Source organism: Cucumis melo, chromosome 9, assembly GCF_025177605.1.
Source record: "Cucumis melo cultivar AY chromosome 9, USDA_Cmelo_AY_1.0, whole genome shotgun sequence".
NCBI lineage: Eukaryota > Viridiplantae > Streptophyta > Magnoliopsida > Cucurbitales > Cucurbitaceae > Cucumis > Cucumis melo.
This window is the reverse complement of record NC_066865.1, coordinates 20,386,592-20,447,539: the sequence shown is the minus strand read 5'-3', so window position 1 is coordinate 20,447,539 and position 60,948 is coordinate 20,386,592. Positions and strand designations below refer to the sequence as shown.

The following is a 60,948-nucleotide window of genomic DNA, read 5'->3' as shown; positions in this document are numbered from 1 at the left end:
TGATCCATCGACATGGGTGGTTAGTTTTTGTAAAAGCCATGAAGGTATATTTCCTAACCCAAAGGAAATCTAAACTAGCTTTATCTATATCTTCACTGATCTAACAATATAATCAATTAAGTGAAATTAATCCTACAGCACTTGGTCATTAAGGAACACAAAAGAATCTAATATTCCACCAACCTTTTATGCCGTATTCTGACGACAAAAGAGCATGGATAGACCTGCAGTTAACACAACTGTTACTAAAAGTAGAGAGATTAAATGAATTCAATTATTGTGCTGGCATTGGTATGGTGAGAGCCTACCAGTTGGGTCATGAAGAAACTTAGTCCACGAAAAGTTAAAAATTCTGCCTGATAGGTTACTGTTCTTTAAGTGAAATTATTTGTCTCCAGTATGAAGGATGGAGTCGCTGATCACAAGGATAGATGTGCGATTGGATGGAGAAGCTGCGAGTGAAGCAGGAAAGAGATCATGAGGGTATTCGAGAGTAACCATCACTTCTAGCAACTTTTTGCTCTTATTCCTCGTATAATACCTGTAATTGCATAACTTGAAACACAACTAGCTTCAAGAGTTAAAAAGTGGAAATTTTATTAAGGTGTGATGATAAAAGGAAACAGGCAAACTAAGTGAAGCATACAACAAAATCAGATGTTAAATTTTATTAAGTACTAATTAATATAGTTAGCACTTGAACATCTAGTGATTACTGATTATCAAATGATCCCCTTTCTTTCATCCTTCCACTTGAAGAACTTCCAATGCCATGGCCACGGCCAAGAAGACCTTTATCTTCTTGGTGTTTATTTTCTAAAGAAGTCGAGATATCCTTTGATACAATATCTTCATCAAAATTTTGTTTCAGAGGCCTCCCACGTATCTTTCCAGGAGATTGCCGATGATTCAAATGCTTGGAAGGTGAGCATGTCTGTGACCTTGAATTCTGGTCTTGTCTAACTACTCGATGCCTTCCTCGGCCTCTCCCCCGACCTCTTGGCAGGTTGAGTCCTTGCTGATCAATATGATGAGTGCCATAACTTGTATTTGAGTCAAATGCCTCTCCGTCTACAACATTTGATGCCAGATATCGCTGGTCACCATCTCGAGCAAATGAGGATAATGAAGTTGCCAAAATTTCTTGAACTTTCAACTTCCGAGGCCTCCCTTGACCACGATGCCCCCAAGGTTGACTTGGACTACAAATAATATCTTCAGGCGATAATGCCTCGGACTTCTCATTTTTGTCTGCCTCAGAAGTTCTAGACATCTCTTGTTTTGAATGCTTCGCTAGAGTTCCAGTTATTTCAGATGGCCATCTAACTTGGGAATGCTCCTTGGTTAGTTGAAGGTCCTCGGCCTCGCAACCGTTCCTTATTTCAGTTTGATCATCACTAAACTTGGATGGTCGTTGTTCTTCCAGTCTATTTTGTTTATTGCTAACTTCACCTAGTACCGTCTTCTTAGAAGATTGAGCACCAATTATTTCATTCACCCCATCGTAGCCATGGTCAGACTTCGCGTCAAAGAATTCAAAATTTTCATTTTCCTCTAGTAACTTCTTGCAACCTTCAGCATCATCAATCACTCCATTTTCTTCAGCATTGCTATGGTACGACATAGCATCAAAGAACTCCAAAGTGGCTTCTTCAACAGGTTCTCTGATTGATCCCAAGGATGCTCTCTACATTATAATCATAAATTTGATTAACATGACTAAAATGGAAAATTTTGTTTAAAAATATAATAAAAGTAAACTCCAAACAAAACAATTCTTGGAGGAAAAATATGTACATCTATAGAGAAGGTGATGTAAACATGTAAATAACACCTTCTGAAGTTGAAAGTGAAACTCAAAGGGTCTTTCTCTGTGATGGAAATGAAACGTAAAACACAGATCAAAGTTAACTCAATATTAGTTTCATCCAACCACACTTAAATATTTGAAATATCAAAACTTCTCTCCTTGACAAAATATCATCAGCAAATCTATACTTCTAATCATCACCAAACCCTCACACTATAACATAAAGGAGAAGGATTCTTCTGCTTCACCTCCCAACAAGCACAAGATGAAATCCTATGTCTGTCTTTCTTTCAGAGCCAGCTGACAATGACAGCAGGACGCCACCTCCACCAGCAGTGAGTGAGGAAGAAAGGGGCTAAATAAGTTAAGGGGTGAAAATGTATAATTTTAGCTAGTTATATTGAATAGGAAAAAAATTCTGATTATGTAACATAATCTCCTTTTGTTGAAATATTTTAAATTTATCACAATTCATCAGCTTAATATTCATTTCCATAAGAGAAGAGTTTTAAGTATTGATATAATTAATACTTACTACAATCCATCAACTTAAGATTTTACGTTGATTGATAATTTAGCTTCTTGCAAGATTATCATATTCTCTGCGCTCGCTTTGATATTAACACAATGAGGCATGCCAACAATAAGATTTATTTTATTATATGATCTTTTGACATTTCTTTTTCACTTGAATGATATTCTATCCATATGATATTTTTTTTACTGTATGCCTATTCTACAAGCAAGAAACAAAATAGATAGTAAATAGCATGCAAGGAAGCATCAGATGGAGACATATGTAGTACCTCTTTTGGTTCTTCCATCCTTTCTCCTTGTTTTTCCTCCTCAGGGTGCTCGTCAATCATTTCAACTTGAACTTCTTTGAATTTATCTAGCACTTCAGTTTGGCCAGCTTGTGCATGTTTTCCTTCAACCCCGTCGCCAACATTTTTTCTAAACGAACTACATTCGTCTTCAGTCCCTTTAGTCATTAGTGCCTCTTTTGCATGAAGTCCAACAACCATTAGATCCTGTGATTGTTTTCTCCCACCAAAATCTTCAACCTCATCACTACCATTAACTTCTTTAAGTTCATATATCATTATTGCTTGCCTGTCTTGGTCATAACCTCTTTCTTTAGCTCCACAAATTTCTTCTCTCGGTGAACCACGTTTTTCTTCATTCCATGTCATTGTTAGTGCTTCCTGTGCACCGAGATTTCCAGCTGCTACATTCTGTGATTGCTTTTTGTCATCAAAATCTTGAAAACCATCTCTACTCTTGACTTCCTTTTCACAAGGTTGGTGAATCATGACATCTGCTTGAACTTCATTAACTTCACCACGCACTTGAATTTGGCCTCCTTTCGCGTGATCTCCTTCTTCAACTTCACAAACTTCTTCCCCAAATGAACCACTTTGTTTTTCCATCTCCTTATTAGCTAATGGCGCATGAAGACCTAGGATCACCAGATTTCGAGATTGATTTTTCCGGTTAAAAACTTTAGCCCCATATATATGCTTGCTTTTCTCTCCATGCTGTTTGTCAACCATTTCATCTACTTCAACTTTTTTTTTTTCATTCACCACAACTTGCCCTTCTCCAACGTGATCTACATTTTCAACTCCAACAGTCACCTCTCTAGAAAAATCACTTTGTTCTTCACTCCCTTTACTTGTGACCACCTCCTCCACACGGGGTCCTATGACCTTCAATTTCTTTGATCGTTTTTTCCTATCAAAACCCTCTTCTATCTCATCGGCACTCTCCACTTCTCGATACCGACTCCTTCCTCCCGTCTTCCTCCTCCGTTTCTTCCTCTTTACTCCCTTATCCTCCACCTTAAAGTTATACCTCCCACATTTCAATTTCACTAGCTCCCCATTTTCACAGAGCTTCCCCAAATGGCGACGCAAATACGCTGAGTGTGCCCATGGCAAGTCCTCATACTCATTCACGATGAACTCTGATATCGACTCCTCACTCAACCCATCTTCCTCTCCAACTTCAGCTATTGCTCTCTGTATCATCTACATTCCCAAAAATATCAATTCATCAACAACCATTGCTTCAATTCCAACCATAACGAACAAAAAAATTTTCTCCCAATGTCAAATTCATAAAAACAAAAGCATAAAGCACAAATAAACTTAAAAATCTTAATCAACAGAAAAGACAAGCAATAAGAAAGAAAGTTACCGAGGCATAAGGAAGATGTGTAGGAGTTTGAAAAGAGGGGAAATTCTCACGAAGGCGGCAGTCGATAACAGACTTGAACTGGTCGGAGAGGAAGGGCAAAGAGTGGGCGGTGCCATTGGTCGAATATTTGGCAGCGACGGCGGAGAAGAGGGCGTCTCTGAGCCTCCCCGCTATGAGTGAATGACGGTGATCGGAATGCGGTGCATTAGAGGAGGGAGACGAGAGATTTTCCGGCGGCGGACGAATGGAAGAGAGTTGGGATGGGGAAATCTCCATATCGGCGGTGATGCATCGCCGTTAGAGAGGGCATTATGCATTATATGGTTTTTTTATTTTTCTTTTTTTTTTTTTTTAAGAATATTTATTATATGGTCTTTAATTTCCTTTTGAAATCTCTTTTAAATAAAATATTTTTACGAGTAATATCAAAAATAAGATAGGAGGAAAAATATTAACATAGATTGAGATTGGTAAGTCTCCCTACTTTTGACATTATTTTGAGAAAAAACACATCATTTAAAAGAAATTTCTTTCCTTTATGTATATTATTAATTATGGCAACTATGTTTCGTTATATATTTATAAAATAGAAAAAAGATAATTTATAAAATGGTAAAATTGCAAATATAGTATTTTATATTTTTTTTCCCTTTTAAGGAATTTCGTAAATATCCCATTTTTGTAAGTCTAAAGCTTTTTGTTTGAATTACCCATAGTTTATCTTATCCTTTTATAATGTTTCTTTTTATCAATTATTAGCTAATTTCAAAACTATATAGAAGCTTTTACAAATTTTCTTTTAGGTTTTTCAAACTTAGCTAGTTTTTTAAAACATTAGTTCAATATAGGTAACAAAGTAAGAGATACAGAAGTGAAACTAAGAAGCACAAACACTTTAGTTTGTATAACATATTCGACATTTGAACATTCTGGTATTTGGTAGACACCTATTAGACGCCTGCTAGTCTAACAAATGTATTAGACATGTATAGACACTTATTGAGTAGACTAAAAAGACACATATATGACAATAATATAACTTTTAAACATGGAAAACATCAAGCTAAGTCTTTTAAGTATATAAATGCATCAATTCATTTACTATAAATTTTCTTTTACTATAAAAATGATATATATATTTTAAAAATGAATATTTTAATAAACATGTCATTGTCATGTCGTATTCTAGATTTTTAAAATATGGTAATCTTCGTGTCCATGTCGTATCATATTCATGTCCATGCTTCTTGGAAGTAATGTTTATATACATAATTTTTTAAAACTTAAAAGTAAACGATTTCGAAAATATTAATAGGACCTACAAATTTTAGTCTTCTCCTTATTTTATCACATTGTGAAATAACCATAAACAATTATTTGGAGTTTATTCAAATTTTGCTATTTATTCTTTCTTATTCTTATTATCTCTTCCAACACCTTGATTCTTATTTTCACTCTAGTTTCATTACACATTCTCAATTTTGACTTTCGCGTATAGTGAGCGGCAAGATGTTATGTGTTTGTTCAAATTTAAAACTTGTTGAGCAAGAATCAAGATAGAGAATTAAAAGATGTTATATGTTTGTTCAAATTTAAAACTTGTTGACCAATAATGAAAAATGAATAACGAAAAAAGTGCAAATTTAGAAATGCATAATGCAGATCTGCTCATGAAGATATATAACGAAGCCTTAAATTCAGAAAAAATAATAGAAAAAAAAAAACGTGAGCGGCAGGATTCGAACCTGCGCGGGCAGAGCCCACATGATTTCTAGTCATGCCCGATAACCACTCCGGCACGCCCACCAGATGAAACTCAAATCATAAAATTTTATAAAATCTGAAGCATTCTAAAATAAAAATTTATTGTTAAAACACAATACAACAATAACTAATTAAATAGAAGAAGAAATTTCGTTACGATTACTACCTGAACATAACATTCATGCCAATTGTAATGAAATTCAGCTATCACTTCATTTCTTTTTAGATCTATGTTAGTACTAGTGAGCCAAACCCACTTTGATCGTTCTAAATTATAGGTTAGTAAACATTGTTTATTATAAGGTAATAAATGTGAAATAATGTAATAAATTTTACTAATAAAATTAGATGTCATCTCGCTTAAAATTACAATAGTAAAGTTTAGAATAAAATATAAAAATAATTTGTACTTTTTACCCATAAAACTAAAATCAGGATTAATCTAAAATCGGATGTCAATTTCAATTTAGATGATTTCAAATATAGCAAACTGAATTAAAATATTTAATATATATATATATATATATATATATATATATATATATATATTATTTAACATTTATTCTTTAATAATGAGACAATTGTAGATCCATAATTGCTCACAAATATAATCACTATATATATATATATATAAAAGTTAATCCTTTATGATATTTTCTTAATTAAACAATGTCAAATGTTTGTTTTACCGATGTAATTATCTCTGTATCTTGAAGTTCCACTAATTTTGTGATTAACGATTTATTACCTGGATGGTTCATATATATCAACTTCTAATCAGAATGCTATATAATTACAAAATATAGTAATTGACCCTCAAATGCATTATTATTTCGAATAATAATAATCGTACTAAATATTTTGAAATAGAAGCTACCACTTGTGTTTTTTTTTTTTAATCTACCCATACAATTAGATCATTCTAAATTATAATCATAGATAGTAAAATTAGAATAATGATATTTTACTCATAAAATAAGGTACTACATGACTTAAATTTAGATCTATAGCAGAATTTGGAATAATACAAAAGTAGTTTGAGCTTCTACCTATAAAACAAAAGGCACAAGTTTAATCTAAATGTAGGCCGACCATCAATTTCTATTTATTAGTAGTTTATCCATATATAAATTAAGTTTCAAGAATATGATCAAAAAAATTTACTGTATCAAGGGAATGATTTGAACTTTTTTAATGTCTTCAATTATCTCATAGTCCACCAAATTGAACCATGGTTAAGTTTAATTTACATGTGACACATACAACATATCAGAAAAGTAGAAGCATAATGTGCAATTTTTCATCCTCCTAAATCTCTACAACCCAAGTGTTATTTTCTTACTAAATTTGCATTTTCTTATATAAAAAGAAAAAGAAAAATTAAAGTAACACAATTTTTCATCTTCTTCTTCCTCGCACCTGAACTCAGAAACCCTAATTCTTCAGCCCATTCCATCCCTCAATCCAAAATTAGTCATTGTTTTGTTGTTAAGATCAAAGAACGGTACTGAATTTAATTAGCAAGTTGCTAATTTAACCAATGCAAAGCAAAGACGATGAGCTTCATATTCATCATCTTTTCTGAAGCTCCAAACTTGAATCTCTTCTCCACCTTTGAATCCTCTTTCTTCAACCATCAAATTCCATCGTGTCATCAAACAATAAACTTCTCCACTCCCAATTTTCCACTTCTTCAAACACAGCATTCTTTCTTCAAGAACATCGTCCAACATCATTACGTTTATCCCCCTCTTGTTCTTATTTTCCTGTTCGCTCAGTAACTTAGTCTCTTCCTCTGTAGCAAAATCGAACGACAGTTGTTTTGTGTTCATCGACAGGCGACCATGGTTTTTGTTTAAATCCGTATCAGTAAGTTGTTTTTGAATCACCAGTCGTATTTCATACCCACCCATCTCTAAAATCCGATCTCTCATCGCCACCGGCATCGACGGATGCTCAATTTGTTTTACGTACTTCTTCCTCTGTTTCTTAGTTCTACTCGTCGATGCCTCCGTCAGCGTCGGAGGGTTCCTCTGTTTCTTAGTCCTACTCGTCGATGCCTCCGTCAGCGTCGGAGGGTTTTTTCTCTTGTGGGTTTTGTTTAATTTTTGCCGTTGAACATCAGGAACAGAGTTTGCCAGTTGTATTAGAATAGACGCAGCCTCCGCCATAGACAAGGGGAGTTCGGTTTCAGTCATGGATCGCTCTTTCTTGCCGGCGCCGGAGGAAGACCCACGTCTTTTCCGAGGTATGTAAATATCGTTTAAATCAGGAAGTTGAAGACAGATTCTTAAGCCGCCGTGAACCGATGTCTCCATTACCATTGTTTCTTAAACACAGAAAGTGAATGTGAAATTTGAGATTGAAACAGAGTAGAGAGAATTGAATAAAGTGATGATTTGTGAGTAATTTGTTTATGGGAGTGAAATAAAATCTTAATAGGAATTTAATTCCTTTTATGAGTCTGTTCGTGATTTAGTTAAATGGAAAATTTGTTACCGTTAAGGAAAATATTTGGAAAATCTTGATGGAAATCTATGTTCTTCAAAAAAATTTCCATATTTGAAAATTGGGTCAAACTTAGTCAAAGTGTCTTACTGTCATACTTGTATTTATTTTTTAGTGAAATTAGATTTTAGACCCTAATATTTCTCTATATTACATTTTGTATCCACAACCAAGAGAGATTAGAGTTACGTTGTTGATCTAAAAAGAATCAGGCACGGGGCTGTGGATGACTTTTCCATCCTCCTTTTTATTATTTCATTTCACGACGTAAGATAATTTTACATGTAAATTATTAAATAAAAGTGTTTCCTATTTTCTTTTTCTTCTTTTTTTTTTTTTCCTATTTCCTATTTATTAAATAAATTATCAAATTATATATGATTACTATATTTTTAAATAAAATAACTTTTTAAATACTATCTCATGTTCTTATCAAAATATATTTTTACAATAATTATGGGATATGATACCGAACCTAGGTGGTGATGATGGGCATTCTAATTCAACTACCTAAACACATACCGGTCCATTTTCACAATTACCAAATTGGCCCAATGGGCCCCTAATCGCATTCCTCAAAAAGCTCTAAAACCCTACAACATCGAAATCTCTAAACCCTCCTGTCCTAGAACCTTCTACGCCTTTCTATTTCTTCCGTTAAAGCAACCCCCACTCTCCACCTTCTTCCTCGCACCTGAAATCAAGAACCCTAATTCTTCCACCACACACTTATGGCGAAGCGCTTAATTCCATCTCTCAATCGTGTCTTGATCGAGAAAATCGTTCCTCCTTCCAAAACCTCTGCCGGCATTCTTCTACCTGAGAGCTCCTCCAAGGTATCTCCAATGTACCTTTCATTATCTCTTTCATTCCATTTCGGTTTCTGTTTCTTCGCTTTGATTTCATTTCTATTGGGGTTTGCACCCTTAGTTGAACTCCGGCAAGGTGATTGCGGTGGGTCCTGGTGCACGGGATATTAACGGGAATCTGGTTCCGGTCTGTGTCAAAGAAGGTGATACCGTTCTTTTGCCTGAATATGGAGGCACGTCAGTGAAGCTCGGGGAGAAAGAGTATGCTTCTACTTTTCTTGCTCTGTTTGTAGAAATGATGGTCTTCGATTTAAATCTTCCTGCGTATGCCTACTGTATTTGCCTCCTTAGTTCATTGTCATTATCTCAAATTGAACAATTTTATAATTTTAGAACGAGATTGGAATATTCAGGACTATGTGTGAGTTTGAGATATCAATCTTATTAGAAATTGCTGTTTCTTCTCAAGTATTCGTTGATTCTTTGCCGAATTCATATTAGTCTAAGAAGACTAAAGTAGAATGTAAATATTGATTTCCTATTCGATTTCATGATTTTGGTTTGATTTTTCTTTGGTGGGGTTTATCTGCAGGTTTCATTTGTTTAGAGATGAAGACATTTTGGGAACTTTACACGGTTGATTATCAATCTAATTCAACAGTGAACTGTTTGTGCCTTTGTTAAAGCTTCATTCTGGTATTTTTGATTTAGTTTTCTTTCATGTTGTAGCTTATTGAATGCTAGAACTAGAATGAAGAACGTGATCAATCAATGATTGGTTTTCCATTTAGTTAAACCTTACTGGAAACTATTTTCAGTTCCTCATTGTCACTTTTATCCTTAATCTCTATTCAGCATCTTTGTCTTGATGGTCTGGAGGAGTGGGAACTACTATAGTCTTCAAGTTCTGTGTCTATTGGTAGATTTCAAAACGTAACATGGATTCTCATTGAGTTTGAGTTAGATTTTAATTTTAATTAGTTCCGGGTGTTAGTGAGTTTTGTGTTTTGTTTGAATTTCGTCTGGAAATTTCAAATTTTTGAACTTTTATCTACAATTTTTTTACCAAGTATTCATTTTTAGTCCATGTTTTTAAATGTCTATTGATTCATTCAAAATATATATGTTTTTTAATATATATTAATCCATTTAGAATAATAACGAGAGTATAATTTTGAAACCAGCTTCATCAGTGATAAAAACAGAGTTCTTTCAAATTAATCAATAGTTATAATATTCAGTGAAAAATTAATATTAATTTAATATTGATATTTTAAGTAAAATGGTAACATTTCAATCAAACCCATAACGTAAAGATGAAATAAGAATCTTTCTTCTATTAATTTTATGGTACAAGCACCAACATAAATTTCCTTTCACTTCATTTTTCCCCCTAAAGTAAAATATTGAACTCAAGTACAGATTATTCGCTAGTTTTGTACGTAGGAGGGTTAAATGGATGAGGTCACTGAGACTTTAAAACTGGATAATATATATATATATATATATATATTTTATGTGGGGTAATGTTTATCTAGTTGGATTGGCAACACTAATGTTAAACTTACAACTTTGATATCCTATTTATGTTGTGTGTACTTTGCTATTCCACTAATATGCTTTGAACAGGCTAAATGCGATTCAAATTATGCAAGGGAATTAGCTTATCTACTAGAATATTAAACACAAAGGAATGCATAGAGAATAAGAATGGACAGTTATGAAAATATGAATTAGTTTTCTTCTCAAATAATCAATTGAAATATCAAATCTGAGTTGTGTATTGTTTTGGTGATCATGTTCAGTGTTTGTGCTTTGATTGTAAGGATGTCAATTGTTTAACATAATTATGATGTTATAGATGATTAAACCATTGTGAGGCTATGTAGGTATCACATGGTATGAGAACCTGTTGGACAAATTATGATGTACAGTTGTTTATATCCTAATAATTTTTTTATTTCAACACACACTCCATGTATAAATGAAATCTACCCAAGTGTATTTTATGAAGGTTTACCTTTATATCATTTAGGACATGGATGGTGTAGCTAGGGGTGTAATTGGTTGGGTTCTATCAGTTTTAGCCCTCGAACCGAATCAATTATAATATCACACAAATACTATGAATCGAAGCTCGCTCACAAAATTGAACTGCTCACTATTGATTCAAGCTGTATTGTTTTACATTTTACTAGTTAATCAGATTTATGCAATGTTTGACTAGTCAACAGCTGGAAGGTGGGCAAGGAATGTCGTTGGGTAGGAAAAAAATGACTAAACTGATCCCTTGTTCTGGTAAAGATAGGGAGGACTTGAGATTGTATCTTAAACTTTAATATGAACTCTTTTGGCCGGTTTTGGGTATACTTGGTATGGTTTTTATCAAATTTGAAATTAGTTGAGTTTTTTCTTCTTTTTTTTTTGGTTTTTTTCAATATTGAAATCGTAAATGTTAACTTAAGCCAATTATAGATTAAATAGAGATATTAGTTTTGGTTAGCTTGAATAGTTCTTTTAATTCTCAGTTTTTCGCCTTGCGCTTCTAATTGATGCTTCTGTACATTGACCATTTTTTTTTTCTGGTATGAATAATGTGCCTTGTTATGAAAACAAACATACAAATATGAAAGGAATAGATATGTGTGATAAAAATTAAGTGGTTTGTGTTAGATGAAAAGTTGTAGACAAAGATAATGTTGGGTAATATAAGAAGCATAATGATTTTAATATAGAAAGTCATATGTCGCCAAACCTACATCACCATCGATTGTGCAGGAACACGTGTATAGCAATTACTTGATGTAACGTGGGAATGGAATGTTAAATATTTATTAATGAACCATTAATGTCATTTTGGGACCGATTGATTAGTTTCTATTTTTATTTTTTAATGTTCGTTTCCAAATTTTAAGAAAAGTAATTTCTCCTATTTTTGTTTTCGTTAGATTTGATTTCACTCCTACTGTTTTTCAAATTTCTAGTTGGCTGTATTTTTTTCTCTTTTTTTTATTTATTAATTTTTCGTTATTATCTTTCATATATTTAGTATTTCTTAATTTATTTTATTTTTTGCTTTTCATTACTAAATTTTTTATATATGTTTAATATTTCTTCATCGGTTTTATTTTTCTCCATTTTCTTTATTATTTTCAAAATTTATATGTTTAATTTAAGTTTGAACTTTAAATTTCTTAACATTTAGATTTATATTATTTAATTTTCAAATTTCATATTTAATTTTTTTCCTGTTTAGGTACATGTAAAATTAAATCTAGAAACCAAAAGATTTATAAAATATAGTAGAATGTTGATCTATCATTGATAGACATCAAAGCTATTATAGATGATATTGATCGATTTCAGTCTAAAAATTTTATTGCTTATTATGAAAAGTATCCGAATGCAATAAAAATGTTATCTATTAATATGAAACACCGTGAAAATGTGAAGATTTCCACCAAAGTTCCAACACAACACACCATGATGCAACACCAACTTAAAAGGAGAAAGAACGGTTGTCCATTTTGATGAGATATGATATAAATTTCCTCCCACCAATGAAAAAGAATGATACAATTATACATAGATAACAATGATGGTTCTTTCATAATAATAATAATAATAATGGTATAGTTACTCTCAAGTAAAGTATTCAATACACAAAAATATACCATTCTTTTTTATATACAAAAAATGAGGATAAATAACGACTTGTGAGATATTATATAATGTTTCGAAAATCACTTTTATTGTAATGGTAGTAAAAGAAAACTACATTTGGAAATAAATCTTGCTTTAATATTTACTTTCTTTTTTATTCTTGATTTAGATATGATTATATATATATATATATATATATATTATTAAGGTTGGAGAAAGTGTGGTTGACATTGATTATACTTGTGATTCATGAATTGAACTTTTATCAATAATAAATATCATGATATTGAAAGAAGAGCTAAACTATATAAAAACAAGCTTTCAATGTCTAATTAGAGTTGACAGATATGATTATGTTATAAAAGGTTAAAGCATTTAATCTTTTAAAATGATGAATGGGAGTTGCTAGCCAATTGCCTTTAATCTTTTTAATCATTATCGAAGAATCATAAGCCAAACATATACAAACCTCATGTCACTTCGGTTAAACAATATTTTTGTTGAAGATTTTTTCAAGGGAAGAAAATGAAACAACAAAACTAAAAAATTATATCAAGTGATGCTATCATCTTATATTGAATAACATAATTAGAAAGAAGTAAATAAGAAACGATGTTTTTCCCTGCCACTCTAATCGTTGGAAAATGAGAATGTTGTTGTGACAAATCCTCATATGGAAAAGAGAAACATATTTGAATGCATACACAACACAAAAATGTTAAATAATAATGATTGAAATTAATGTATCAAGCAATAGCTAGTAATTAATTTAAAATTGAGTGAAGAATACAAAAATAATAATATTAATAATAATGTAAAGAAAAAAAAAACGGTTAATTTTCATAAATATAACAAAATACTAAAATATTTATTATCTATGTAACAAAATAAAAAAAAAACTCATTAAGTTAAAGAATACTATAGATTTGTCCCAACCACTTTGAACTTCTTTCTTCATTTTCATCTTCTCCTTTTTCCTTCTGTAATTTTTCTTTTACTATTCTTTTGCAGATTTTCTTTTATATTAATTTTGAAATCTTGATATTTGTTTCAATCAACAAAATTGTGCAGAAGATATAAAAGATTTTGAACAAAAACCGTTGTATATTGATGCACGATTGTATATCATATCTTATGAGATAGCTTAAAAGGAGAAAAATTGAGACTATTTTAATATTTTATTATGAACATACGTGTCTTTTTCGTTAAATTTTTTAGATAGTGTAAATGTTTTAAGAATTTGTAATATTTTTTTTTTTTTTTGAGATTTAAGAATATAAGAATTTAGAAAACAGGTGGAGGAGGTGAACAAATATTCACGTGGAGTCCGCAACAATTGTGGTGTGTTGTGTGGGACTCATTTTTCTAAGTTTGGGACCTCCAACTCACCCATCTTACACGTGCCCTTTACTCTCATTTTTTTCATACTATAATAATGATTAGATTCTAAATTTAATATTTGGATGCTTAAGTAAACACTAATCTATAGATCTTCTACTTGTTGGGATATAAAACCAAATCCGGCCGCTCACACCACTTACCTGCCAATGACGTCCATCTACATCTGCCATACACGTCGCCTGCGCTCCACCTTCTTGCCTTTATTATTATTATTATTATTATTATTATTATTATTATTATTATTATTATTATTATTATTATTATTATTATTATTATTATTATTATTATTATTATAAGAAATCGGTTATTTAAAGTTGTTTCATTAAAAAAAAAGAAAAGAAAAAAACTCTCTCTATATATAATGTTATGAATCATCATAGACAAATAGTAAATTAAATATACCGTTGTTTCTTTTAGATAATTTCTTGTATTTCATTAGTTTCATCATAATATGATATAGAATGTCTCTTTCGTCCTATGAATTCTACTCTTTTTTGCCATGACTACTAAAGTTTAAAAAGGTCGGCAAATGTGAAAATTAAATTGTTGCTTAACTTCAACAATATATAAAATAATATACATATAATAACAACCGACTTTATTCTTAATTGTTTTTTAATAAAATTATTTTCACTTAGTTAATTGAAATATATGGGTAATAACTATTTAAAACATCAAATTAAGATGATTAATTTATGTGAAAAGAAATAAACTCGTGTATTTTCTAGATAATTGGATTTGTTCATAGAAATTTAAGAAATGAGACCGAATATAATCCATCATTAGGTTTATAGAAAAGTTTATTAATGCCTTTTTTCAAAAAGATCGGATCAATAGGTTTTCATGCTTACTCATTATGACCCATGCTTACATTACACATTAATTTTTTCTTTTGGTTAATGAGTATTATCAATTTGTTACTTTAAAGGTTTGTTTATGTTATTAATTATTTTTCTTCTGCCACCATTTTTTTTTATCTATTCCCTTTTGGCATGTTCACATTATTTTTTTATCGTGGATTACTCCAAAAAATATATTGCTCGCATTACTAGTTTTCAAGATAGATCTAAACGTACCTACTTTTTGGTCTACTAATGACATACATGCTTATACTTAATACAAAATTAAACTCTCATCTTCTTACTTTTTTTTTTTTCACCAATTAGATTAAGAGAAACAACGAATCAAGTCTATCGTATATCAATGTGGACACATTAACCTCAAAATCCATCACATTTAAACTTTTGTTCATTTTCATCTTGATCAAAGTTATCCATAAAAACAACAATAACAAGTTAGAAATGAAGCTTAATAAAGAAAGAAAGAAAGAAGAAGAGAAAGAAAAGCAATTAATAAGTTCATAGAGAGACATATCCAAACAAAAAAGAATCTTTTAATGGGAATGGCCACGGGTACCCTACGCCCTTCCATTAAGGCAGATGTCCCCCGTGCTGCCCTCCCCCTAAATTCTAACTAAATTAATAAAATCAATTTTGGACTTATTATTGGAAGACATTTTAATTTGTTCCTTTCATTTTACCCTAATCTATGGTTTTAATTTTATACATATACAGTCTAAACTTTTTAATACACCAATATGGCATCTTGTTCTACACCCTTTCTAAAGTCTTTTAAAACTTAGTAGTTGTATTTAGTCCAAGCAATAGATCTAAGTGCTAAAAACAAAATATTAACAAAATAATAAATAATAATCATAATCATAAAAAAAAAAAATGAATGTTATAGATAAAGATATTAGTTTCTATTTCATTGATTGATGTTTGACTAATGACCTTTTATAACTATAAGTTAATAATAAAGAAAATTGGAAAGTTTAATATGTAATTGTTTCTTTTTTGCAATTGGAGGAACAAGATTTTAGTTTAATTTAACATACATTTTTACAATATTTTTCTAGGATAAAATGGATAATTTTGAGAAAGAAAGCAAGTAGAATTGTTGGATTATATATGGGACTAGAGAACTAAAATATTTGTTTGATAATTTCAGTTCTTTCTTTTTGAAGTATAACAAGGATGTGAAATGACGATTTTGTAATGATCTATTTGAACACTTACATTGTAATTAAAAGAAAAGGTTTACAATTTTTAGATAAAAAAAGGAACATTTTTTAATAATCTATTTTGTACAATACTTTTTGAAATTATGTTAAATACATTAAAAAAATAACAAAAGTCCCAAAAGAATAAGCAACATGAGATGATATAATTTTTTTAAAGAAAAAGAATGGTATCATTAGATGATGAACACATAAGCAAAGGTTTTTCCAAGGAGAAAAAAAGAAAAAAAAAAAAGAGTTAAAGAGAAGAAAGTCTCTTAAGAAAGTAGGTTAGGAAAAAATGAATGATGATAATGAAGATTGAAAAAAAATGAGAAAAAGGAATGATTTTTAAATGAGAAAAACAGCAGCAAGAAACAGAAAGCAAAAGGAGATTTACTCGACAAGTAATTCTGTTTGCAAATTGGAACCAAAAACCAAATTCTTCTCTCCCAAAAAGCCAAAATACCTCTTCTTTCTGAGAATACGAAGCTCTTTCATTTCCCTCATTGTCTCGTTTCACCTCCACAACCCATAATCCATCTCTTCTTCCTTTTTCTCTATTCAATTTCAAAAGGGTCTCTTCAATTTCAAGTTTTTGCTTCAGAAATTCTTGAATTTATGCCCCATTCCTAGATATACCACACTTCCTTTTTGATCAATGTGATGTAGATTAGTGGAATTTGGGGGTGGAACCAAATGCACCCATATAATCGGCTGCCGAGCAGTGGCCACTCAACTCCGTCACCGCCCCCGTCGCCTCTACGCTCCCCTCGGCTGAGACACTCTCGGTCCAAGGGCGCCCGCTTCACTCAAGCTCAGCAACCTGGCCGGACCTTTCCCCAGCGACTTGCCTGGTTAATCCTTTCCGTTTTACTTCGTCGCCAAGGGATCTTCCTTTTTGCCCCTTTAATCTACATCTCCGGTATGCTTCTTTATATGGGTACTGTCTCTTTTGATGTCGTTCCAGTCATCAAGCATCGTCCTGCTCCTGGCTCTGTTTATCGAAGTCCGCAACTCCTTGCCAAGCTTCGTCATGAGATGGATTCTGACAACACTTCTACTGATGCGGTTCGTATTTGATTCTCTTGTTGGGTTTCTTGATGTGGGGTTGATTTGTTTTTGCTTAGTTTTTATTGAATTAATCGGAAACGCAACGTAGGTGTCTTGTTTTCTTGTTGCTTCTTTTCTTTTCTTTTCTTAGTAGTTGTGTTAAGGAATTTCGTGACATTTTAGATTTGAATTTGATTGGTTTCTTTGGATTTGTTGATTTGTCTCCCGTGAGTTTCTGCTTCAATGGATTTGGCAACGTTTCTTGATCTACTCTTCGTAGTTCAGAATTTTTTTAGTTGGTCTTTTGTTGGGTATTGCATACTGACGAATTGGTAATTTGCACTTGCCAATTGAAATGAGTAATGCTCAAGATTTGAATTCTTTTGTTTCGTTCTCTTTCTTTTTATGGAAAAGAAATTCGTTCTATGTTGAGATTGTCTCATCTTCTTTCTGGGGGAGGGGATTTGTTGATGTGAGATAGATGAGTAACTCTCATTTGCTACATATTTCTATTCCTGGTATTTAAATTAAGCCGGTTGGGTTTTTGATTTCAGTCGACTATCTTTTCATGAGTCTATTTTATGCTGTAATGGATTGATAGAAAAGTTTGAAATGACTGCATCACTTTGTCGAGAGATTAGGTTGAGTTTTGAAGTTTATGATCTTTGAGTGGGGAAAAGGAAAATAGGCTTCTGTTCAGTCTTACGGATATGGCAACCTGGGACTGAGCTGTTTTCTTCAACATAGATGAACAGAAGCATAAAGTCTATCTTCTATTAGTAAAAGTCCGGCAAGAGAATTGGTTATTGGTTTGAAATCTATTGAACTATGGATACTTTTTGGAAAGGGTTCAAAAATTCAAAAAGAGAGTTACTTTGGAAGTGTGCAAACTTGGCTTTTGTGTAGGTCTCATCACCTATGGTTGGCGTGCAATTAAAGAAATTCTTTAATTCCTTTCATCTGCATGCAGTTGCACTTTTGATTCTTCTGAAAAGTGTTACCTGAAAATCTATGTCTTCTTTATTTCTTCCTTGAAATTTTGGTCGATTCTAGAATCAATGCCTTTTCTCTATTAAGATGTTATGAAATGAATTTTATATGTCAAATGTATTTTCTGCATTTCTTGTTAACATTAAATATTCAAAATAACTGCAGATATCAACAATATGGAAACACTCATATAAAGGTGGTCAGTGGAAACCCTGTATCAACAATTCTTCAGGAGGTAAAGGACAAGTTAATATTGTTAATTCTGGAAATCGAGTTTTCTGTCCATTTATGTTTCTTGCACATGTTTATTTCCTAAAATATAACACACTTCAAGAAATGGGAGACCTTTCAATGATTTTATTGCATTTTGAGAAAATCCCATTTTCTGTTCCATTTTAATTCTGGAAATCACTTTATGCCACTCAGTTTTTACCTTGAGGTTAGCCCCAAAGCCACTTTGAGAGGCGGCAGCATCTCTGAAGCCATTCTGTGTTCCTCTTCCTTCCATAGATAGTTGATATCACTGTTAGAACGTTACGAAGTTACTCAGCTATTGCAGTGGTGATGCATTTTCTGTTCATGGCCCTGCTTGAACTTTGTCCTTTTACCATCCACTGTGATTTTTTATTATGACTACTGTACTTTGTCTTCAATTGATCATTGGAGATAATTTTAGATGAAAGATTGTTTATTATTCAGATGAGATGCTTGTTTAAAACACTGAATAGTTTTTTTAACTCTGTTTAACCGAACTACTTGTTGGATATGTGTTATTGCTCTTGTGTTGTTCTTAGTCAGACTTGTTGCATTTTCTTTTAAATAAAGTTTTTACTTGCCCACTTTTTTTTAAACTCAAATTTCTGTTTCATTTATTCTTTACAATCTCACGTCTGAATTTCTCTTATTTTTATAGGCCTACCTGAGTCAAATGGGTATATTTATGTTGAGGCAAATGGAGGTCTAAATCAGCAGAGAACATCAGTTGGTTTCTTTTTCCTCTTTTTGAATTTTTTGCCTGTTCTTTAAATCACCTACCACTCAACCCTGTGAAAGAAACTGTTCTCTAGGAAATAACTTTCTCTGTAATCATGTTTTTTCTCATTCTATGTTGTTACTTACTGTTATCTATATATTGTAGATATGCAATGCGGTTGCTGTGGCTGGCTATCTTAATGCAACACTTGTAATCCCGAATTTTCATTTCCACAGCATTTGGAGAGATCCTAGGTTTGTCCGCATATACTTTATACTGCAAATCAACACTTTTGTTGATGGTTGATGTTAAGGTGCTAAAGAAACGCTAGAATTCACTCAACCTTTTCTTTCTGTCAAGCTGACTTATGTCAATAACACATAGATGGATCGTTTGGATATAAGAACTTTGTTGCTAATCAATAAAGTACTTTTGAAGTTTACGCTTCAACTCTGGTGAAACAATTAGTCTCCTGCGTTATGTACCTACCTATTTACGTTAGGTGTTAAAACAAGCACTTCTATGCAGACGATGTTTGAAACTTTTTTGCGCATCTTTTCTTTCTTTCATTCATACTGGCTGTGGTTCTCTTTATGCAATAATTTTTGTAATGCTTTTTTCTTTTTGGATTACATCAAGGTTTCTTTAGCCATATTTTATATTTTATTTCATTATATTCTTTAGGAAGAGAGGAAGAAATGTTGATAAGTATGCATTTTGGTTGCAATTGATGTTCTTTTGCATAGTACAAACAATATGAATTTCACAGGTTTTATGTGGCATTATCTATTATTGTCTATTTCATTTGCTTTGTGTTAGATTCCTAGTTAATTGATTTCATATATTACTAGCGGTGGGGCTAGTAATACTTCTATTCAGTTGCAAGTTTTTTTTTTTTGGTCATGGCTAGTCTTCAATCATGGAATCAGAGAAAGCTACTTGTTTGTTACTGTATAATTTATAAATAAATTAGCAGCTTTCTTCTTTATGGTTAAATCTAAAATAAGAAGGCATAACCATTTGGCTAAGTAAAAACCTACTTTCAAGGATAATTTGAAGAGACAAAGTGGTTATACGGAATATTTTTGTCATTGCTAATTTTGGCTTTCCGAGAACAGGCTTGCAGTGCATTCTGCCCAGTGGATCCTTTTTTCATTGCTAATTTATTTTATGTTGGATTTTTTTGTTCAGCAAGTTCAGCGAAATATATGATGAGGAGTATTTTATCAAGACCTTAGAGAATGATGTACGCATTGTAAACAAGATTCCGGAATACATTATGGAACGATTTGACCACAACATGACTAATGTCTACAACTTCAGAATAAAGGCATGGTCGTCCATTCAATATTACAAGGATACGGTGCTTCCAAGATTACTTGAAGAACTGTGAGTGTTTCCTGTTCTAACTATTAGCTTATGGTTTATTGACAATCATAGACTTGCATGGTTAAATGTTTGTGGAAGGTTCCACCAACACATTTTCTGTATGATCTTTCTACGCTTTAAGTTGAGTTCTTAAAGTAGCAATTAACTTGAAAAAGAGATCCTTTGAGTTGCTTCAAAACAATAAAGAAGATGGTCGTCAATTGTAGTAATAGGTGCACCAATAATGTAAGAGAAGTGTTAGAAGGGCTTAACAAAGGAACAACCCGTGAACTTGGAGACAAGGGGACCCCTGCCCAAAAGCTACAATGCATCATAGCAAGGGAGAAACCAAAGTTGGAAGAGCCTTAAAATTTCAAATAAGCATTAGAAGACTAATAATTGATTGGAAACTACCAGGAAGAAGTTTGTTGTATGCTATTGCAAGAAAAGAAAAAACAGTCAAATGTGTGATTTCACTTCGAAAGTTCTTTGATTGATTCCTCCTACATAAGCTAACATAAGCTAACATAAGCAACAAGGATGGGGATGGTGCAAGTTCCTTTGGAGTCTCTGATGAGTGTAGAGGTTTCTGTAAACAAGCAAAAAAAAGTCTCATCTTCTCTGGAATCTTGAACCCCCAAATAAGTTTTATGTAACCAAGAGTGAGAACTTCTTTTGAAATAAAATTTAAAACCTCTTTACGCTTGATGTACATACTGATACAATTGATGTTGAGTCATTACGATCCCTTGCAAATGGATTATGGCTAAAAGCTCAAAAGTTGTGGATATGGCCAAGACAATGATTTCGAGCTTGTGAACATGTCCAAGAGTGTATAGGTTTAATTTTATCCTTATGGTACTCTACAAATAAAGGGTTTCATTCTTTTTCCCATAGAATTTCGCTAATTAGAGAACTTTTCAACCATTCCTTTGCTTTGACAGTGAGTTGTGAACAACTTTGCTTCTTTACCTTTCTCCCTCCTATTCAATATACATTTTTTTATGAAAACAAGTCTCATTCTCCCTCCTATTCAATATACATGTTTCTTCTCTACTTAATCAATATGAATTATTAATATTAGTATTATTATTTTACCATTTCCAAAAACTTGAGGTACAGCACAATCTTCTCTTCCAATGTGGTTCCGTGGATTATCCCTGGAGTGTATATATAGGGTATTGCGTATCTACTATGGATAAACTAAATTTTAGGCGTTTGATAAGCATTTTGTTTTTTTAAATTGTACTTGTTTTCTCACTGATTTTCATTTTTCTTAAGGAATCATTCAAGTCCATAGCCAAATTTAAAAAACACAAACAAAACTTTAATATATATATATATATATATATATATATATATATATATATATCATATATAGTTTTCAATGGGAAAACAAGAGAATATCATTCGAATGGGAAAAACTTGTTTTGGATTTTGGAAATGCCCCCTAGAAAGTAGACAACAAAGCACAGAAATGCATTGGTGGATGTAGTGTTGTGTGCTTATTTAGTTAATTTTCAAAAGATCAAAAACCAAAAACCAAATGCTTATCTAATGGGGTTTTAATCTGCTTGTTACTCATGGTCTGAATAGTTTGACCTTCGTTATTGAATAATTTGGTGTTTATTCACTACAGGGTTATAAGAATTTCACCTTTTGCAAATCGATTGTCATTTGACGCTCCTCCTGCTGTTCAACGTCTTCGATGCTTAGCAAATTATAAAGCGTTGAGATTCTCTAATCCCATATTATCCTTGGGAGAGATTTTGGTTTCTAGAATGAGAGAACGCAGTGCCAGTAATGGTGGCAAGTATATTTCTGTACATCTTCGCTTTGAGGAGGTACCTTCTAAAAAAAGTTGAATCTGTTTAAATCCTTATAAACGAGTTAATGAAAACCTGAGTATTTTGGTTTGGGGACATCTTCCTGGTTTCAAACTTTGTTAACTTGAAATGCCAGGATATGGTTGCATTCTCGTGTTGTATTTTTGATGGTGGACATAAAGAGTTGGAAGACATGAAAGCAGCCAGAGAAAAGGGATGGAAAGGGAAATTCACAAAACCGGGCAGAGTTATACGTCCTGGTGCCATAAGGGTTAACGGAAAATGCCCGATGACTCCTTTAGAGGTGCTTGCTGTTTCTGCTTTTGCATTGTACAAGCTATACTTCACGATGCTTCGATCGCACTTTCAATTGGATAATCTTTTAATTGTTAGATCAGGAGTTTTGTTTATGGACCTAATACTTGTATTGAACAGGTTGGTTTGATGCTTAGGGGGATGGGATTTGACAACAGCACTTTCATTTATTTGGCATCAGGAAAGATATATGATGCTGAGAGAAATATGGCTCCGCTTTTGGAGATGTTTCCAAATCTGCTTACAAAGGAAATGCTGGCATCACCTGAAGAACTTTCTCCATTCAAGGTTTTGGGATTTTGAATTTTCAGCTATTCCTTTTATATTTGTAAATTCGATTGGAGATCTACTTTATCTGTCTTTTATTGACTGTAGTTTCGTTTTCAGAATTTTTCTTCCAGGATGGCTGCTATAGACTATACTGTTTGTCTCCATAGTGAGGTGTTCGTGACAACACAGGGTGGCAACTTCCCTCATTTCCTGATGGGTCATAGAAGATACTTGTACGGTGGACACTCCAAAACTATCAGGCCAGACAAGCGGAAGTTAGCATTACTTTTTGATAACCCTACGATTGGGTATGTGCTCACTCCATCTCAGTAGTCCAAGTTCTTTAATCCGAGGCATCATATAATATGCTGAACTAAACTAAGACTAAGTTGCAAAATAGCAAGAGGCCTGGAAAACATATTAGATCTAGCCTACAATTGAGGTTTTAGAAAAATCTGGGTAGTAACCAAGGTAGTATGGTTGGCTTTGTCCCATGTTGGTTAGAATGGAATGACCAATATGGTACTTGAGTGGCTTGGCTCTCCCATCTCTATAGGTGACTTTTGGGGTGTGGGTGCTCAAGTACTTAATAAAATCTTTCAGTTGGATAAATCATGGGGTCTCAAAAACTCCTTTGGTTTGTGAGTGCATATATATTTTGTTTGATGAGAAACAACCAGCTCCAAAGAATGGATCTCTACCCTCAACTGCAGATCCCAATCCAAAAGATCACTTTCCTCCCAAGATCTTTGAAAGTCTCTTAAAGTTCTACAATTTCTCTCAAGCGAGATAGCAGAATAGCCACAAAAATGCAAGCATGTTAAAAGACTTTGCCCTTATCTTGAGAGGAGGATTCAAGAGGAGTTTCTGTATTGCAAATATCCCAAAACTACTCGGTTAAAACTCTCTGTTCATTTCATTTCAAAATTGTCTAAATAAGGCAAAGATTGCCTGGGACTTTCAGGAAGTACTTTGGTTGTTCTGTGAACTATGAACAATGTGTGCGCTATAGTCCATTGAAAGAATAAGAAGATTTTCAACTTTGAACTTTCAATAAGAAAAGATGAAAGAATACACGAGCGTACAAAAAACCAAACCAACAAAAGACAACCCAACTAGAGAAAGAAGTTGTAATTGTACAAAATGGTGCCAATAGAATAATTACAAAAGATCTTTGAAATTGAAGCTCATAAAGAACTATGACCTCAAAAATTGCATCTCCACAAAATCTGACCTAGATCATCCTCAGCCTTCCGGCAGAGAATAAGAGGATTCTCATACACTACTAGTAATCTAGCTATTGTACAAAGAATGTTCACTCCCCCATCCTTGGTGCACACACACATGCACATACGAGGATTTGGATTAAGGTAGGGGTGCCTTGACTATCGGTAGAGGGAATACCTACATGAATATTCCTTAAAACCAAGTGCAACCAGGTTCTTGTTTCGTGTCTTAAAGGATAAATGGTCGGAGGTAGTAATAATTAAAAGGGAGTAGAGCTCCTTCAGAAATTTTCCTATCATTCAGCATCTTCTTAAGCCAGATGATGCAACATCTGAGTTTTCTTCCAAAAGTGCTCCCGAGATAGATTTTGTCTCTTCCATTCCAGTGGTACTTTCCTTGGGAAAAAGATGTTCTGAGACAATGTTATATGAACTTGGATTCAACTTGGTGCTTCAATCCTGCCAATTGATGCTACTACTGCAATAATTTTAGGTTCACATGGAATTTACTCGGAGGATTTTTTTTCTTTTTTCATTTACCAGCTACGTTCTTTTAACAGTGATTACCTAGGACGCCTTCTGATGTTATAGGAACAACAACTATCAGCAAAGATGAGTTCCTTTTTGCTAAATTCTTGTCTCTAGAATTCCCTTAGTTCTAGTTCTTTTAGGCAAGGAAAGGAGTTTGGAGTGTTGACAGCATATGATATAATGCCATATAATACAAGTGTCTTCTGCTTCAATTAAGAGGACCAACAAGCGTCCACAGCTCTCTATCCACAAGTTCTCCATCAAGAGGTTACATTTGGGCATCTCCAGGAGGTTAATCCAACTATTTAAGATGTCACTTCCCTTTCACACATTGCATAACCCCTGCCACCGTTCTGACTCCCACAATGTTTAGATATTATTTTTGTCAAAATATGTACTACAGTACTAAATGGTGGATTAATTCCAATTTAGTTTCTAACACTAACATTTTGCATTAATACTCTTTCTCTTATTGGATGTTAAAACTGATAGATCATAAACTTACATAGCATGATACTCCATTGAGTGGGCGGAAACTTTAGGCTATCAAGAAGAAGAAAGTTTCTAATGCCTCTACATTTTTTAAGAACTTGGCAGAAATTTCTATTTTTTCTCTCTTTGGTGCCCTTTCTTTATCTAGTTTTTTTTTCCCAATCATACATATCATGCCATTTAAATTTTAACATTTATCAGTGAACAGGGTATGGAAAATGTTAAAATGTAAGAAGATTAACTTGAAACTTTTTAAACATTAGGGAATAAATTGGAAAAACTCTACCCATGAGGTGCTGAACCATAGTCATTATGTTTTCTTGTCCAGAAGCTGCATTAATAGTTTGATCTTCCTCATCCGAATTTCAGAAGAAACACTTGTGCTATAATATTTGAGTTGCAAGTATGTTGAGTATGTCAAGTCTGAAAACCGTTTAGACGAGGTTTAGGATTCTTTCCTCGGGCCACTAGTCTAATGATAATTAGCTGTTGAAATGAATGAGAATGGGCATTATTTAGTTTTTTATTAAATAGTTTGATAGGCTGCAATCTTCCTGTAGGTTTTCCATTGAAAACATCTTATTAGAAGTTGAAGGTAACAATACTCTAGAATTTGAAATGAAGTCATAAAAAAGAGTCGCTCTACAAGTATGCTCTCTTTATTCCAGCTTATTCTTTTGAACTCACTCATAGTGCTCATGCATATGCTTGTCCTACTTATGTCAATCACTCACTCCCCGGTTACATGCACAATCCTCTCTTCATCCTTTTGAATACGAAACTGAACGTGAGAGTTACTAGATGCGTGATACTTTCCAAGATCTTCATTTGCAACCTAATCTATTTTCATCTTGACAAAGTCAATTTCATTGTATGCTTTCTTTGGATCAAGTTGATGATCAAATAATTGTTTAATTCTGTTTGTCTTTAGTTCACCTAGTGTTTGGGCTACAAAAAAAATAGTGTTCTGAATCTTTCTTGTTAACAATAGCCCTTGGATTTAGAGTTCATTACGATTACAAAGGAAATGAATTATATTCCTCTTTTCTGAAATATGAATGAGAGATAGAGATAGAGGGAGGGAGAGCTGTCATTCTTGAAGAGAGCTAACTTCTTGATATTTTAAACCATAAACATGATGCATTACTTGCCACTTTCCAAATGGTATTTTCAGGTACATCTGCCTTACCTTCTTTTCCTCTTTTTTTCTTTCCCAGATGGAAAAATTTCAAGAGACACATGTTGAACATGCGAAGTCATAGTGATTCCAAGGGGTTTGAGCTGAAAAGGCCGAACGATTCGATATACACCTTCCCTTGTCCAGATTGCATGTGCTTTACCAACAAATCAAATGATACGAAATCGTCATTAGCCCCTTGATTTTCAGAATGGGAGACTTGATGGCTGTATACCCTTGAAAATGTAATCTTGCCAACACAGATTGCTGCTAACCCTCCATTTTCTTTTGTAATTCTTTCATTTTTTCCCTTTCGACACACTGAGAGGGCACACCTGATCTGGGATCTTCAAGGATTTGTAGTAGGGGGTCACATTGATCTGGATCTTTCTGGGAAAGGAAAAAAAAAAAAAACAAAAAAACAAAAAAATAGGATTGTGTAAGAAGTTGCATCTTTTTGGTATTTGGATGCACCTAAGATTTGGGATGACCACAGTTTTATATTGGTTGAGAGCATTTAGGCATATTGCTTTTGTTTTACTACATTTTGAAACTGCAGCTGCTGTATCTACCAAGCTGTAGGGAAAACACTTTTGTTCAATTTGTTTTTCAAATTTTTTGTGATAGGTTTTTAGATAGAGTGCAGATGAATACCGTAGAAGTGTGAGTGTAGTTTTGTTAGATATCAATCATATTCTTTTCTTTTTACTATTATTTCCATTTAGTATCATTCCATTTTCCCTTTTTCTTTCATGTTTTTCATGTCTGTTGTTATAAGTTGTAACAATAAACCATGTAAAGGTGTAAAAGACCCTTCCATGTTTCATTTGCTTATTGATGTTCTTAGTCTTCTGAAATACTGTCTTGACAACCGAATGCGAGGAGTTACGAAAGTATTCATCTTGGTTTTGAATTGCAGCATCCTCGAGTTGACTTATGTTTTGTTTTCAAACATTTGAACAGTTCTAACCACCAATCATTCTCAAATATTTTTCACAGCCCTTTCTTTTTTAATTTTATGATAGATTTTTATCGTTGATACAGAACTTGGGACACATTATCTTTTTATGGCACACACATTGCTAACTAAGGATATCTTAAGCTCAACGTCCAATTGATTTTGATAATCCTCCTATACTTGCAAAAGTTTTAGTTTTTTTACCATTAAACTTTAAACTTAATGTTTTAAAATAGTTATTTCTTCAACTTTTAAGATGAAAAACGACGTAGTGATTGCTTTGTATTAATAGTTATTTCTTCGACTTTTAAGATGAAAAACGACGTAGTGATTGCTTTGTATGATAGTATTAAAGTCATAAGTGATAGAAAGTTGTTTCTTTAATACAATAATAATTACAATTTTGAAAATAAGGATTAAACCTTGGATCTCTATAAAGAACATATCCATTGCTATCAAGCTAAACTCATTTTGATAACTTTTTATTAAGTTTGAGACACTTATCAGCCAAAATTTTTTATTTCAATCCATCTCAGCGTTTACAGCTGTCTTAAGACAACCACTTCATAGCTGCTTTCCATGTGAGGAGTTAAAATATGGAAGCTCCATGCAGGCATAGTTAGCTAATATATATACAAAATAAATAAATAATTGAAGTGTTTTAATCCCATTTAAAACAAATGGTATCCTGATTAAAGGGAAAACAAATTTAGGAGACGAGGTTTTTGTTGAAATGGTGTGAAAACAACATATTAAAACAAAAGTCGGTCACCAATACAAATCAACCTCTTTTGACTAAAAAAAATACAACAAAATTATATAAAACATCTTGTACAATTTAGTCAAAATTTTCGATTAGGTGTTCTTGATTTATTAATTTTCTAATATTTCCAATATCAACTTTATTAGTATAACATTAATGCCACCAGATGTCTAGATTTACTCCAAATCAGTTCACCATTATCCTAAAATGAGTTAATTCTATGAATTAGTTGTTGGATCTATTAAATTTTAGCGTCAAAACTTGCAATTTGACCTTTAGTTTTATTTGGAACAAGCTCATGAGAATCCAATAAATAATCCACCTCTAATCAAACTAAGAAAAATTCTTCTGTTCTATTTCTTCATTAATCATAAACAATGGCGATAATATCATCCCTTTTCAACATCAACTATTTCACAGATCTATTCTTGTTTACTCCTGAATTAGTTGAAGATCCAAGGGCTCAAGAATTTGAGCAAGAGACTAATCTAATAGATACATAACGATCAACTGAGAATCTTCCTTGATGTACAATGCTGTTCTCCAAGAAAGCAAGACCATAACGTCGACGAATTTCTATTTGTCTCGAGAAAAATTACTCGAGAAGTTTATTGCAGGTTCCGACACCAACAGCAGCAGCAAGATGCCAAGCTGCATGAATGAATGGAGTTTGGGGCAAAGCATCATCAGCAATAAAAAAAACACCACCTAACAATGTTGACATTTTGTGCACGTTGTGAGCCATCCTTAAATCTGGATCCTTCAAAGCTCTTTTTGCAAATATTACCTGAATTTTAAAAATGAAACTATACATTAGCAAACCATTAGCATTTATTAACTAATATTCTACTCGTGACAGAAAATAAAATTTTCTTATTTCACAGCAGTGAAGAGACTAAAATTTGAGGAAACATGGCAACTTTGTAAATTGAAAAACTAGGTACAGCAATGATCGAATCCATTGACATCTAAAACCGTATAAGAAAACAGTTGAGCAAATCCAGCTTCATATAGAATGCTGCCATTTGACTTCAGTAAGACACAGAACCAACCCATATCGACCAACGAGTAAAGGAATGAACTGTAAGTAAAAGCGACACTAGAATGTTACCTCCATCATCCCAGTGTGAAGAGCAGAAACCGTAAAGGGCCTCAAAGGCAATAGAAGTGCAGATGCAGCCATCAACAACTTTGGGTTGTCGTTTTTCAGAGCTCCTGTAAGACACTACAAGATAGAGGTAAGAATGCTATTAGGATAGAATTTGGGATATTAAGATAGAGGTAAGAATGTTGGAGAAGTTTGATTATAAATATAGTGAGTGAGATCCGAAGAGGAACACAATATTTGGTGAATGATTTAGGGACTGAAAGGAGCTTCAAGAGAGGGAGGGTCTAAATACCTCAAACGAGCTTTGAGAGAGGGAGGGTCCAAATACCTCCAACATTTGATTTATCTTATAGTTCAGTAATTATTGATTCGTTATTTCAAACATTGAAATTTGACTCTAGAAACTACTACTGAATCATCAACTGAGACATGAGAAAATCCAAGCATCTCAGGTTGAAAATCAGTACATATCAGTAATATAAATGAGATTACCAAACGACTTTTGCAACTTTAAATTAAGGGAAGACAGAGAAAACCAATGAAACTTAAATTTCACATGTAGAAGCTAAATATCTTTTTATTCAGTAGCACCAGTGTTCAGGGATATCGTAGGATGACGATCAGTACATCAAGCATTGTTCTGAACATCATAAACCTCAAACATGCGCAGAAAAGGAACTCAACGTAAATCACCTAATCACACATCACCCAATCAAAGTAATTCTTCATATCCCACATCAACAAGTTTTATGTCTTTTGTGAGTTTTCTTTTCCCGAATTTTTTTTAAAGTACAAACAAGGGGTGTAGATTTGAAATCGAGACCTCTTGGTCCTTAGGTACATATAAGTGTCAGTTAAGATAAGCTCTTGATGGCTCTTTATGTGAGTTGGTAATCGCCCTTTTGTTTTATTTCAACAAACTAATCCATTTTTTAACTTACCACTGTGGCTGCAGCTATCATTGTGTAGTCGGCCCATCTTAGGTATTGTCTCACTTTTCCTCTAGAAGAATGATATAAACTCGAGGCAACTCCGACTCCAATCAATGAATTAGCATATAGCTTCATTGAGAAATTCCTCCTGGCCCCAAAGTAATAGGCAAATAATCAGACAAGCACCTAGACAAATATGTATCACTGCAAGAAAAAGTTCAGCAGCAATTACCTAGGTGCCTGGATTCCAAGAGCAATAAAAGGAAGTGAGGTAAGCACATTAGCCACCCTCTCTGCCAAATTTCGATCACCTACCAACAAAATAAAAGAGGGACAAATATTGAGGAACCATTTATAAATAATGCTAAAGAACGGATCTCAAGGGTATCTTTGTGCTAAGGCCTTGAGATGTTTAAAGATACTCTCCAATTCCTAGATTCAAGCCTCATAGAAAACTTATTTAACTTTTGTCTGTTGGAGCTGCCTTTGAGATGATCTTGGAGAAAAAATCTCAATTCAGCACTACAAAGGTGAAGCGATTTCAAGACTATACCTTGTATACAACCCCCGACAGGTCTCAGACAGGATGGTCTTTGCTCCCATACCCATCTGAGGATCATGTAAAAAACCGTTATTCACTATATCATGTAGACTTACTAAAGCTTGTGGAAATCAGACTGTGCACTAGGATAAATTACAACGATTGCCTCATCATTATATGATTTAGTGGTTTCCATAATATAAGTGATGGGGGCTGTGGAACTTAGATTGATAGTTACCTTTGGCAGGCTCAAACTTGTGACCATGTAATGTAACATAAGGGTGCGAGAGGGTAGGAGTATAGGGAGAGGGAAAATGTTAAGGAGATTACACTTTTGGTAATTAGAGTAACTTCTAGCAGTTTTTATGTTACTTACTGCTTTAGAAATGGCTGATTCACACTTATAGCTGAATTTCCACAACTACTTTGAGAAAACTCCCCATCTTGTGTAGTCTTTTCCACCGCAAATTGTGACTCAGCCACGATGGTAACTCCATGGAGACCTTCAAGGGCTCTACTAGAGTTTGATTTATTCTGGATACCCATCAGAGTTTCAGTAATAAGCTGAATCATTCTCAATGCCAGCAAGAATCTGCCGGCATCGAACAAAATAACTCTGTCCAGTGCAAACTCCTATGTTGAACTGCACAGGTAAAAACCACAATACTTTCATTTACAGTTGCTACATATACTAACAAAATAACTTATTTCTGAATCAAAACTTCGATTAAAGAAATAAACATTCCAAGAAAAATAAACAAACACAAAAAGGAACCCCACATTAACACTTGTATACTTCTTTGGAATTTTGGTTAATAGAAAAGAAACTTGATAGGCCTACTTTTTCCACTGCCTATGGGACCTTACTTCTTTTAGCGAATCATTGTTTAATCAAGGACAACTCAATTCAATAACCTTGTTAATGAGGGGGAAGGGGGGGAGTTAGAGATCTTTTCAAAGAGAGAAAATTAGAAGAAAAAAAAATTATCCTTACAAACAGCAGGATTGGTTTTTCATGTTAGTTTAGTTGGTAGCAGCAGCATAAACAGCTGTGCATCTCAGTGCTTGTGTACACAACAGTTAATACCTTATACAAATCACCAAACACCAAGCACCCCACAAATAAAAAATTCAGAATCAAAGCATGTACTCATGTTCATTATTTAATCTAATTTTACGATTACAAAGTTAACTCGGAAGCAAGATGAATGAATACACAATACACATACAATGATTATTATCAAACATCATGTCTGCATTACCAAACATCCAATTAAGATCATAGAAATTCAAGTGGGGTCTAAAAAATTCGACATTTTGAGGAACCAAAGCAGAAGAACGACGAAAACCCAGAAGGAATTCAACATCGAAATGAGGAAAAATTAAAACTTCATTCATGAACACACAACCTGGACCTAATCATGATAGAAAGAAGAGAAAACCTGAAGTATTGAGATGCCGCGGCGGCGGGATTAAGCTAAGGTGCAAGATTCAGGGGAGTTTTGGATGCTGGAAAATTAAGGAGAAGGGCATAAAGAAAAGGAGATGCGAATTACTGAAAGGAATCTTCCCTATGGACGGCGCGCATATTCGTATTCCCGAATCTAAGTATCCCGCAGGCAAAAAACTTAAAACAGAATCGCTGGAAAATAGGAGAAATTTCATTACGGTTTCATCAGGGCCCGCGCGAAAGCTATGGAGGGTTTATTTCTTTTTCACATCGAATGGGATGACAAAACTTGGAAGGAGATTAAGAGATATTTTAGTTGAATTACGATCATGATATTATTTAATTAGCAAGCTTGCTTCAATGAATTGGATTTGGAGGCCAACAAAAAGTTGTGGCCATTTGATCTTTGGATTGTGTAGTTTGATGGTTAAGTTTATTTGAACTATAAATAGATAGATATGTTGACAGATCATTTTAATGAGAGAAGTGTGAGATTAGAAAGAGGTTAATCTATTTAATTAACATCCTAACCAACACGAACCTGTCTAGTTTAATTTTAATTTTGTGCTAAATTAGGACTCTCAAGTATCAAAATTTGTGTTGTAGTTACTACAGAATAAATATGAAGAAAATTGTGTTGTAATAACATGGTAGAAACCTAATTTTTTTTTAGGGTAGTTAGCTCCTTTCCTCGATTAGTATATTTTTAATAGCTTTAATTAATCATTTTGGTCTCTATATTTTAAAATATTTGATTTCAGTTTGTATACTTTTGATAAATTTTAAAGTTAGATAAAGTGGCTAGTTTATTGCGAAATTTTTCCATATATATTTGTTGTCTTTGTAAAATTATCGATCATTTGAGTTGGGAGAATATTTTCATTTAAATTGACAATTTTTCTATAAAACATTGTTATTATTATTATTTAGGGAGGGTGACATGAAAAAATAAATCAATTTTAATTACATCACCTATTCATCTACAAAAATTAGAGATCAAAGATCTCCCAAATCTTCCAAATAGGTAAAGAGAAATGGGCAAAAAAGCTAAAAAAACCAACAACAAAACGACAACATAATGAAATAATGAAATGTTTGATTGCAAACACGAGAGCATAAATGTCTCTAGTCACGAACCCCCCCCCCCCCTCCCACATTGTCGCAATATTTCTTATAATTTCAAGAAAACATCAACATTCACCTTTCATTTATCTAGACAAGAAAATCATCACAAACTTGACTTACTTGACTCTAGCTCCCTTGCAATGGTTGGGGTCGACAAGTTGACATGAGTGAAACAACTACTCAACTCTAGATCCAAGATAGATGCAATTGTTCCCTCAAACCCTATTGTAATTTACCTTCAAGGAATGAAACGAATTTACCACCTGTTTAGGTTTTATTCTAAAAACACATTTAAGAGTCTAAATGATAAATAACCATGCAATAATCTCATTTTTCCATCTCTTAATTTTTCCCTATTGGTTTAATGAAATATGTGAATTACCTTTTCTTTAGTAAGAAATTCAACCTACTCGTGCACATCTAACTAGCATATAATTGACTACGTGCATAAAGCGAGCACGCACAAACGTACCAGGCATACGTTTTCAAAGTAATAAAACATGGTACATCGACAAAATTCACAGTAGGTGGAGCACGTTGTTTGCATGAGGTTTCAAAGAAACATGCATGTATGTCGTGGAGTTGAAGTTGTGTTTACGTTGATTTGTGGGGATGTACGTGGTTCCGACTCCTAGTACTTGATCATTGATTTTTTCTCGTTTGAACTTGTTGCATACACTTGATTTAAGGAATTAAGTATAACACATTGATGTTCTTAAAGTTGAAGTCTTAGAAGAATGTTTATATCTTCAAAGGACTTAAGTCTTGAAGTGTTATTCAATGTACAAAAGCTTATAGAGTTTTTTGATTGTAGGGAGAATTCTCTTTAGGTTCCTTGGAGTGTAAAATTTATGAATCGTCAAATGAAGGAGAATCTTTTTATATTTATAGATAGTTGATTAAATCAATACCATATAGATAACTTAATTAATGATTCTTATGTGCCACAGTGAGATATATACCAGTGAATGTTACTCAAAAGTGTATTCAGTGTTAACAGAAAATAAGCTTTTATTTGACCATATTTCAGACTATAGCGTCTTGAGAAAACTAGATCCCCAAAGGAGTACTCAACATGTCCTTTGTGTCGAGTGGGATGAACTGTTCTTGAATGAGCCAAGTGCCTCTTTTCAATCGTCGTTTCTTTCCCAATGAGCTGCGCAATAACCCTCCTATTTTTCCAACATTATTTACTCTTTCATTATAAGAGGAATAAGACTACTCTTTCTCACAATCCATGTGAGTCGTAATTATCAATTGTGATAGACTTTGTCATTTCCCACAATCCATGAGTACGTAGTTTAAAAGATCAATGTTTACTCGTACTAAGCTTTTTTCAACTAACAATTAAAAAGATCGATATCATAAACAATTCTCTAAAGACTATCTGAAGCAGCTCATGGTATAATTAAGTATGCCTTGAATGATGGACTTTATGAGAGTTTATTTATCCCCTCGAGAAAATAATTTATGTTTCCAAGTTTAGAGAGCCTTCCCTACTTTATGATCTCTTAGGATGACATTCGCACCTGCCCAAAATTTGAAAAAAAAACTAGCAACCTAAGAGTTTATTGAACTCTTTAGCTTTAGGCTTTAGCTTGAATGGTTAGACTTTATATCATAAAATTCGTAATTTGTAAATGTTAAAATATTATATTACTCATTAAAGTTGTTGTTTAAGTATGTTCAATATATAAATTGTTATTGAATAAAGAGATTTACTTATGATAAAACTCGAAATTCAATAAACAAGGTTTCAAATGACTATGAGTACTTGAACTTTATGTATAGAAATAAATGTGGATCAAGTTCGAGTAATAGTCTAAATGGTTGATAATATAGGAATAAAGGTTGGACGCTTTATTCTGGGGACACTATGAATGCAACTCAATTGTAGTTAATACAAACAGTGTGATCACAAGACGCTCATGTAAAGACATATTAATTAGGAAATCCTAGACAATGAGATTGGTATAAAATTGAACCACAAAATAGTCACTTTTACGTTATAACATCGTTAAATGATAAAAACTTACTATTTCAATATTGATGACCTAGGTAACTCGACCTTAATCTTGAGCTAACCATGTACTTCTGTTCGCACGAGATTATCTTAATATCTACATACATGAGGTCATTTCATCAGCTTTGGCCCAATAAACCTCCTATTTTAGGGGTAGGACTAGGTGGATAGTTGGAGACCTAAGGTGCAAGATGGAATTCACTCATGCCCGTTTTTAGGGTTAGTAGATAGATTATTCCCTTAAGTGTTGACTTCAGGTCTTGAACAAAAGGCCTCGACCTTTTATTTTTCCGAGAGGGGACATAGTTTATAGGTTGGACCTTAAACAAATTATTCATCAGAGAATTGATCAACTAATTAAGGCTTAAGAAACAAGAAATTTAATTTATATGGTAAAACATTAAATTGACTTATTCGAGATTACAAACAACATGTGAAGGGTACGGTTGATTTATTACTTATGATTATATCAAGTGAAAAAGAATATATCTACAGGAAAAAGAGTACATCTACGAGCTATAGTGGATAATAGTCTCAATTAGTTAACAAATGTTGATTAACTCGGGTAAAAGAAGTGATCAAAAGATGGATAAATGTAGATTTGATGATATCTCTACATGTCCACTCTACCAAATGAGTGAGGTGAGGAATAATAATATTTTATTTTTCAGTTTCAAAAGTTTTTTCTTTGAGGCATTGAAATCTTGATCGCAGGTTGAAATGTCAAGCGTTGAGATCTTGTACCACGTTGAAGGGCGAGGCACTCTGACCGCTTAGTGCATCAATCATTGAAGCATTACACTTTGCCATGGACCATTGTAGCATTACATTTTTTACAGGACCGTTAAGGTGTTAATGCTCTTATATCGACCAATAAGGCATCATGAAACCTACTACTATATAGTCCATCTCCTCGATCGTCTCATTTCGGATCATCAGAAAATTTGTCTATTACAAAATTCTCTCAAAACATCTTTCATTTTAGTTTTCGAGCAAAACCATTCAAAAGTGTTTGATATTTCAATCAATTCCAAGTGCAACTCCTATTAAGTGTTTTCGGTTGTTTTATCTTGAGGGAGATGTGATAATACTAAGAATTTTTTACACTCCAAGCAGAGCTGCGAAACATCTTAAAGAGACCGTGTTACGTGACTCAACCTTTATCTAACAAGTTTTTGTTTTGCACTTATGCATTCAATTCATATGTCCACAAATCTAGGCATTCTAACTAAGCAACCACCATGAGTATCTACACTGAAAAGAGTACAGCTACATGCTATAGTGGATAGTCCTGATTAGTTAACGAAATGTTGATTAACTCGGTTAAAAGAAGATGAGAAGATGGACAAATGTGGATTTGTTGATATCTCTACATGCCCACGCTACAAAACGGGTGAGGTGAGGAATAATAATATTTTATTTTTCAGTTTCAAAAGTTTTTTCTTTGAGGTGAAACCTTGAACGCATTGAAAGGTAAAGCGTTGAGACCTTGTAACACGTTGAAGGCCGAGGCACTGTAATCGCCTAATGTGTCGACCGTTGAAGCATTACGCTTTGACATGACCATTGAAGCATTTTGTCTTTTACATGACCGTTAAGGCATTAATGCTCTTATGACTGATAAGGCGTTATGAAACCTACTACTATATAGTCCATCTCCTCATCTCTTTTTGGATCATCAGAAAATTTATCTATTACAAAATTCTCTCAATTCTTCTCTCATTTTAGTTTTTGAGCCAAGTCATTCACGAATGTTTGATATTTCGAATGATTCTAATGTAGCTCCGATCGAGTGTTTTTCTTTTTTGTTATTGAGGGTGACGTGACAATACTAAGAATTGTTTGCACTCCGAGCAGAGCCGCAAAACATCTTAACAAGAGTGTGTTATGTGACTTAGCCTTTATCTTACAAGTTTTTGTTTTTATCTTACAAGTTTAGGCCTAGGCGTTCTAACTAGGTGACCACCAACCAGATGACCACACAAGTCTAGACGTTTAGTCTAACTAGGCCTCTCCCAACACATTTCGCCTGAACACGATCCCGACATGCATTTATGTGTCAAAAGATCATTTTTCGACGCTTTTTCGCACGTATATCTCCCAACAAATTGGTGTGTTGGGAGATCCCCTTTTCTTGTAGTGAGGTGTCCAAAATACAAACACCTAATTATTGTTGCTTCGCTGTACCGTCCAATATCAATTCCTACAACTTTAAGACCCTAATTTATAGGTAGATAGAGATTTTTTCAAAGTAAAAAATGTTGACAGTTCCTCAGCTCAAAAGATAAAGAGATAGTTGGTTGACTATTGATCATAGTTGAGCAGCTAGCTGAGATGATACAATTCATGATTATGTCAATCCATTTAACTCCAAACCCCAATTTGCCCTTGACTAAAATTCTCTTACCTTAAATGTCCTCATCCAAACTAAGGTTGATTTTCATGCAAAATCATCCCCACTTGACCTAAATACACGGTTAAGTCGGGTTTATTATTCTTGGATTACTATTATGAATTTCTTGAAATCTCAATCAACCTCAAAATAACATGAAGTAGGATAGATTTCTTTCTTTCAACAGAAGATTTAGTTTAAAAGTTGCTACTTAAAGTCAACCTAACTTCTACTCAAATTCTGACATTAGAAAACATAAACAAACATAAAAGAAAAAGCCAAAACAAGAAAGTTAGTAGAGAAGAAAATGACCTGCAATTCTTCTTCTCTAGTCAAACCCTTCTTTTTTTTAAAAAAAAAAAAAAAAAAAACCAACATGAAAATGGGAAAACCCAACACACAACAAATACAACCAAATCTTAGAGAATTGAAAAGCACTTTCTTCTCAAATCTGATTTTTCTCTATTTTTTTCCTTTTGCATTAACTTCAAAACCCTACCTTTTTCCATGAAATCCGTACGGATACCCCTTATTTTTATTTCCCAATGTAGCTCTCTCTTCTTTGTATATTGTTTTTAGTCCTTCTATTCTTTTTTAATTGTTTTTTTTCCCGGAGACATCGGTTATTAATACTTGACAGTCCTCACATTTAATTTCTCTTTTTTTGAAAAGAAAAAAAAAAAAACAGAGACCAAGAATGTCTATAAAAAAAAAAAAGAGTTGAAATTTTGTTAGAAGGATTTTCAAACATTAGGCTTAAATTTTAAGATCATGTGGTTAAACCCATAAGACACGCACCAAAATCTTCTCTATGTTTTTCTTTTTTCCTTTTTTTCTTTTTCCCACTTTCTTTCATTTTCTCTCCTTCCCTTGTTTTTTTTCTCGGGAAACAAACGCCTACTCAGCCCCTCCGCCACCCTTAAAAGCCCGCCTCCGTTTCACGGCGGCGGAATGACACCACAAACTGGAACCTCCAGTCGCCACCGCGCCAGACCCACCACCGCCCTTCTCCTCTTTTTCTGGGTCCTTCTCATTTTAGCTCCGACTACCCTATGTCTTCACCTTCCCCCGCCGCCCCCGCCGTCAAGGAAATTAGCCCGGTTCTCCACGGCGTCCTTTCGCCATGCACCACCTACAACTACAACTTCCCCAGCTGAGCTTCTCGACCGCCGTCAGCCCGCCTCCGCGTACCGCGAAGACAAGAGGTTAATTCATACGGGTCCGAATCCTCTTCACAACTAAGTCCATCAATTTTTGTTTTTTTGTTTTTTTGTTTTTTTGTTTTTTTTTTTTTTGGTTTTGAATATTTTAGAAAATGGGTAGATTAAGATCTGTGTGTTGAACAACTTTTTTTTTTCTTCTTTTTTGTGGAGAAGAATTAGAGCATTAAAAAATTAGCGTTCATAGAGAAATTAATTAATTTTGAAAGCTAATTATTTGATGCTCTTGTTTCTTTCTATCTACTACTAATGTACTGTTCTTTTTTTCTTTTTTTGTACGTTTTGTAACAAAAATTAAATTGTCTTTGAATTTAATTTTCTGTGTATTAATTAATTCTTCTTCTTCTTCTTTCTTCTTTCTTCTTTCTTCTTTATTCTCCTTAACCACTGCAAAAACACTGTATCAGAGAATTTATTCCAAAAATAATACTACTAATAATAAATATGGTATATGTAGCATTCATAGTAATCTGTTTTCATTACTATGAATTAATACTTTATATTAAATTTAAAAAAAAAACGTTGATAAACTTTTGCTTTCCTTGTTATTGACTATTTAACAAATGATTTTAAGATACATTTTCTGAACTGTCGTATGCAATTACTTGTTAAGTAGGGCAATGTAGAAATTTATACGTAATGATATTGGATTAAAATATTATAGGAAAAATAATAAATAGGGGTCATATAATAAGTTTGAATATTACCATATATTATATTAATGTTTGATATGCGTAGTTTGTGTTTGTTTGAAGAGGATGAAGTGTGTAATTGTGGGAATCATTTGTTAATTTTAATCGAAGGATCGTTAAAAATAATTTAAAAATGGATTATTGTTTTTCATATTTCAGAAAAGGTAAATTATGATTGATCTAATCAGATGATCAGTTTTGTCATTTAGTGAAGTCAAATTGTATTAAAAAAAAATTATTCCGTTAAGAAAACAATAGTAATAACATTTACTGCAGCTAATTACCGTGGCATAATTAAATAATTATCCATACAAGAAACTATAATAATATATATTATTTGATAGGAAAAAGAAAAATAAAATATCGAAACATAGAGATTACTATTTATATTAAGAGGATGTGAGAGAGAGAGAGAGAGAGAGAGAGAGAGAGAGAGAGGTAGAGGGAAGTAGAGGATGTGAGTATTTAAAAGAGAATGAGTTGTTGTTTTCTTGATTAAGTGAGATGGAAGGGTTTAAAAGAGAAACCCCACTGAGCAACACACAATTAATGCACACGCTTTTTTTGTATCTGCCAAACCGCACCAGATTACCCAATGCAATCCTAGCCCTTCGTCGGAGAATTATCTCAAGATCTCTGCATGCCAGATTTCACGTCCCCTTCTTCTTCCACGTGTACCTTCCTCATTCCACCTCTATTTCAATCCCTTACACCTCCTCCCACCTGATTCTACTTCTTTTTCTTTTCCTCTTTTATTACTCTTTAAACTCAATTTCAATTTTCTTCTTTAAACCAAATTGTAGTTAATTGTACCAATTAAAAGAATCAATATTCTAAACCATATACTACTTCATCAAATGTTACGGTTAGCAAAATTATTAGTAGTATATGAAGATCAATATGACAATCCACACCAAAATGTGATGTTGTAATCTTATTTAATTGATTTATTCTTTCGATGAGTCCTACTTGATAAAATAAAATCTAAAATTCATATTATTACCATTATTTTAACTAATTATTATATAGTCTACAAGTTGATCTACATTTCAATGTATGGTTAAAAGATTTGAATCAGTTACATTAAATGGTTGTACTTATCACAAAAATAAATTTTAAAAATAACTCACTAGTAGAGCAGTTAATAACTCACTATTAGAACAGTTAATTAAGAGTGAGTTTAAATTAATTTGTAAAGTTTTTTAATTTTTAAAATAATTTATTTTAAGATAAATTTTATAATAAATGTTTATTTATCTTATTTATAATTTATAATAATTTTTAAAAAACTTATTCATCTTATTTATATTTTGTTGTTGGAAATCAATTATTTTTCTTTATGGTTATGTATTTACGTTTCAAGATATTTATGTTTTTAAAATTGAATTGTCTAAAAAAATCAATACAAAAAAAAATAAAATTAATGTTTAGTTTCAAGTAACTAAAAAATTAATAATTTCAAGATAACATGCGGTTAATTTTAAAATATATTTCTGAAAAAAAGATTCAAAACGTGTATTTCTTTATGAAATTAATTCATAACATTTACTAGTCTTGTATGGTAATTTGACCTAAACATAAACATGGTTAGTATAAGACAAATCAAACAGAATTTTTCATATAAACATTTATAAAGAAGTCAAACCAAACATGCAAATGTTTAGATGTTAAACTCATTTTTAAAAAAAAAGTTTGAAAAAAATGTAATCTTACACAAATATTTTTTCAAAAAGCAATCCAAACGAACCCTAAAATAACATAAACTGTTAAAAGCATGTCCTTCCTACTTCTTTATTTTTCCTATATTTTTCTCTTTGACATTTGTTTATTTAAAAAAATGTTCACTTCAACTAAGGTAAAATAGATTGTAACAAAAATAAATAAAAATAGAAACATTAAATGGATCATAGGACTTCAAAATTTTAATGAAGTTATACGTCAGTAGTTGAATGTATGTGTTAAATAGCTGTATATTTTTTTTCAATTGACTATTCTTGTTTTGGTATATTTTCAGGAGAGATTTTGATATTGAAATTTAGTAGTTTTTTATGTTTTAACTTCAAATCTTAATTTTTATTTTGGATAGTACCATATTTGGTATAATAATTTGATAAGAAAAAAAAAAAGAGAGTAATAATATACGAAAAGAAATTAACAAAATCTCTCTCTCTCTTTTATATGTTCTTGGAATTACAGTTTTTTTCTTTTCTTTTTTTTCTTCGCAATGAAGTATTAACAATTTAAAACATATACTAATTAAGGGTATTTTTTAACATTTTTTTTTAAATTTTAAGGTTATTTCAAATTTCTTGAACTATTGTAACAATTTTGATTTAAAACTAAGGATAAATATATATTTGAAACTTCATATGATACAAAGTTTAGATACATTTTTATATAATTTAGAATATTTATGACTGTTTAAGATATGTAATTCAAAAGTGGCATTTCTACAAGTGTTAGTACAGATACAATATACTATATACAAACAATGATTTCATTAGTTACAGATATAACCAACAATAATAATTTAAAAAGAAAAGTTAGTGACAACTAATAGAGCAATTGGTGTGTTTGTTTATGTGGTGGACAAAATAGGGTTCAAGCTCTCGAGAAGAGATCCACCATTAAAGAAATAGTATGGAAGCTTCATTGGAATGAATGACGAAACAAATGTTGTTTATTATTAATGAGATGAGTTATTATATTTAATAATAATAATAATAGTAGTAGTATTAGCCAATATAATTAAGCAGAAAGAGAGGAAAGTGAAAGAAAAAAGACATTAATTTTAGGGTATGAACAAATGAATGTTTGGTTGGGTTTTGAAAACAGAAGCCATTAAAAAGAGGAAGGAAATTGATGAGATTGCAACTACCCTCACTCACTCTCTCTCTTTCTTCCTTAATCTCTCAATAAATTAAACCCTTTGTTTTGTTTATTACTTCCACCCACCACACCCTCTCTTTTCTCTCACACTCCCCCTTTTTCATTTTCTTTCATAAAACAATAAACACACCCTTTCTATCTATTCCCCTTTTTAATCTTCAAACAATCTTCCTTCTCTCTTTTACACTAATAAATACCGAGCTGGGTGCATGTAGAATATCGTTAAACTATATTCTAGTCGATTGCATGTTTTCTAAAACTTTCTTCAATAGCGAATGAAACTTCAATTTATTTAGACATTTGTAAGTATTCGACGCAACTTGTGTGTATCATCTTAACTAATTAATCTCGTGAGACAATTCACTCGTGTTTACAACATTTGGATATGTTAAAAGAAATCAACTTAGAATATTAAATCCTTAAGTAGTAAGTATTAATATAAAAGAAATTAAACTATTGATTTATTAACACAATATCCAAACTCATAGGTATTAACATTTGAAGTCCAACTTGTAGAAAACATAAATCTTACCCATCCATGAATAAAAAATCAACTTGTGAATCTGCTATTTTTATTTACCAAGACCTGTTTGTTTACAGAAAAAATAAAATATAAATTAAAGATAAAGATGGAGAAAAAATGATGTATATTCATGAATGATGTATATTCACATATACTTAGAACTGAGAGTTTTGTTTTAGTATTTGATGCAACAAAATGATGTATATTCATGAATGAGGGACAAAAGTACGAAATCTTGAATTCTTTAACCTCTAAACAATTTAATACATAGTTTACTGTCATCTTGTTATTAATGAGTTATGCTAACAGTGTTTTTAATACTTTTTTTTTTTTGTATTTTCTTACTGTTTTTAGTGGTTTGTAATTAATTAAGATAGAAATCTACTATTTTTGTGGAAAAAAAAAAAAAAAGAGAAGATGGTGAATGATCGATCAAGAGAGAGAAAATATTTATTTATTTATTTGTTTTAAAGTTTTGATGATTGAATAATCACACCGTTATAATTTCAGTGAAAATGGAAATGAGAATAGATTAAAGAAAAAAAAAAAAAAAAAAGAAGAAGTTTATATTAGTTAAAGCAATTAAATAATTAATGGAAAGGAAGAATGAAGAATCCATCACATCCGAACACCTCATTAATGATAAATTAATGCATATACTTTTCATACACCTTCCATCCATCACATATTTCATCCATTTTATTTTATTTTATTTATAATAATCTACCATTCAATTCAAACTAACATTTAATAAAAATTAAACAGAAAAATAAAAATAAATTAAAATATAGCAAAATAAATTAAAATATTTACAAGCTATAGCAAAATTTTGAATTCTATCGATAATAGAAATTGATGGACTTCTATCACTGTGTATCAATATCATTGATAAAAGCATATCTATTATTGATAGAATCTGAAATTTTGATATATGTTGTAAATATTTTATCAAATTTGTTATGTTTGACAATTTCCCGTAAAAATTCATGTAAAGATTGTTGGTCTTTTTTTTTTTTTAATTGTTACAAATGTGGTGAATGTTATAAGAGCATTAACAAAACATCAAGGTATTATACAAGGAAACATAACATGAAACTTTTTTAAGCTTTAAATAATAGTGAAATATGAAGTGGTTGAGGATTAAGTATCAATAGATGATGATTAAATGACTTGATGACACTCGATAGGTATCATATTACAGGTCTCTAATGATCAATTTTATTACAACGTCCTTTTTAGTGGTCGGTGTACATGAAACAATGGTGCAAAGGTGGATCAATTTTAGAACAACGGGAGATTCTAATAAATATGATCTTTTCATTATACTTTGTTTTTTATATACATTACAAAGACTTGTCTCAAGCATTACAAAGAAAAAACCTAGATATTTAAAATGCAATGAATTTAGTTAAATTTGATTTTGTAGTGAAAGATTGCAATTAACGAGAAAGTCAAGTTGAGATTCATTGTTGGAAGCAATTTCTGATTTCTACTCGGATTTGAAGTCAGACAAAACCGAAAAAAATTGAACCAATTACAAACTCACGTAATTATTATGTTGGAGTTTTTTAATAATGTCATCGATTTGCAACTCCAAATGTTGAATAATTATTGAATTGCTTCTTTACATGGTATGTTTGAATTTGACTATTTCATTTGTTACTTTCCTGTTTAGTTTTATCAATCTTATCCAATAGATTTTACAACTATTGAATTCTCCATACTTAAGAATTGATCAACTTCAAAGTTACAATATTGATATGTACATCGTTGAGCTAAAAAAGCATATGTGATCTTGCAGTAAAAATGGTCACAACGAATAGAGATAAAGTATATCCCTTAGTTATCAATTGCACTTTGACGTTGATTTTACATAGTGCAACAACTATTATAGAGAGAATGATTCCTATTTAAAATTTTTATGTTACAATATATATTGAGAAAGATTTATTGAATAAATTAAATAACAAAACTAATATGGATATGTTTCAAAACATGAAAACCATAATATGCATAAAATTATTTGATCTATGAAGATATGAAAACTTTTTTAACAATTCTTTTTCTAGATTACAAGAAGCTTTTTCGGGATCTGCCACCGAACCCCTCCTCTTCGTAATTATTAAACTTAAAAAATCGATCATTGAATGAACTCTTAGTAAAATTCCAATGCTAAGTAAAAATATCATCCGAATCCAAAAGGTATTTATAATTAATTACAAAATCTATGTCGAAAGTATGAGATAATATTGCTTACTTATATGAGAAAGATAATTAATTTAAAATTTATTCAAATTCTACAAAAAAATAGTTTGGAAGAACTAACCTTTACTTTTGATAATTTATTGAAGTATTTGATGTTAAAAACATGGTTGAAAATTTAGGGTATACGTATGATCAAAGTGATTAAACCATCTCTAATTTTGGAACATAAGGAATTTAGACCATTAAATGTATGAATGGGCTTTATAGTAAGCCCATTTTGGAAGACATGGGCTTTATGGCAATAGACTAATGGGCCGACACCTAACAGGCTTTTTCTCAAGTTTTACTATACGGTCCACCTTTTATTATATTATATTATATTATATAGTGTATTTACATGTATAATTGCAAAGGATAACACTTCTACACATAATCAAGCATGTAATGACATTTGAAAAAAATTTAATTTAACAAAATCTATATTAACAATATAATCTATCATTCATAAACTTATAAAGATATAAATTTTGTTATATATGCAAATTATTTTGTATTATACTATGTTTGTTAATTATGTCATATTACTATATTTAAAGCTATCTCGTCTCATAATAATAGTGATAACCTTGTTTTTTTTTTCGTTCTTTAGTTCTTACTAATATTTGCAAAAACCAAGTTTTGAAAATTAAAGAAATTAAAAAAAAAAAAAGTAAGTTCTTTGATAGAAACTTTATTTTTTTAAAATTAAACTTATAAATACTATTTCTATCGAACCACCGTTGATTGACCTAATAGTCAATCAATGTGGAACATAGCTTAGAAGGAATCGGTCCAATTCACAATAATCACTTACCTATAATTTAATATTCTATGAGCTTTTTGTATCAAAATGATATAAAGTCAGGTGAATTGTTATGTTAAGTTAGTTAATCAAAAAGTACGTAAATTGAGCTGATCGATCACTTATAGATATAAAAAAAATTGAGTGATGGAGAAGCGCTAACACTGAGAAAAGGTGGGAGAAATAGATGAAATAAAGAGATTGGTAATATTGAGAGTGGTGGAAGGAGAAGTTATGAGAAAGCAATACAAACACATCAAAGTCACCATTATTCAAATTTACCAAACAATAATCAACGACAAGAAAAACAAAGAGATAATATTGTCAAATGGAGTTTTTGACAATGGAGAAATGGAACGACAACGTTTCACCTCCTGATCAATGCCATCAAAGCTCTTTTTTCTCAATGATGAATATCACATTTTCATTTAATTTCCCACTTTCTTCGATGTGTGTTTTGCTTTGGTTTTCTTTGTGTATTGATCGATGATAATGGGTTGGTTTTGCTTTGCTTTAAATCTGCCTTTTTACTTCTTTTCTTTCTTTTTTTAATTTTGTATTTTTAGAGAACTCGGTCACACTTGCTCTCTTTAAAAGATCAATAGAAAAGAAAAAGAAAAATAGATTTCATTTGATTACTTTTGATGTTGGTTCCTTGTATTCTGTATTTGTATTAACTCAACATCCAAATTTGTAACAAAATAATATAATTGTTAAAAATGACATGTGGGCCTAAGCTCATACGTAAAGTTGACTTTCCTTATCCCAATAGTTTTAAAAGAGATGAGTGAGAATAGATACCATAAAAATATAATTGGGATATAAATATATTAGTGGTGATAGCATAATCTTGTCACCACATGCGCGGTTTGTAAAACGTGACCTTACTTCAATGGTGATTGATATGACCTCAGAAGTTGAAAGTTTAATGTGTTGGTCGAGAATTGTTGTACCGAATAAAAATCATCATATATGTCAAAATAAAAAAATATATATTTTATGATTTGTTTTTTTAGTTTTGCTACATTATAAATTAGTGAATTTTAATTTATAACAACTTGCCTAAACTTAAAATTGGCCTATTGGGCTAAGAAATACTCATTGACATTCTTACTATATATATATATATATATATATATATATATATATATATATATATATATATATATATAGTAGCTTGCAATTTCTTTACTATGGTTCTTGTTCTTGGCATTTAATATTCAGTTTAACAAAGTACTTGAACAACAATAAGATTACGCTATAAAAAATGATATATATATGATTGACTATTTATTTAATTATATATGCAAATAAAAATTAATGTACATATGTAAAATACAAAATAAAAAATAAGAACAAAGTGTAAAATAAGGATGTTGAGAATTTGAAAGCCAATGTTACAAAAGATTATTCAAAACTCTCCAGATGTTGGGGCATCTTACAACACTGCAAAACAAAAATGGTAATCTCGATATCTACTCCATAAAAATCTATGATTATAATCTCCAATAATAAAAAAAAATGCTAATTCATGGATATCATATCATGTTTTCGTAAATGAACTAATGTTACATCAATGAATAATCAAAGCTTCACTTGTAAGTAAAATTCAAAAACCAAATTGGAGACAAAACTCCAAATTTCATTGCATTCTCATTAAAAGAAAGATTTGAAAAGTGACTTCCCAAATAGAAAATAACTTACACAAACTGAATGCCATTACTTAGGGAAAGGTTTAATTAAAAGATATATAGAAGAATATGACCATAAATTACAAATGATGTTAACATTTAACCCAACATTAGTAAAATTTTTCACAAAAAAGAAAAAAAAATCAAATAATTAACCTCACAAGCTTTACTAAATTAAATAATAACACTAAACCTATTTGATGTATAAAATTATTGAATGGAAATGTAGAAAGGTGAAAGAGATAATGAGATAACGAAGGAAAAGAAAAAAAATCAGAGATCAACTTTCATGGTGGTGGAGAAGGTCGACCTATGAAACTAAGAGATGATTATTTTATTTTATCTCTAGGAAAATATTTCGATAATATTTCAAATAATAAAAGTGTACTATGTCGGGTGCACTTCCACGACTAAGTTAAGAGCACGACTCTAATAATATTTTTTTTATTATTATTATTATAAAAAAATCGTATCAAGTATAATAAATTTTGTCGTTTTGTTCTATAAAGTGTAAATAGTTTGTCAAATTTTTCTGTCTTAAAAAAAAAACTCTCATCCTTAATATAGTAAAATGAACAAAAACATTAATAAATATAGCATGTATTTACTTTCTATCAGCGATCTAGATCGTGACAAACTATAGATGAAAACAGTAGTCTATTTTATTTAATTTTTTTATAAAATCTAAAACTAAGAAATTAATTTGGTAAGTGGATTCCGAATTGGAAGTTGGTTTGATGTGAAATAATGTTTGGTCTAATTATATCCAATGAATGTCCTTAAATTTGTTTGCTCTAAGCCTCTAGATAATAAGCATGGCAAAAGTAACGTTTACTTTTTCTAATTTATTATCACCATCCAAACACATTGCTTTTCTAATATTCATACCTATTGGAACTTTTTAATTCAAAATGATTTTGATTTCAAGATGTTAAATTTGTTTAGTATTATATGATTTAAATCTTCGTTTAAATCCACGTCAATATTTGATTCTTTGATGTTTTTTCTCCCATAGTAAATTTATATCGAGAGTTTTTGCTACTTATTCTCAATATTGGCATGTTTTGAGACTTTGTCGTAACTTTATTTTGGGATGTGGGTTTATCTCGAACGATTTTCAACTTGTTCTTAAAGTTGTGGTTTTTGCAAGGATGTGTTTGATTATCAACTGTTTGAGGAGTGTTGTGTGCTACAATTTTGATTGGAGTTTTGACTTGTTCATTAGGAGAATTAGAAGATGATTATTTAGTATGGTTTAGCTAATATTTAGATTAGTTCTCAATTTAGATTAATATTAATGATTAATTAGAATCTATTAGTTAGATGATTTAGGGTCGTAAAATTAATGATTACCATTTGAATATAAACCTTGTGTTCTCCAGAGCGTTGTCTCTTCTTTGGAGATGACCCTAAACACTTGTTTGCTTCACACTTCTGCTTTGGATCTTTCTCAGAGTTTTTTCAAGAGTTTAAAGAATCTAATAATCCTTCGAAGGTCATTTAAGCTTCAATTTTTAGGTTTTTAGAAGGATAAAAGTTGATTTTTGGAGCTTTGGTCTTCGAGCTCATCAAAACCATGGGGGAGTTTGTACTTTAACCTATAGATCTTTATAGTTTTAGAGCTTTCAAGCTTTAGTCTTCAAATCTTCGAATGAATTACACTCTTTAAGGCTTCGAAACTTTAGTAAACAGAATGTAGAGGAAAAAACTCAAATCTCCAAAATAAAATTGAAACTTTTTGAAACCCGAGACTAGATTGAAACCAAACCCAAAATCTAAGAATTAAATATACAACATTTTAAACTCTAAAAACCAAATAGAAACTATACTAAAAATAATAAAGAAAAAGACATTTTTCTCTTTCTTTGGATTTGTATCATTACGTTACTATACTATATATTAGTTATTTAATAAGACACCTAAATTCAATTATGGACGTATAAAAAATTCATCTATTTCGTTTCTTCTAGCACTCAAAATTAACTCAACTGACATATATTTTAGATGCTAGTTGCTATATCATATAACATAATTAACACACAACATGAATTAAAATTAAAAAATTCATAAACATAATCGAAAGTCCTCAAGTTAAAAGAGAAAAAAATGAAGATATAATTTAGAATTCGATAATAAACAAAAATGAAAAGAAGACAAAATTGAAACTTAATCGCATTATTTTTCATTACTTGATGGAAAAGAAAACAAAAGGAAAAGAAGATGGATTAGAATTTGGTTGGTATAGAGATCATATATTATATAGTGACCCACCACTTGATCATACATTTGAAGGTGATATTCCTTTTTGAAAACGACTTGCTATCCAATTCAAAACATATAATTATGAACAAGAGAATTTGGTGTACGAAGCTTCAAATATTATAGTCACACTCACAATCACATCAATCCCCCCGCCATCTACCCTTTACAAATCGTTAAACAAACTGCATAACGTTACCAATGTAAATATAATACAAATAACAAATATTTTGATAATGTCAAAAGGTTTAAATTGCATATAGTATTATCTATCAATTTAAATATTATTTTTCATTTTTTATTTTATATCTTTAAGTATAATTGAGATCTTGACATTTTAATATTGATTATATATATTACAATAACAACTACAACTTTATATGTATACATAATTCTAAACATTGTCTATCATATTTATTGTTACTATAAACTTTAAATCCAGTCTAAATGAGCGAGCACCCTCAATCACATAACTCCACCTTTTATTACAATTACAAAATACATTATAAATACATTATAAGTAGCAAATGTTAAAGAACCAATATTATTCGTCTATAGGCAAGTGAAGCATGGCCATAACTCAACATTCCATTGTCATGACACAAAACAAATATTAACTTTTTTTTGTTAATTTTTTAGCCTTGTTTTTATTTGTTTAACAAACCGATATAGATGCAAGTTTGAATGTGCAGTGACATATTAACAAGCATGTATTGGAAACAAGATGAGAGATGGGTATTTGGTAGTGGTAGGATAGACTTGATTGGCATGAAAGAAGAAGGTCTAGGAAACACATTGAACCAAAGTAAAGAGGTGATTCACACTGAGATGTAGGAACCCTTAGAGAAAGAAAAACCTTTTCCAAAAATTTATATATATATATATATATATAGTATCTAAAATTAAATACTTGGAAATTTAAATCAAATACATTGTTTCTTTCAAAAAGTTGAGAAACTTAAACATACAAATTATTCAAATATTTGTCTTATAATAAAGTTAAAAACCTTTTATAAATTATCTTTCTTCTTTTTTTCTTATTTTTTTTAAAATAATTCTTCATTAAACTTCAGAGAACACATTCTTCGTTAATAACTCTTCGCAACATTTTTCCTACCAAAGCTTACTCGTTACCAAAGAGCCTTCGTACTAAGGACATGAGCTCTTGTTTTTCTTTTTTTTCTAATAAGGGACATGTTGAAACTTTTTTTTTCCTGATACTACAACTATGACAATGAAAGTGCGCCTTTCTACTCCAAAAATGGAAGAGATTATTACAGTTACCTAAGCTCCCACTAGTGCAAGATCTTCATGGAATTAAAAATATTAGTTCCAACAAGAGGATCTGCTTAAACACAAGAACAAAAGATTGTCATTGTACAAATCATGCTTAAAACATTCCATCAATTAATGTGTCCAAACATGAAATTTGAATTAAGAATTAGAAGAGCAGGGGAGACTCGTTCTTTTGGAAAATTAAAACATAACCACCTATATTGTCACATTTACTGATCCATCATAAACTGTATCACCCAACATCCAAATCGACATACTGCAACAACTAGTAATCACCTCCAACAAAGTCTCATTAGATTGGTAATCAACGGGTTAAAGAGTCTAGCCACCTATCTTTGAAGAGTAATTACCGTAATGCACATGGAAATCTAAAAATAATTGTTGAGAGTTATCATTGACAAAACCCAAAATCCAGCACAAAAAGCTCAAGAGAAAAATCACCGAAACAAGAGAGGATTATACAAACTTAACCTTACTTCTTTTGTACTTCTGTAGAGTGTAGTATCACTGGTATTGTGATCTCTTACACACGAATCAACATAATGGCAACAAACCCATCCAAATCCAAGTGCCAACAATTTCCATGGGTTGAAACATGACAAGATGCAATAGTTTCACATCTCATCAATTGTGATTCTTTAAACAAATTTTAGTAAACTCTTCTTTAGGAACTTCCTATCATTTTTATCATATGGTTCGTATCCTTTCACTATCCAAGAAATTCGGTACGAAAAATAAATATCATAAAATATCCAACAACATCAATTCGATTGCCAACAAAAAGTAAACTTGGTGTAAAAAATCAAGCAGAGTTGAACAGATAAAGTATAGGGTTAGTGACCCTGACCACACCCATCCACACGCACTATTCAAAAGGAAGGATTTGAAAATGACTCGCAAACCGATGACATAATCAAATTCCATAAGAACGTGGTACGGAGTTTCAAATTTCAAAGTCAAATCAAATCAAAGTTAGCCCACAACCACCACCAGCAGCTTTTCAATCATACAATTCCTTGATGTGCGCCAACTCCCATTTTGATTCAACACAACCTTCAATCACCGCAACAGTTGAACAATATAATATTCAATAAACTATAATCCAAACCACACCAATCAGATTGATGATAAAATCATGAATTTAGCCAAAACCATAATCAACCACATAAAGAGAATATTAAAGGATAGAGCATAAAAGCATAAAGCCTTTTGTAATCTACTTTCCAGAAACTTTTTACCCAGCTAGGATGTAATTTATTTGAAAGGGATAAAGTCTAAGTACACGCTGTTTATTTCAATTTCAAGAAGAGAAAGGGGAACCCACCCAACCTTTTGAAAGTTGTAATATGGGTCCGACAATGACTAAAACAAGAGCAAAAAAAAAACCAAATTGCCAAGGTCCACAACAACCTCACCCAAATAACTAAAACCAACCTAATTGATAGCAATCACCCGCTGTTGTCGCCACATCGTCGTGGCCGTGCGGATTCAATGGGAATAGATCTTCAAATTCAGAGACTTGTTGATCCACGACTTCCAGCTCCCGGCGCTTTTGCGTGGGATGGTTGGCCCTGGTGGGGATTTTCCTTCTTCTGACACTTTTTCTGGCTGTGGCTTCTTGCATAGCATGAAGTTTCGAGCTCCGTGCGATCCAATTGTGTCCCATGGACTCAAGGCTGCAGAAAAATTTACAAACAACATAAGAATAAGGAGCACCAGATTGTTTTATCCCATTGTGATCAGAGGATTCTCAAGACATGAAATAGATATCCCACCACAAAACAAATCCCAGAACAGGGATCCCCATCACAATACCAATAAACGAAATTAACATAAAGAAAAAAAAATTTATGAATAAAATCACAATCTTTCCAGCTATTTCAGATTAGACACATGCAGTATGATTGTGAATGAAAATTGTAACAGAAGATGATAATTGAATTATCAAAAGAGAGAAAAATCAATTGAATTACCATCTGGTCCAGTATTTGGGCAGTAAAGCTGAAAATCTCTAAGATCGGACCCAAGAATCGGCAATCGGCCCTCACGCGCATATGATTTCAACGCGGTATCAATAACAGCAGCAACAAGTTGCTCCTCGTTAACAATAAATCGAATCGGACCAGCACTGCCTAGGACATTAATACTGATCAAGAGCCTGTTGCCCTTAACATTCTGATTCTTCTTCTGCTTATACAGTAACATTTTCGTAAACTAAAATATCAAATCCAAAATCCCAATCCCTTCTCTTTCTTTTTCCTTCAGATTATATCCCAAACAGAGAATCAGTCAGCAATCGACGAGAGCCTCGACAAAATTTACCGAAGCTAGCGCCGCGATAAAAAAAAATTCAAAACAGAGAAATCGCAAAAGGTTGTTTAGAACAAAAAATAAAAAATTCCTTGTAATGGGGTTGAGGAGAAACAAGTAAATCTCTCAAGGGTCAACTCCAAGGCAGCGGTAGTACCAGCCTTCCTTGCAAGAACCAAAAGCGAAAGAAGAAGCAGCAGAAAGAGGAAGACGAGCGCTCGCCCTTGAATCCAAAAGGGAGCGCATGTAATTACTACTACTAGAATTTTCTTCCACCATTCACAAATCTTTCAAAAATTCTCCGATCTATTGCGGCGGATGAAGAGAAAAAACGATCACAGAGTAAAAGAAAGAACCGAAGAAGGGTCGTTCTCAAATTGCAGGGGGTCTCTAAAATCAAAGAGAGGGAAAGGGGAAAAGAACGGGGGGGTGATTGAATAAAGATCAAACTTTTTAGAAGAAAACAATGGACGAAAATTGAAAATTGAAAATTGAGAATGGGGAACGAATGAGGAAGAAGAAGGGTGGTGGGGGGTATTTAAATGGAATTGAGGAAGAAGGAAAAGTTAGGGTTAGGGTTTGGTTTGGGGCTGTGAAACAAACAACGAAAATATGTTTTTAAATAATTACTCTTTTTTCTTTTTCTTATTTCCGTGTCGTTGAAGGATTCGAAATCCTCTACTTCTCGCCGACTTGTTATTCTGGAAATCTCCCACATGTTTATTTTACATTTTTTCTTTTTGGTACAAATAGTTTGTTATTTTTTTTTATAAAAAAAACCTTAAAAACGAAATTTTGAGGTTTTTTTAATCAAAACACCATTGTTTTGAAAACACATGAAAATAAATGAGAAATTTTTATCTAAAAGATAAAACTATTTATAAAATATAGTAAAGAAAAATAGCAAGTAATCTTTTTAATAAAGTCATGGAAAAAAATATTAAATATAGTAGCTAGGTGACATAAATTTTAACTTGATAGGTAAAATACAAATTATTATTTAAAATTTGATTGTTGGATTTCCTACTTTACCATTATTGAAGAAAATAAAATCTAATCTAATCTAATCTTTTTAACTAATGAATAAAATAAAATCTAGTTGATAGATGTTTTATATCTAGAAAAAGGAATATTCTACTGATTTTTATTACTATTCCCCTTATTATTCATAAAAATATATAATTATAATATAATTATTTATATAGATTTAAAACGTTTGTCATAATAAATATATATTTTTAGGACCCCCACCCCCACATCCTTATCAAAGTCCAAGGCCTTGACTTAGAAGTGTGATCTTTGTTTGAGATTTTTATTTTTCATTTAAATTTGAGATACCATTTAGTTAGCAATATGTCCCATTTTTCAAAAAAGAAAGAAAACAGGAAAATGTCTTTTTTATTCAATAATAATAATTAATAAATATTAGACCATGTTTTAAATATGTGACAAACTTCTAAATTATTTAAGAGCTTCCAATTTTCGTTATGATTTTATTGTTCAAATTGTTGAAATTGTTTTCTTTTAAAAAACTATGGAAACTAATTAGTATTTCTAGTTATTTAAGAAAACTAAATTCAACTTATAATTTAGTTTCAAAACATTCAAATTTAAATTTGATTTCTTTTATTGAGTAACAAAACTAACCTCTAAACTTAAAATTGGAGAATCTGCTTTAAATAATAAAATTGTTCAAAATAATTATTAATATAATAAAGTTTTGTATAATAAAATTCTACAAAGTTTTGTTTTTTGTTTTTTTTTTTTTTTTTTTTTTTTGGGTATGATTTCCTTTTTCCTTCGAGTTAAGTTAAATTAGTACAAAGATAATTTACTAAAATTTGAAGAAAAAAAAAAGATATTTGTAATTTAAAAATGAAAATAATTTCAAGAATGGAAAAAAATATAATAATAAACGTGTAGAAAATTGAAAGTCATTAATAAGGAGAATGACATTTATTTTCCTGCAGAATTTATTGGAAAAAGAAAGGGGAAAGTGAGGAGGCCATGTGAAAATGTGAAGTGATAAAATAGAAAATTTAAATTATTGTTATGGTTATTATTATTATTATTATTATTATTATTATTCAATTCCATTCCATGTACGAAAAGCAAAAATCCACTCTTCTTCACTTCTTCTTCTTCTTCGATGGCAGAGAGGGAGAGAGAGACCACGTGGAGGAGCCACACATTCGGCGGGTCAAAACAATCCGCTCTCGATAATGGAGATTCCTATCGGATTCCATTGCCAGCGCTGTAAGTCTCCCCCCCAAATCCCAATTTCACATTTTTAATCCAAATTCAAATCCCATCTGCTTTTGGTAATCCCTTTTTCAATCTGGTGGCCCCCTTCCTTTTCCCCTGATGATATCGATTTCATCTGTCTGTGTTCAATTCAAATTTCTCTCTCACTTTCCTCTCTGCCCTTGAGATATTTTCTTTTCTTTTCTTGCTTTCAGTTGCATGCGCACCATCTGTTTGTTTAAATTCCTCTAAGTTATACGCCTCACTTGTCCAAGCCTTGGCCAGCTGGTGTTGTGGATGTGGGTCAGTTTAGATAAGCTTTGAGAATTTTGTTGACTTTCTGCTGTTAATGTTGCTATTTCTGTGGTTCTGTCTTGATTTAAAATTTTTAATGGCATTTAGTGTTGGTAGTTTGGTTTCATGCAAATAATTTTCTTATGTGACAAGTTTTATGGATGTGGTATATAAGAGATGAGCTAAAGGGGTTGTAACGTGTATGAGATCAGCTTGATTAGAGTAGTGTTTGAATGGTGTAAAATGATGGACAAAGGCTAAAGTGATTTATTGTGTATTAGATCAACTTTACTAGAGTAGACTAGAGTGTGAATTGTGTAAAAAATAGACAGATGGGTGGACTGGAATACATTTCGACTGATATTATTGTCAACTAATTAAACCTTTCAATTCATCTTCTCTCTATCACATATAAAGAAAATTTATTGTAGTGGAGAATTGTTTTATCTAGCAATAATGGGGATGTTTTAAGAGATATGACCAAACTATGAATTCTAAATTAGTACCCTACAAACCAGATTCAAACTACGTACACATAACTGTAACTTGATTCTGTGAAGGTTAATTTAGCCCCTTTATGCACATTAGTGAATGAAAAAGTGGGGGGGAGAATATATGATGTGCTGTGATGGATACCTACTATTTTGAAATTAGAGCCCGTTTAAGAGTGTGGCCGCATCATGGCCGTTGCCATCAGCATCTCATTCCATTGCCAGCCTTACCTTAGCCATTCTCCTGCCTAGAAATGAACCATTTTCAGCCCCAGGTTTAGAAAGTAGGTTCCATATTCAAAGGGAATTTTTCAGTTGTTAAGCAACCTCTTTTATAAATCAGTTCGCACCCGTTAGATATTTTAAATTATATATTCATTTACTTTTCTTTTGGCGTTCTAGGATGATTCATCTAGAAGAAAGAAGAAATGCATTCTTTTTAGAATGATGTTTTAAGCGTTTCATATTGAAAGTCTATTTAAGGTGAATATATTTTATAAAAGCAGCAAGAACGACATGATTCTTGAATTCAGCACTATTGTAACAGCATTACGTGAACAACTTAAAATTTTCCTTTTAAGCACGGTGATAATTCCGTCCTAAAGAACTGTTTGATAGAAAACAAATTGATCGTTCAAAAAGTTTCAGTAGCCCATACAAATATCTTAGTTAAAACTTCAAAAAATCTTTCATTCCTTGAGTTTTTTCCATTGTATTTATCTCTAGAAAGTATGGTTCAACTTAGCTTTGAGAAATAGTTTAATTTGGTCTTTTGAGTTTCTTTGTTCCATAGGACCCTGTTCCATAAAAGTTCAAATACCAGATTTGGTGGATCTAAATAGATAAAAAGGGTAATTTACCCAGCTCTTATGATAAAAGCCTTGGTCTAACAGAAACTAATCACCATTCTAAAATATATTGTATGGAAAAAGTGGAGCAAATAAAGGTGAAGAAAGAAGGGGGGATTTGAGTATCAGATAATGTTGGTGGTGCTTTGTCCACCAACCATTCCTGGCCTTTGTGGACTCATTATTTAGAGTACATTTCTGTTTTGGATGGTTTATTGAGGGGGGCACTACTGGCCAACAAGAGGTAGAAAATTAAGGACCCAAAAGCCTGAATAATTGGCCGTTTCTACTTTTTATTTGTTTGGCATTTGCGTGATTCTCTCTTCCTTTTATGGCACATGAATTCGGCAATATCCTGAGCCCTCTGCTCTCACCCCTCCTCACTTTTCGTCTTCTCGCATCTAATATAGGTGATTTGTTGTGATCTCTTGACCCACGTACACACAAAACAAAACAGAGAACATGGTCTATATTCCCTTCTAGTTTACTCACTTTGATATTTTGTTTGGATTTGATTCTTACTTTTGAATATTGTGTTCCAGTCTTTCGGTTTGAAATTTTTTGTATTCATCCTTGAACTTTGCATCAAAATTATATTTTAATTATTTAAAATTATTTTAAAGCCTTGGATTTGTTATTATAGTTAGTGTTTGGGGTGTAAGCCATTTTAGCTTGGATTTAGAAGTGAGTCATAATAATTAGAATCGTTGACTGTTAGAATAGAAAATTCAAACATTTGAGTAGGATACAATAATCCAAAGAAATGTGTATTTGGTGTTGCGGAGACCCACCCGAATGAAGTGGAAAACCTACGGTTAGATAAGGTATGAGGAAGTTGTTTTCCTCGTTGGACTGATATTATTGTCAACTAATTAAACCTTTCAATATATATCTAATTTTGAAATGTTTTTTTTTAAAAAAAAAATTATTTTTGAAAGGTTTATATATTAAAAACTCTCAAAATTTATATGGTTCAGAATACATTTTGAAGTGTGTTCAACAATAAATAAATTATGAAAAAATAAATGGGAAATTTTTCTTGGGAGAAATCTAATCTCTGTCTCGTTCTTTGTAATAGTAAACATGAAATTTTGTGTGAATAAAGTGATAAAATAGGGGTGGAGACAAGGAAGTCTTTCCTTCTTGCCTTGTGAATATCTTTAATAGCTTAAGCAATCCAAGACGAGTCAGTAAGTTGGAACCCAAAAGCTCCCATCATTCTTTGTTATTGGTTTAACAAGTATTATCAATCTATTTCAAAACCTAACATGGACCTAAACTACCAAATGTGTTTTGCACATTTGCTCTTGAAGTTGATGGTTGTCATCATAATAATATTTTATTGAGCTTAATTTCTAATACTATTACTTAATTCTTGGTGAATGAGAACATAGTTTAATTGGCCAAAGCATTGGTTATCTGTATTTTTGGTAAAAGGTTTCTATTTCATCCTCACATTTGGAACCTTATATTCTAAAACAGAAATAGTTGAAATAACTTGATTGCTATGGAGGAAGAAAATGAGGACGGTGAACATTGCAGGTCAAATGAAAATCATGAAACTATCGGCACACGTTTTTGATAGTCAAATCACAGGATTTGTGGTTGGGGTGAGTGTTACTAGTTGGGTCGTGCTAGTCTAGGGGTCAACAATACTCATCAAATTAAAATATAATTTTAACTTGTAAGTTGGTTACTTGATTCCATGTAAATAATTTATAGAAAAGAAAAACTAAAACACTATATTAGTCTATATATATTATAATGTTCATTTTATTTTAATCTCCTTTCAATTATTGAAAGACTGGAATAGATCTTTGGATCTCGGGATCGATATTACAAAATCTATTCCATTTGAGCTAAAGTGATTTTGGCAGAGGCCACTCCAATGTAGCAAAATGTTATTTTAACTAAATATGTGTGTGTATTTATTTATTGTGTTTGGTCATCTAAATTTAATATATTTATATGAGTAATTCTTTAGTAATTTTTTTTTGAAACTATTTGAAAAAATTAAATGAGAAAATTTGATTTAAAAATAGTTTCAATATTTTGTTTAATAGAAATTACCTTTATTGCAAAGAAGAACAAAAATAATGCTTAAATTGAATGGAGTTGACCGGCGAAACTACAGTTTACCGCGGCGACAACGACGGTCGGCCACAAAGAAATTCCAGAGTTCTGAACCATCCATTTCTTCAATCTTCTTCTTCTTCATTTCTCTATTTCTTTCTTCTTTAACTCAATCGTTAGGGTTTTGAAACTCTAATTTCCCACTCCCTTTAACTCAATTTTTCTCTTAATTTCCCACTCCCATTATTTACATCTCATTTTATCTTCTCCATCCACCTCTATTTTCCTCTACCATGGAACACTTCTTAGGTCTTCTCCGAATTCGGGTGCTGCGCGGTGTTAATCTCGCCATTCGTGATACCCGCAGCAGCGATCCCTATGTCGTCGTCACCATGGGCAATCAGGTTATCTCGATTTCATTTCTTACTCAATTTCCCCTCTTATTTATGAGATTGAACTGTGTTTTCTCCTTTCGTTTCTTGAATCATTGCATATTAATTTAGCTATTTTTAGGTTTATTTTCATTATTCCCCTGTACTGTGTGTAACCGTCTATCTCCTTGACCTAGATTGATTCCTTTTAAATTCAGACTTACAGAAGATGTTTGAATAGTTTTGAGAAAAAGGGATTAAAATAACTGATTTGATTGATATCCCTTTAATTTTGAGTTTGTGGATGACTTTTATTGTGGTAATTGGAGGCTTTCTTGTTATTTTTGGAAACAAATTTTCTGGTTTTTAGTTGGGTTTGTTGCTGATTTGATATTTGTCTAAAATGGAGGCTTTTATTTTTGTATTTATTTGTTATTTTTCAATTTTGGGGATCGCTATACGACTGTAGGAAGTTTTTGAATACTTGATTAACTTTTTATGAAAAGTTTGCTTCTGGTTTTGGAAAGATGGTGTTTTGTGAATGCTTGTTAGTTTATAATAACAAGAAACATCGGAAGAAGCAAAATATCAAATGGAATTGTGTAGCCTAACTTATTTTTATTTTTTTGGTTTTCTTGAATTATGTGACTTTGGAATTTACTTGATTGTTCTTTGTGCCATCATTTTCTTTCTTTTCTTTTCTTTTTTTTTTTTTTTTCCTCAAGGCTAACAGGTAAATGTATTGTAAGATCAGTTGATCCAAGTTACTTTTGGTCTACCTTAATGAAGATTAGATTTGTGGTTTAGAGTTTTGATTTGTGCGAGGGTAAGGACATTATGCCTAAAATCAGAACATTGGATTGCTTTATCTTAGAGCTTGACGATTAGCTGATCTGTTGACATGATAATGTTATCATGCCTTAAGATTAATCTCTAAGGCTTATTACTCAGAGAAACTTATAAACCAGCCATATG

At 31.8% G+C, this 60,948-nt stretch overlaps 8 protein-coding genes, 1 long non-coding RNA gene and 1 other non-coding gene across 11 annotated transcripts in view; 5 read left to right on the top strand and 5 right to left on the bottom strand.

Annotated features, from left to right (window-relative positions):
- Positions 1–572: 572 nt before the first annotated feature.
- Positions 573–4,327, bottom strand: LOC103504566 (uncharacterized). Its single transcript, XM_008468917.3, has 3 exons — positions 4,010–4,327; positions 2,617–3,840; positions 573–1,687 (listed from the first exon to the last, which is right to left on the bottom strand). Exons 1-3 carry the CDS (start codon positions 4,283–4,285, stop codon positions 713–715), a joined length of 2,475 nt encoding a protein of 824 aa, XP_008467139.2. The 5' UTR covers positions 4,286–4,327; the 3' UTR covers positions 573–712.
- Positions 4,328–5,733: 1,406 nt separating this feature from the next.
- Positions 5,734–5,815, bottom strand: TRNAS-AGA (transfer RNA serine (anticodon AGA)). Its single transcript has one exon. It is a non-coding gene; the product is annotated as a tRNA-Ser (tRNA).
- Positions 5,816–7,290: 1,475 nt separating this feature from the next.
- On the bottom strand, positions 7,291–8,097 carry LOC103504562 (putative B3 domain-containing protein At3g24850). Its single transcript, XM_017047911.2, has one exon. It carries the CDS (start codon positions 8,095–8,097, stop codon positions 7,291–7,293), a length of 807 nt encoding a protein of 268 aa, XP_016903400.1.
- On the top strand, positions 7,878–9,886 carry LOC103504560 (10 kDa chaperonin, mitochondrial-like). Of its 2 annotated transcripts, XM_008468910.3 has the most exons (4): positions 7,878–8,021; positions 8,761–9,117; positions 9,212–9,351; positions 9,683–9,886. In XM_008468910.3, the coding sequence occupies exons 2-4, from the start codon at positions 9,013–9,015 to the stop codon at positions 9,729–9,731; spliced, it is 294 nt and encodes a 97-aa protein (XP_008467132.1). In that variant the 5' UTR covers positions 7,878–8,021; positions 8,761–9,012; the 3' UTR covers positions 9,732–9,886. The 2 variants fall into 2 exon arrangements, with proteins under 2 accessions (XP_008467132.1, XP_050945668.1); XM_051089711.1 differs by lacking the exon at positions 7,878–8,021 and having other exon boundaries at positions 8,884–9,117; positions 9,212–9,886.
- A 6,604-nt stretch (positions 9,887–16,490) lies between these two features.
- LOC103504563 (protein ESMERALDA 1-like) lies at positions 16,491–27,164 on the top strand. The gene is made up of 10 exons (XM_008468912.3): positions 16,491–17,284; positions 18,422–18,491; positions 19,170–19,237; positions 19,395–19,483; positions 20,421–20,618; positions 22,237–22,441; positions 22,560–22,727; positions 22,859–23,026; positions 23,126–23,316; positions 26,475–27,164. Exons 1-10 carry the CDS (start codon positions 16,913–16,915, stop codon positions 26,635–26,637), a joined length of 1,692 nt encoding a protein of 563 aa, XP_008467134.2. The 5' UTR covers positions 16,491–16,912; the 3' UTR covers positions 26,638–27,164.
- Positions 27,165–28,489: 1,325 nt separating this feature from the next.
- On the bottom strand, positions 28,490–32,454 carry LOC103504559 (uncharacterized). The gene is made up of 7 exons (XM_008468909.3): positions 32,179–32,454; positions 31,113–31,379; positions 30,749–30,804; positions 30,428–30,506; positions 30,205–30,343; positions 29,267–29,380; positions 28,490–28,942 (listed from the first exon to the last, which is right to left on the bottom strand). Exons 2-7 carry the CDS (start codon positions 31,307–31,309, stop codon positions 28,751–28,753), a joined length of 777 nt encoding a protein of 258 aa, XP_008467131.2. The 5' UTR covers positions 31,310–31,379; positions 32,179–32,454; the 3' UTR covers positions 28,490–28,750.
- Positions 32,455–38,677: 6,223 nt separating this feature from the next.
- Positions 38,678–38,968, top strand: LOC103483038 (CLAVATA3/ESR (CLE)-related protein 17-like). Its single transcript, XM_008439472.1, has one exon. It carries the CDS (start codon positions 38,678–38,680, stop codon positions 38,966–38,968), a length of 291 nt encoding a protein of 96 aa, XP_008437694.1.
- A 13,594-nt stretch (positions 38,969–52,562) lies between these two features.
- On the bottom strand, positions 52,563–54,408 carry LOC103504558 (uncharacterized protein At4g22758-like). Its single transcript, XM_008468908.3, has 2 exons — positions 53,316–54,408; positions 52,563–53,018 (listed from the first exon to the last, which is right to left on the bottom strand). The coding sequence occupies exons 1-2, from the start codon at positions 53,545–53,547 to the stop codon at positions 52,831–52,833; spliced, it is 420 nt and encodes a 139-aa protein (XP_008467130.3). The 5' UTR covers positions 53,548–54,408; the 3' UTR covers positions 52,563–52,830.
- A 1,224-nt stretch (positions 54,409–55,632) lies between these two features.
- On the top strand, positions 55,633–56,589 carry LOC127150921 (uncharacterized). Its single transcript, XR_007823501.1, has 2 exons — positions 55,633–55,908; positions 56,112–56,589. It is a non-coding gene; the product is annotated as an uncharacterized LOC127150921 (long non-coding RNA).
- A 3,025-nt stretch (positions 56,590–59,614) lies between these two features.
- The window catches only part of LOC103504557 (protein C2-DOMAIN ABA-RELATED 7-like), a 2,287-nt gene continuing 953 nt past the window's right edge, over positions 59,615–60,948 (top strand). The window contains exon 1 of the mRNA XM_008468907.3: positions 59,615–60,006. Within this exon, the coding sequence (XP_008467129.2) occupies positions 59,896–60,006 (111 nt within the window). The 5' untranslated portion in view covers positions 59,615–59,895. The remainder of the gene's footprint in view (positions 60,007–60,948) is intronic.

Bases quoted from the DNA above. Each gene is read 5' to 3' on its own strand.
- LOC103504562 (XM_017047911.2), bottom strand. From the start codon at position 8,097: ATGGTAATGGAGACATCGGTTCACGGCGGCTTAAGAATCTGTCTTCAA.
- LOC103504558 (XM_008468908.3), bottom strand. From the start codon at position 53,547: ATGTTACTGTATAAGCAGAAGAAGAATCAGAATGTTAAGGGCAACAGG. The intron at 53,019-53,315 runs GTAATTCAATTG...ATTTTTCTGCAG, and splicing joins CCCAAATACTGGACCAGATG to CCTTGAGTCCATGGGACACA.
- LOC103483038 (XM_008439472.1), top strand. From the start codon at position 38,678: ATGACACCACAAACTGGAACCTCCAGTCGCCACCGCGCCAGACCCACC.
- LOC103504566 (XM_008468917.3), bottom strand. From the start codon at position 4,285: ATGGAGATTTCCCCATCCCAACTCTCTTCCATTCGTCCGCCGCCGGAA. The intron at 3,841-4,009 runs GTAACTTTCTTT...TTGGGAATGTAG, and splicing joins CACATCTTCCTTATGCCTCG to ATGATACAGAGAGCAATAGC. The intron at 1,688-2,616 runs GTACTACATATG...ATTATAATGTAG, and splicing joins GGATGGAAGAACCAAAAGAG to AGAGCATCCTTGGGATCAAT.
- LOC103504559 (XM_008468909.3), bottom strand. From the start codon at position 31,309: ATGATTCAGCTTATTACTGAAACTCTGATGGGTATCCAGAATAAATCA. The intron at 30,805-31,112 runs GTAAGTAACATA...CATGATCCTCAG, and splicing joins AATCAGCCATTTCTAAAGCA to ATGGGTATGGGAGCAAAGAC. The intron at 30,344-30,427 runs GTAATTGCTGCT...CTTTGGGGCCAG, and splicing joins CTTGGAATCCAGGCACCTAG to GAGGAATTTCTCAATGAAGC.
- LOC103504560 (XM_051089711.1), top strand. From the start codon at position 9,013: ATGGCGAAGCGCTTAATTCCATCTCTCAATCGTGTCTTGATCGAGAAA. The intron at 9,118-9,211 runs GTATCTCCAATG...TTGCACCCTTAG, and splicing joins TACCTGAGAGCTCCTCCAAG to TTGAACTCCGGCAAGGTGAT.
- LOC103504563 (XM_008468912.3), top strand. From the start codon at position 16,913: ATGCACCCATATAATCGGCTGCCGAGCAGTGGCCACTCAACTCCGTCA. The intron at 20,619-22,236 runs GTGAGTGTTTCC...TATTCACTACAG, and splicing joins CCAAGATTACTTGAAGAACT to GGTTATAAGAATTTCACCTT. The intron at 22,442-22,559 runs GTACCTTCTAAA...TTGAAATGCCAG, and splicing joins TACATCTTCGCTTTGAGGAG to GATATGGTTGCATTCTCGTG.